The following is a 72089-nucleotide window of genomic DNA, read 5'->3' as shown; positions in this document are numbered from 1 at the left end:
ATAATAAAGTGTTTTAAAAACAACCACAACAATATAGGTCTTTATGAACGGAGCAATTATTGAAAAAAAGTTTGAAATACATAATCCAAAAATCCAGGATTTTATTCTTTAACTATTACGAAATAGTCTCAAAAACTACTCTTCAATGGCCTTAAGCTTCTTTGTAGTAGATTCTTGCATTTCAAGTGGAGACTTGTCATTATCATTCTCTCCATTTTTTTCCAACTTGATAAATCGTTTTTGTGGTGTTATTTGAGAAGCCGATGATTCACCTTCAGAATTTATAGATTCCTATAAGTTCGAAAATAATATGTTAGGAAAAATTGCACATTATAAAATGAAACGTTTATTGAGTAATTATAGAAGGATATGTAAAAAAATTCGTATTTGAATTTAAATATACCTTCTCTTCTCCACCATCTTTGACACTTTCCGCCTCATTTTGCTTCTTCATATATAAGTCATGCTATGAAAAAGAAAATACGTAAAAAACAAAAATTAATATAAGAATATACCTTATTAAATATTCGTTCAATTTAATTATTCTAATAATTGGATTCATGTTGTAATTACCTCAATCTTTATGTAAAGTCCCATCCACTTGTCAATCACACTTTGCTCATTAGTTGTACTTACAACGGTGTAGGTAGAATTTTCATCTATAGCGTTGTTATCTGGAACCTTAACTTTAAACAAAAATCTTTTACCAAGCAAAAACTTGAAATCATCGGGAAATGTTGTTTCTTCAGCATCCTTAAGATAAATAATGTAATAATATAGATAAGTAAATTTAATAATTAATTGAATTAAATACAATTTTAAAAAGCTGAATTTTATTTAAATTTTGAAGACATGTAGTTAGTTTATCATCAACCATAGACCACTGGTCCAAGAATTCCAACATAACATTGGTAACTTCTTTCACATCTTTGAGACATTTTGGATCCATTATAAGATGATAATTTCTATATCTTATACTTATAACTAATGAAATATAAAATGAAATAAGGAGTTTTTTGAAGAATGAAAGAAATCGTTTTTTGGGAGGTGATGGGATGAACATAGAAATACCAAATAGATCTTTATATAGGCCAAGTAGAACCGGTTTTCTAGGTTTCATTTATTGCAAGTAAGGCAATGCAATTAACTATGATAGGTACCTTGATAGGTATTGACTTTAGACCAACAAATAACATAGTCAAAGGTGCAAAAAGTATTAAATAATACACCATTACTTTATTATAATTTCATAATTCGACACAATTAATACATTAAACATAATAAAAATAAAAACAATATAAAACTACACTAAAAATTACTATTGTTCAACTCCACATGAGTCGTTTCATTACAAATATAATCGAGTAAAACTTTATTACTGATACGACTACAATCCGTACTGTTTAAATCAATGTCTTCAAAATAGTCATCATCAACTTTGTAAGCCCTAGGAGGATGGCATTGTAGATCATAAATCATCATATTCCATAAAAAAAAAATATGGACGATAACCATCTATTGTTGTATTGACATCTTCAACATAAGCCCAAACTTCGTTGCTTCTATTGATATGATAAGTGAACATACTTGACACATCGTGGAAATATAAACGCCCTCCACGAAATAGTGTTAAAACCATAGATTTCACATCAAGAAAATTAGAATAGTCAATTTTAGTGGGCCATTTTTCCTTTCGAATATGAGATTTTAAAATATTTTGTGGAGGACATTGTATTGGTTTTGAGGCAGAGGAGGAAGTTGGCATGATACTAATTGTTGAAAGCACAACAAATTATAGTATTCATGAATGAAAATTCGGTCCTATTTATACTTAAAGGGAGCTATATATATATTTTTTTTTGAATAGAAAGGGAGCTATATATAATGTAACTAATCTCGGCATTTTTAAAAAAATTCAATAGTTGATAGGCCGAAATTAAGGTTGATTGACAATTAACTATAAATCATCCTTGATTGATAATTTGATTTCATTACCATATATAAAGTATATAGGAAAAAAAGTATGTACATGACACTTCAATCTGCTATAAGATTTTTCGAAAAAAATTCGAACTTCAAGATAGTTGGAGATTTTAGAATTCGAAAAAATTTCTAAAAATACACCATTGATCCCCCTTCCCTTATAGAATTTTTACCATTAGAGAAAAAAAAACGAAAAAAAAAATTCGGACAATAAATTTCATAATTGGAGATTTTAGAATCCAAACTTGCCTTTTTTTATTCCACAATTTAAGCAAATCAACATTAAGTACCTCAATCACCCAAAATTTTCGGCCAAAAAACCGAAAAATTTAAGAATTCTAAAATCACCACATAGCCAATTATTTTATTATATTTATAACTCATAAATAATATTGAGTGTCTTCCAACTATATCAAAAAAATATTATATAACAATAAAATACTAATAACATTAATCAGACAAAAAAAAATATAGATAATATAAAAGTAGACAGTATTGGATATAAGATTTTATTCATAATTATTAAAAATGACAACATTGATTAATAAAAATTATATAAAGCAATAAATGTTTTTCAACCCTTCAAGATAGTGAAGAAAAATCTAACTTCTCTATCACACTTGCAATCATAACACTTCAATCTACTATAAGCATCTTTACCATTATAGTAATCATGTACAGCCCACATGTTGTCCTTCATATGATCCTTATTGTTGTTTTGACAAACAAATGGTGGCTTCTTTGCAAAATTCTCGTTCTGTCTAATCCTTATCGTCCGTAACATTTTTTTAAGATATCTCTACATTCAATAATATTCGCCATATTTAGTCTCGAAAGTGTTTTTTTAGCTTATCATGACCAAGCTTTATATAATTCGGGTAATTTGATGATAGCCAAATTAGGCCTAGCAAGTAACATGCCATAGTGTCTCCAACTTTGGTGGCCTCGATCAAAGTCCAAAATCCAGTGGCGCATTCGTTTTCTTCAAAAATTTGGATCTGCATAAAAACATATAAGGAAATAAAAAGTTTATTTTAACAATATTAAAAACATATAATTAATAAGCAAACGAATTTTATTTAAATTATGCATCAGTTTATATGCTTTTAACAAACGAATAGATAATAAATATGTAATTTATTTTAATTGTCATTCGTAAAATAGATAATAACAAATTTTAACAAACGAATTGATTTTTAAAATTAATTTATTTTAATTTTAATTCGTAAACAAAAACGATAAAAACGTTCCACAAACGTTTTGATTTTTAAATTTAATTTGTTTTAATTTTAATTCGTAAAATAAGTAATAAAAACTTTTAACAAACAATGTTATTAATATGAAATTACATATTGATCTTTTATTTATTAATATTATAAACGTTATATCATAATGTAACATTAATATGAAATTAACTAAATAAAGATATATATACAATAAAGTGACTTACTAATCCAACACGAACCAGTGCAGCAGGATTTTTCACTTCAAGGCATTTCGAGAAAAATAACTTGGCATTACTATTCACCAACTCTCCACCATTAATTAAAAATTCAACGTAAACTTTCTTCATCACATGTTCATCCTTTGATAGTGTATTCAGAATCTTACAACTGATAAAAACAATAGATAACCATTAAATACTTTTCACATTAACTAACACATTAAAAAAATATGTTATTATTTAGAAATACCTTAATTTGCAACACATCAAACTGAATGGTACTTGTGAAGCAACACGTCCAAGAATATTAATTGTTATCTCAATAGGTAAACTTTCAAAAATATTGCGCCTACATTGAGACTTTTTTCTCATTGCAGATGAGTTCTTCTTGTTTTCGAATTTTCTCTTCATTGCTAAAGAATATATGAGATATTTGAATGTATTATTCGAAATAATACACCTATATATATATACATATATATATAATATATTATATATTATATAATATATATGTATATATATATATATATATATATGTATATATATATATATATATTATATGTAAATATATATATATATACATATATATTAATATATACATATATATATTATATATACATATATATATATATATGTAACACCACACAAAAATTGCCATACTAAACGTATCAAGTTAATAGGAAAACATTCCTTATTTTAAAAACCGACATATATTCGAATAAATACCAAAAGAAACCGTATTTTTTAAACATTCCTTAGTTAATAATATTGATGATTCAAAAAATCGACATATATCTTTTAAGCATATTTTTTATGAAATTCGAATTAGTTATGGTTTTATTCGAATATATGTATCATAACTCCTTTTTTTTAAACATTCCTTAGTTAATAATATTGATGATTCAAAAAATCGACATAATCCTTATTTTTATGAAATTCGAATTAGTTATGGTTAAATAGAACACAATTTGTTTAGTGGCATAATTAAATAGGACATATAAAACTTTGGATAAATATAAGTTGTATGATGGTGGAGAATAATATATAAAGAGATAGATATGTAGTTGAGTACAAAATATATTGCCATTCAATGTGACATTTGCATTAAATTTAGTAGGTCATTGTTTTGATTGAAAAGATGGTGGGGACTTTATATAGGTCAAAGTATTTGAATATTGAATCATCAAAATCAATACATTAGACAAAGTACTTAATAATTTGATAATGACATGACAACAAAATAAATAAGTACATAAAGAAAGCCCATAAAGATATGTAAATCATCTTATTACAACAACGTACTAAAAAAAAAAATGAACCAAAAGAAATTAAATAATGTTATCGATTATTAAAATGGTAATGACAATTACAATCAAACTTTAATTACTACGTTTTAATCAATTGATAGATAATCAACTAATACATTGTTGTTAACGCCACAACATTCCATATTGTTTAAATCACAATCTTCAAAATAGTCATCATCAATCTTGTAAGCTCTTGATGGAATGCATTGTAGATCATATAACATCATATTCGAATAATCAAAATATGGACGATAACCATGTATTGTTGTCCAAACGTCTTCAACATAAGCCCAAACTTCATTGCTTTTATTAAAATCATATGTAAACATACTGGACACCTTGTGGAAATAAAGATGGCCTCCACAAAGAGTGTTAAAACCATAGATTCAACATCTAAGAAATTCGAATATTCAACTTTAGCGGGCCATTTTTTTGATGGATTTTCGGTTTCTATTATATTTGGAGAGAACATAATATTGATGTAGAAGTAGGGGAAGAAGTTGACATCAATATGCAAATTGAAGGTCCGAAATTGAGTTGGGATGTTTGAAGAGAAAACGACACTATTTATACTAAAAAATCTACCGTTTTTTATTTTTTTTAAAATACGTTATCAAGCTAATTATGGTTGATTGACAATCAGAATAACTATTGATTGATTGATTAGTAATATAATTTCGAAAAGTATCAATTTAAATTAACTAATTGATTGACAATTACCATTAATCGAGGCAATAATTAAGATTGATTGATAATTTAAATTACTTCCCGTATTTAGTTGATTAGAAAATATTCGAAATAACCCAATATGGCAAAAAAAAATTCGGCCAACACTAATGGTAATTCGAAATTTGAATTACAAATTGTACCCATATATAACTCTCAATCACAATACTATATGTTTGGAATATCCTTGATTTCCGGAAATCTCTTATGAGATCATGATATTAATTGCCTAATTTAAAAAATGAATCAATCAATTTCCGAATTCCTTTGCATTTTTCTAAAATTTTCGGCCAAAATATTCTCCATTGCCACGTGGACACTCTCATTGAGAGTTTAATTGTGAGGAGCTCTAGAATTGCTCGGTTAATGTGAGCTTGCCACGTCAGCTTTTGTCTTCTGCTTTAGATAATAGTATAGATTTTTCCCATCTACAACTTCACTTTTTTTTGTTTCGACTCCTGCAGAGGAGCTTTTGGTTTCCTTCATTAAGTATTTCGATTTTTTCCATCAGCAACTTTACTTCTTTGTTTTCGTCATTTACTATTTTTGTAAGTTTACTTTTTTTGTTTGTTTTGAATTCAGATGAAGCTACTTTCAATTTTGTTTTAGTTTAAAAATTTGTAAGGCATTTCTCTTCTGAAAAAATTCATGGCGAATAATCCAATTTTTATCCATCTTATAATAATCTTAGTTTTTTTCCTATAATGATATGAACTCTTTAATTACCTATATAAAATAGGAAAATATTATATGTAATTCTTAGGCTAACTATAAAAAGTTTAAAATGGAATATTAAACAATAAATAAGCATTAGTTATATCAATTGATGTGTGATTGTACTATTAATTCTTCAAATAATACTATATATCAGAAAATGTATTTAATGTTTATACTTAGCCCTAAGGCTACATATAACATTTTCCTATAAAATATACAAAAAAAAAATAGTAGTTCTATGATTATAGAAAAAATAAGAGTTTGGATTATTATGAGAACTATGCCAAATTTTGAAAATAAAAATGGATTATTCAAATCCAATTCCCCTATCTTAATTGTTTTATTTTAGATACCAAAAATTGAGGATTTACTTGTTCTTTTGCACATCTATATCTTCGGATATTCAAATAAGTCTCATATAATTGCTAATGCATAAACAATTTTTAGTTCTCCGAAGTTTTTTTCAAATACTCCGAACCCACGTGGATCAAATCCTAGATCCGCCACTGGTGTACAGCAACATCAATATAACAGCTAATTATATACATATACATAGTGTAATCATGAGTCCATGCCTCACTTCATGTTGCTTAATTAAATTGGAATAGTTATTTTAAAAACTCAAATGGACCCAGTGCACACTAATTTAGTTGTGCACTTGGTTGGTAATTGATAGTAACTTCATATAGTTAATTCTACCGAGATATAGTGAACTTATATACAATATAATAGATTTTATTAATGGAAAACATCAAGTTAAATCATATGCAATATGATGGATGAATTAATTAAAATGTTTTAACATACATGAAGATCTAAGAAGCATAGTATATATCATGACACATGTTCTAACATATAGAATGAATTAGTTTCTGCATGATATAGTAAGTGTCTAAATGATAGAGTAAGTTTCTGCTTGATATAATGTGTCTTTGAATGATATAGTAAGTTTCTGCATATGATATAGTGTGTGGCCGAATGATATATTGAGTTTTTGTATGATATAATATATGTGTTTGAATGATATTGTGTGTGTGTGTTTGAATGATATAGTGAGTATGTCTGAATAATATATAGGGTTTCTGCATGATATAGTGTACTGGATCTAAATGCTATAGTAGGTTTCTGCATAATATAGCGGTTTTCGCATGAAATAGTGGATTGTTCATTATTGATACATTTTTTTGGCTTGGTGCAGACTAATGTTAGCGTGAATCGGGTCCACACAAGTCAGATTGTTTAAGAATATCAGTTGGTCTTGTAAGAGACTGTCTAATTTTAACTTAAGATTAGGCACATCCCAAGCCGTATATTAAGAGGAGAACATGCCACCTTTTTAATATAGTGACTAGTTTAATCTATTTAGGGACCAGATTAATCTATTTCGTGACCAGTTTAATCTATTCAGTAACTAGTTTAATCCATTTAGTGACTAGTTTGATACATTTGGTAAAATTACCGATTTTTTTTTTTTTTTAAATTATCTGTTGTAGTTCGATAATCAAGAAAAAAAGGAAGTAGAAGAGAAGGGATGAGTAATATAATGTTAAATTATAGTGAAATAGAATGGACTTGTTAGAAAGATTCAGTCTTGAGTTCGTCTAATTTTATATTAAAATTAGACCATTTATTTTAATAATTTGTGTAAGAATATAATGGAAAAGAAGCAAGAAATTAGTTATCACTTTAAAATCGACACCCTAAAAGGAGACAGATTCGAATTTATAGATTTACCATACTTGTGTCCAAATATAATTTGCAAGAGGTCACATAATTTTCAAAGTATTTTAGTGGGGTCTTTGGATACAACCCTTTACTCATTTCATGTCTCCTTCACAGTTGCTACCATCGCTAGTAAATGCTCGATTCCCTAGTGTGAAAATAACAAATTTACGTGGTCCCTAAATCTTCCTTTGCAAAAGCCCCAAATTTCGAGTTATTATTCTGCCTGTGAACGTGTGAGCCTAGTCCCAAGTACAAGATTTATTGTTTTAAAAAATCTATCTGTAATTTGCTTTGCGCAAATTAATTTTATCTTGCTTGAAAGGTTGTATACTTGTATATATAAATACATCGCTATTAGAAGCACATGTATGATGCTGGTGAATTTGGCAATTGAAATTCAACATTATCTAATTTAAATAATATTAGGTTGAATTTAGATAATCAAGCTTGCCTAGGTATAGAATTATTGGGTTTCATGCATCTTTTTCACATCAAGCTTGTTTGATTACTACATAGATATTCGTATTAAGATATATGTTTATAGATTTTGTATTAAGATATATGTTTATAGATTGAAGGAAAAGAAGTTTACAGTCTTGTATAAGATCAAAAATATGAACTACTTATTAAACAATTCTGTCGAAAATTCTAGAAGTTGAAGTTTTGTATATACATTAACATAAAAAGAAACGAAGGGAGAAGATACTAATTCGAGACTTCTTTAATTTGTTTTTCAAACAAAGAATTGGCAAGACAAAATAATGTCAGTGATGCCCTATTTCAGGGTCCAAATATTGCATTCCAAATTTCTCATCCTCCTAACAATGCAAGATTTGATATCATAATCAATATATATATATATATATATATATATATATATATATTAAAAGAGGAACTTTTTGGGAGCATAGAGCGCGCCACCACGTCATCTTATTAATTTAGAGATAATAAAATTTAGAGTTTGAGAGATAATAAAATTTAGAGTTTAAGAGATAATAAAATTTAGGACCTGTTTGGTTCATAAAACTGGAATGGAATGGTATGGAGATACATACCAGGGTGGTATGGATTCATATACCCATACCCATTCTAAATTGTTTGGTTCAATCTTATAATGGATCATATGTCCATTCAAAGTGTTTGGTCTAATCTTGGAATGGTTTCTAAGTCTAGTTTAAATTTTTATTTTTTTATTTTTAACTGTAAGAATATTATGAAGTATGAATTTAGCACTAAAAATATACAATAATTTGCATACATGTATAAGGAAAAAAAAAATAGTCATGCTTGAACTAATACCCAGAAAAGAAGAAAAATATCCAAAAAAAAAAAAGACTTAGAAAAAAAAAAGACCCAGAAGAAAAGAAAATGAAAAAAATACCCAGAAGAAAAGAAAATGAAAGAAAATACCCAGAAGAAAAGAAAAAGAAAAAAACCCAGAAAATAAGAAAAGAAAATAGAAGACGAAGTAGTATCAGATTAAAGCAATAAACAAAGAAGAGTTTTGACGAAGCAGCATCATTCAACCAACACGGAAGGAAGCATGAGAGAACAATATGCCACTAACTAGAAAATTAGATAAATATTCCAAAAAAGAAAATTCAAAAACAAATAAAAAATCCTATTATTTACAGTTGAAAAAAAATGAAAACACCCATTATAATGGCAGTCGCGGAATAAGAACGACGTCGAAGTAGAAAACGGCACTGAAGGAGATGAAACATGCTAGAGTAGAAGAAATAGGTAGTTGAAATTTCTCTTCCTCTACTTTAGGGTTTGATACTTGTAGGAATGGAGTTAGAAACTTTGGGGGGTTGGTGGGTATGAGATTCAGGGGATTTGGGGTGGAATTAGAATCCAAGGAGTATGAGGTTCCATACCAAATTACCTCAACCAAACACTTGTATGATTTTTAATAGTATGACATCCATTCCAATCCATCCAAATAAGCTCAACCAAACACCCCCTTAGAGTTTGAGAGATAAGAGTTTAATCACTCTACGGCTATGAGAGATAATAAAATTTAGAGTTTGAGAGATAAGAGTTTATTCACTCTACGGCTATGACAAAAACGAAAAAAATATATCTTTTAGGGATCTATTAAAACTAGGAATCTATTATAAATACTACTATATTGTATATTCACTCCACGGCTATGATTCAGATATAAAATCACAAAATAAGATAAGAAAACCCGATTCTTGAGATTTGCCTAAACCATACGATAACATCTAATGAACTGCTGCAATTTGCATTTGTGGCCACTCAATATCTACTTTATTTTATTTTCAAACTTTTATTATAGTGATATACTGATATGTTAGTTGACAATACCGGTCAACATGCCTTCACTTATTAGAGATGGAAACAACCATTTCAATACTAACTTTATATCAACTTTTTATAAACTTATTAATAGATAATTAAAGATATTAAAGATAATCTAAAAATAAGGGTATAATAAGATATTTTATCAATTCTTTTTCTACTACAATAATGAATTTGGGCATGATTTTTAAGAAAATGAAAAAAATGTGTAGTTTAGCATAGAGGTATCCCTTTAATTAACAAGTGTAGGGGATAAGTGAATCCATAATAAACTAAGCGTAACTTTATGAGGCAATTTGATGAATAATTAATGATGATTTTATTAACATAAAGTAAAGGTAATATAAAATCAATAATGTTAACAAAAAATTACAAAAAAAAATATATAAAAAACATCCCGTGCAACGCACGGGCTTCAAAACTAGTATATGATATAAGTGATAATTAACTAAACCACCCCTCATTCTTATCTAAGACTTTTTTTGGACATGATAAACTTTGTAATATGCTTTTCTTATAGGTAATAAGAAAGAAATATTAGGAGATCATCCGCGAGAATTACTCCAAATGTGACTTTGCAAATAATTGCAATATTTTTTTTTTTTAAGATAATATAAGGAGAATTCCCTTACAAGGAAGGGGAGAAATAGTGTATCTTTCTTACAAAGGATGAGAATGAATCCCTGTTACAGGGAGGGAAGGAGGGCCTTACAACCACTAGGCCAACCTTAATTCTCGCAAATAATTGCAATATACCTACTACTGGTTTTCTTTCTTAACTTAGCTTGTACAATTTACGTACTATAGTGCATATTGTGTATTGGCCATCTTTGCAAGAATAAGTGAAAAAAAATTGTTATATAAATGCATGTGACATGTCATATCCAGGTGGACCCGTGCTAAGTTGCTATTGAAGTTAATGTGTCTAAAAGAGAAGTATGGGAAGAAAAATACATATTCGGTAAACATATTTAATTTGTGGACCTTAAAACTTTTTAAAAATAAATGTTTCACGATAAACTTAACACTTCTATATGCTTTGGTACAACTTTCCCCATTGGATAGGAAAAGAAGGACTTAATTTCTTTTTAATTTGCTCGTTTAAGAGTTTGTTTATATCATTCTCTCTTCTATCATAATTCATATAGATCCATTTTTTTCTTTCTATATTTATCTCTTTCAAAAAAAAAAAATTTTGGGTGTACCACACATATTAAAAATGAAAAAAAAGCATGAAAAATTTATATAAACAAGCAAAATTTACATCTAACAATTTAATTTGCAATGACTATATATGACTGAATTACTACTAAACTTATCCAATATACCACCAAATTTATAAGATTGGAGCGTTTTGTATATTCTCGAGATCTATTACTGCAAGCACAATGATCTTATGTTGTCTAATCGATTCAAAATCCTCCAAAAGAAAAAGAAAATAAACTTGCACAATCTCGTAGTTTTAAAAGGCCATCCTATAAGGGTGAAAACAAGTAACATGATTTCATATCGAACTTTACAAGCAAAATTACCATATAAAGACCAACATTTGATGGTGAAATAGGATCCTCCTATTGATTTTCTTTCCAATAGTTTGCAACTTGCATATACTATATCGATTTTCTTTGAAATTTCATAATATATTATATCGATTTTCTTTTATACTACGGGTCTGTTCTCCCCATCTTATTTTCAGTTCAGTTGCAATCAGTTTAGTTCAGTCATTTAATTCTCTAATAATAAAACAATAATAATAATTATTATTATCATTATTATTGTTACTACGATTACTATTACTATTTACTATTATAAATATTTGTCAAAATAAGTATGTGAATAATGCAAAAATCAATTACGATAATTTTTTAAAAACCGAAAATTTATGGTACAACTCATCAATGATATGGATGATATATTTGGGTTGGGGGAGGATTATATCTAAATCTAGATGGGATGAAATGGATGTAGTAGGGCTCAACTAACCCAAGATTTGATTTAGGATATCCTTTGAAGGCACCTCCTCCCTTTGTGGTCCTTCAAAATCTTGGACGCATGATTTGATATCCATATGAAATGGCAAGCAATATCAATTTTCATTTCGTCTTTTTTCTAATTGTATACATCCCTATCAATGGATAATATTTGATTTGCATGTTTTATGTCAAATGTAGGAGGAAATATCAATTCAATTAAACAGAAAAAAAAAAAGATGGATGGAGCATGTGGACTCCGAGCCTAGTGATTTACAAGCCAAGTGCATGTGATCGAGGAGGGGGGAAAAAAAAGATATAAATCAGCTCCCCACAATCCCACATGTATTAGTAGCTAATAATAATGATACTCTCGTAGATCATCTAGTCCAACCTTCGGGTGAGTTTGTCCTTCAAACTCAACTCCAAATTTCAGACTATGTTGTATCAGCTTCCCATTACTTTTTAATTCTACAGACTCACTTCAAACTCATTCCAATTTTATATTCTATTTCCCGGACTCACTTCATACTCCTTCAAGTGGCACATTTTTAGTGGGTAACAAAACTTTCCATTGCATGCTAGAGTCTTTTGTTGAGTCTTGGCTACAGTTTGGTGCTGCAATAACACCAAGTCTTGACAAGACTCATCTTCAGACTTCCTTCAATCAAGACCCAACTTAAGATTGCTGATATACTTACTCTTGGCAAACTAGGCATTTGGGTGTAGGAAGTTAGTTACCATTATCAAATTCGGACATTTTTATGATGTCCATTCCAACCACTATTATATTTTCATGGTCATATTTGTTCGTGATCAGGATAATGTTTTCAAATTCTACCAAGAATACTCAAAAAGTCTAGCAATGCCCAAACTTCTTACTAGGTTCACGACTGTCAATCTCTGGCTATCAATTTTTTAAAAGGAAAAAAAAAAAGTGGTAAGAAAAGGAAAGAAGAATAAGGAGAAGCAAGAGGACAGGAAAGCATATGTGGTGATTAGCGAGGATGCAAAGGCCAAAGGGTGAAAAGAACATGTGAGGAAAATCTAGACAAACAGTATAAACAAAAGGAAAAGAGGTGATCGATAGCACGAGGAACATGATTACACATTGATACTACTTTGTTTGACTTGAACATGTCTTTATTGTTTTTTACTGTTGAATCACACTTTACTACAAGTCATCAACGTAATCTTCCCCTAAATCAACTCTGGGATCCTTAATAATCAACAATAGTAATTAACAAATATCTTTAGAATCTCTATTATCTTCTTATTCCATCTCTAATTATTAGGACTAGTTCTTTACTTACCACAAATTCGTAAATCCAATTAACTTTATATGAAACACTGAAATCTCTTTTTTCCTCTCTTGAAAAGAGTAACGAATCGTCTATTAAAATATATGAAACACCTCAATTGTGTTAACGATACTATTGTAAATCTATTTCCTATAATAATTTGTCGATACCATACCACAAAAACAATAAGTTCATACTAAAAGATTTATCTTATGCTCATATTATATTACTCACTCAAAAAGTAACATTAAGATTGTGAAGAATATAATTATGATTCTCCTTGTACGTAATTTCTCCATATTCTTATTGATTAAAGATTTTCTTACTTAGCTAATTAGCTTGTACAATTTTCATGCTTATCCTTGAAGTATTTTCCTTGTAAGTTTGATACCTTGGCTTTTTATTTGATTTCATGAATATTTGGCTCGATCAATTATTGCGATTATGGATCATATCATATAGACTGTCTAAACCTAAGGATAGAGTTAAGCCAAGTAGTTCAATCCCAAGCTGATTTGTTTTTTCCCTAGATTTTGTTGGACAAGCAACTTAATCATAGAACGTGGCCAAGTTGCGTTGGATTTATGATTTGGTTTTGAAACTTTTTTTTGAATTAGTATGAATAAGTTGTCCAAAAGGTTGAGCCAAACTTATCACAAACTTTGTACGTTTAGTTATTTGGCCCCCTCTTGAAGTGGGTACTCCTAATTATTTACATGTCCAAAATTTAGCCTTTTGCAATTATTTATACAATTATGCATGATATCTACACATAATATTTATACTATATAAAAGCGAATACTTGCTCTAAATGTTTAATAATATAAAATTATACGAAAGGATATTATATCTAAAATGTTCTATTTGAATGGAAAGTAAAATTGTTAGTAATAATCATGCTTGACCGATCCATGTATATTGCCTCTTTACTGGAGATTCCACGTCACATTGCAAGGGGTAAGAATCAAATACTTATCACATAACTGAAAGGAGAACAACCATTATTCTTCTTGTATCTAATGTCATAACGTACCAAATTCATATTATGTTGGATCGTGTCGTACCTCATGTCGACCCACTATAGTGGCATTTCCACTTAACATACATAGCAAAATAGTAGTAACTAGTAAGTAGCTAGAAGCGTTAAAAAGCATGGGCAAAAGATGCATGAGCATGCCAGTGCAGTCCTATAATTAGAATTTGGTAATGGGAGAGACAATGAAGGGGGACCCCCGGACCTATAGACCCATTGATAATATGTACCGACGTGTGAGCGGCAGAATCTATTCACAGATCTTCTTCTACCCTCTTTCTTACTGCTTTTAGTATTACCTACGCCAAACATTTCCCTAATTAAATTCCTCTCCTTTTTATTCTCATCCATGTTTTTTTTTTCTTTTTTACCATTCATATTTTTCCTTCAAATCTACTACTAGTACGTAGTATATATAAACAAGTGGACAAAGGGAATTTCTCTCGACTCCACCATTTCATTTGCCTAATTCCTCTCATTAATTAATATACATCATTTCTCATTTTCTCCAAACTATACATTTATATTTCTATCCAAAGAAAAAAAATATGGAAGCCAAAACCCAAATTATAATTTCAGAAAAACAAGAAAAACATCATGTAATAGGGGAGCATTTTCATGTATTAGCAGTTGATGATAGTGTCATTGAACGCAAAATGTTAGAGAAGCTTCTTACTGTCTCATCCTACCATGGTACATATCTTTTTTCTTATCTTTTACTCGAATTATATCGTCTATAGTAAATTTAGTTGTCGCGTTACTAGTTCAAATTAGAGTATAGGCATCTATCGTTGTGACTATTAAATTTAGATGGAGGGAGTATGTATTACATTTTAAGTTATGAATGAATGAACTTTCATTTATTTTATGTATGTCAAATAATGTTTGTGCAGTAACATGTGTTGAATCTGGAGATAAGGCTTTGGAATATTTGGGCTTAGTGAATTGTCGTCATAGACAACCAGTTATTGGCGATGGTCATGTTGATGAACAAGTTCATCATGTTGATGATGATCATGATGATGTTGTTGATGATGAAGATGATGATTCTATGATTTGTCCTCTTCAATTGACTGATGATGTTCATCATCACCAACAAGAAGTGAGTCTTTCTCATCATCCTCATATTTTGAATGCTCTAATAATATATGTGCTTAATTCATGTGATGCATATATATGATTCATATGATCAATAATGATATCATACCATTTGTTTAAAGCATCAATCAAGTTTGAGTTTTATGATACTAATTGTTATAAATCAACGATTTAGAGAAGAAACACCATTGTTGAGTATAATGGAGAAGCTACGAGGAAAGAGAAAGAGCTTGAGAGAGAAGAGTAAAAGTTTACATTTTGTATTAGTATGTTATTTTTTGTATTACAGAAATGTATCAACTATTTATACTACAATTAATTCTAATATTAACAAACTAATGCCTGAATTAATAACAAACTAACTCAAACCTATGTGGATAATATCACAAACTCCAATACTCCCCCTCAAACTGGAATGGCTGTAAACATTTCAGTTTGAACACTAATGAACAGTGAACTGGTTTTTATGATAGCCAAGAATTTGTGATGCTTGATCATTTGAAGGAGAACAAATACAGGTCAGATTATGTTTTGTAACATCAGCTTGAAGGAGCTAGACCAAATTGAAATCGGTAGAAAAGCCAACGACACAAAACTCATTCTTGTGGCTAAATTTACTTACTCATGTTGTTGCTTGCCTTTTCATTCATACTCCAACAGTACAAGCTATTCACAGAAGCAGTAGAAAGCAATTTGCAAACATTAGACATACGTCCCCCCTCAAATTGGAAGTGGTTGCAAGCATTTCCAGTTTGAACATTATCAACTTATGGAGTGAATGAGACATAATTGTTGATTTGCTGCTGTACATAGATGAAGCAAAAACCTTGCAGCAGTAATACCGTATGAAGTTGCTGACACTTGCTAACACGAACTAGAAGGAACTCAGGACCTTAGAATGTTGTTAAAGGATCACCAAGCATCAATATACCAACATGAATATATGTGCGGTCAGTGTACCAAAACCATTAGACAACTAGAGCATAGAAAATGCAGTTTCAATATGTGCACATTCCATTGTCAACAATAAGCTTTGTTGTCAATACACCAACTGAACCAAACGACAACTAATTACCAATGCACCAATACACACCAAAACAGACCAATACACCGCAACTCATCACAAAGGGTCACAAAAAAATGCCTCCAAATGGCACAACAAAGCCTCCATGGGCACAACAAAGCACAACAAAGCCACCAAATGGGCACAACAAAGCCACCAATGGGCACAACAAAGCCTCCATGGGCACAACAAAGCCACCAATGGGCACAACAAAGCCTCTAATGGGCACAAAGAAGCCACTAATGGGCACAACAAAGAAAATGATCACACAAAGAGATCACAAAAAAAATGCAGAATATCAATTCAAATAAATGAAATTGATCATCAGAACAAGAAAGAATAATATGAGAAGAAAGTAGCAAAAGAAATGGAGAAGAGATTGTGGTTGAGAAAGAGAATGAGGCAGGAATATAAGGAAGCAATGTGAAAGAATTTCAAATGAAGAAGAGGAAGACAAATTCACCAAACACTATTACCAAAGTGTTCCAAATAAACACTTAACTTCAATCTAAGACCACCTAATATCATCCTACAATCATCAATCTTAATCAAACTCCAATAAAACCATCCCCAACAACTACAAACACTTCCAAGAAACTAAAATACCACAAATCATAGACCTCCAATCCAATCAAACCAGAAATATGCCAATAATACCAACACCACCACCAGAACAATATGAACGTCAATATGATCAAATACCAGCAACTCAACAACCCAAATCACCAATACAAGAATCAAATTGCATCCAAAAAAAAATCAAGAAAATTGAGAAGAACAACTTTAACCCAGCTTAATACCTCATTGAATCAAATCAATCAATGAGAACTAACTTTCAGAAGAAAATGATGAAGAAATTTCAGATATTCAAGCCGTGAATTTGGAAACTGCAATCAAACCCAGTTAATTTACAAAAGTCAATCAAACCCAGAAACTCAGTTGAGCGAATTTCAACCTTCAATTGCGGAAGAAGAAACCCAGTTAAGTGTAGCAACATGAAGAAGTTAAAAAGAAACACAGAAGAAAGTTATTGCCAAAATCACAGCGCATCAAGCTTTTGGCAAAAACAGAAGCAGATTAGAGTCACTAGAAAGATGATGAAGTAGGATCCTGTGAAGGATCAATTGTTTGTTCATTACGTGGATTATTCTCATTGGTTTCATCCATTGATCACCGAAAAACTGAACAAAATTGAAGATGAGGAAAATCAAAGAAATAAGAATTAGGTGAAGGTTATGAGAAAAAAAAAATTCCTCAATTGAAACTGATTGAATCAATCTGAGAAACGAAAAATTGAACAAGAAATCGCATCAATTGAAGAACGAACAAGAAATCGCATCAATTGAAGAACGAACAAGAAATCGCATCAATTGAAGAACGAACAATCAACCGCAAGGAAATCGAACAAGAATTCGCACAAGAATTGACCAAGAACTGAAGATTCTGAGAAAAATCGAGCTGAAATAGAACGAGGAGAAGAAAAAGAACGAACCAAAAATTTCTGAGAAAGTCTGAGAAAACGAGACTCAATTGAAGCGAAGAAGATCCAGGATTGGAATCTGGAAGCTCTGATACCATGTTATAAATCAACGATTTAGAGAAGAAACACCATTGTTGAGTATAATGGAGAAGCTACGAGGAAAGAGAAAGAGCTTGAGAGAGAAGAGTAAAAGTTTACATTTTGTATTAGTATGTTATTTTTTGTATTACAGAAATGTATCAACTATTTATACTACAATTAATTCTAATATTAACAAACTAATGCCTGAATTAATAACAAACTAACTCAAACCTATGTGGATAATATCACAAACTCCAATACTAATTGAATTGAAATCTTAGTAGTAAAGAAAAATCAATGAAATTCTTGATCACATGGACTACCTAGAATTTTTATTATTCTAATAGAACATGAAGAGCAAGAGTTTTCTTTTCTTTTTTTTTCTTTTCATTTTTTTTTTTGCTTTTTTATTTTATTTTTTGTAAGATCTGTCAATATATGATATAATCTTTCTGAATTAGGAAAAGATATAAAAAGGAGAGAAAGTTAGCATAAAAGCATATTGTACTAGATCTAAACAACTTCAATGACTTCAAAGTAATGATACATGCACCTTGAATATTTATTTTAAAAGTTTCAAACACAAAAATGGAGATAGTAAATGTCACTCTTAATTAGATTAGCTTTTCCCATAATTTTCCATTATATACTTTAAATGTAACATATACTTCCTTCGTCCCAAAATATAGTTTCGATTTCTTTTTTTTACGGTAATTTATGCAAATAGAATATAAGAGGGATAGTAAAGGTATATAATATACTGCTCGATGTACTATTATAAAATAAAGTATTTATTCCCAAATTAATGAGTTATGACTTATGAAGGTAGCAGTTCGAGAACCGCTAAAAAAATTTAAGACTTTGAAACTGTATGTTGCGTTTAAGTGCATTTATATGCAAATAGTGACATAGCTGTAAAGTATTCATATCTAATATCAACTGCAGTCCAATTTAAGTCCTACTTACTTAGGACCTTAATAGAACTACTTATTTCTAAAAATTTGTAACACAATAACGATTAAGGACATGTTCTTTTCGGCATAAAACAGCTAAATTAAATTGAATTGAAATAAATAGTGATATTATTATGTGAGAGTAAAAATATTGTCCAGAGCTGAATTAAAGTGAGCTAATTAATTCAGAAGATAATCAGTAACCAGTGCAAATAAAAAATGTAATGCATTTTTTATATTAATGGTGGCAATTACTCTTTCTGATAATGTGGCAACAGATTATTAGTTGAACCAACAATATGTGTGTATACTTGTATATCACCCTAATTAAGTAATTGTACATTTATGTTAGTCAATAATGTATAAACTTTCTAAGCTATATTGTCAAAGTAAGACTTTCGTGTTGGGATATATGCTAAAAATTTCACCATCGAAGCTGAACTAATTGTATGCGTGTATAGTTGTATCTCACCCTAAGTAATTATGCATTTATAATGTTAGTAAATAATGTATAAACTTTCTAAGCTATATTGTTAAAGTAAGACTTTCTTTTTGGGCTATATGCTAAAAACTTCACCATCGAAGTTGAACCAATTGTATGCGTGTATAGTTGTATATCACCCTAATCAAGTAATTATACATGTATAATGTTAGTCAATAATGTATAAACTTTCTACGCTAAAAAGTAAGACTTTCGTTTTGGGCTATATGCTAAAAACTTCACCATCAAAGTTAAACAAATTGTACGTGTGTATAATTGTATATCACCCTAATTAAGTAATTATACATTTATGTTCATCAATAAAGTATATGACCCGAGTTTAACGGTATAGCTTAGAAAGTTTGGGAATTGGCTACTAATATTGCATGATAAGGAGAGTTTTCATCAAAATTTGTTGTCTCATAGTTACATTTTTTTAAAAACTCGAGTATTTAAATTTATCATACTTTCCTTTAATTTAGGTAATGTTTTGATTAAATTAATAAATTAAGCAGGGACAAGGAACAAGAGTGAACTTGATCATGACAGACTACTCAATGCCAGGAATGAGTGGTTATGATCTGCTTAAACGAGTCAAGGTCTGACTTCCAGCCTATCTATCTACTCTACACCTGAAATTTTTTTAAATTTCATTTACTTCCTCGTAATTTAGTTGCGACACTTTAAAAATCCCGGATTTCTGGGCAATTTTTTTTTTTGGAAAGGACAGAGATAGAGAAAGAAAATAAAAGGGTCTCATGCGATAGAAGAGAGATAAAAAAAAGTTATTACCAAAATGAAAGTGTCACAACTAAATTGATTATTGATGGGAGAAAGTACCAATTTTCTTTAATTTTTTTAAAATAATAGTAACATTAGTACGTACTAAATAAAAAGCTGATATTTTCTGGGAAATTTCTTTCAAAATGGCAGGAATCCTCTTGGAAAGATGTACCTGTGGTTGTCATGTCTTCCGAGAATGTTCCTTCAAGAATTCACATGTGAGCTCATCTTTCCCTTTTTTTTTTTTTTATCTCTCATTCTTTTTTAATGTTTATGACGTTGTAAATTTAGGAAGTTATTTGTTACTTGCCATGTTTGATATTTTTGGTAAGATATATTCATCTTTTTTCTACAAGCTAAGCATTGAGCATATGGAGATTTTTTTTAAAAAAAATTCCTATCTATCTCCTTTATTCTTGTCGATATTTCGATATTGCGAGTATTAAAAATGGAGGAAGTATGAGATATAAGAAGATTTTGCTTAATTTAGAAAAGGTGATTTGAAGTTTTATACTATAGTTAGCTTTGAAAATAATGTTTAGACGTTAACATTATATAGATCCCAAGTCATCTTTTGCTGATTTGGCAAATCTTAAAGAATCTGGTTGCAGTTTATTGTCTCGCCTTGTAATGTAAGTCAAAACGTGATCGTACATTATTGGATTGATTAGTTGATTTAGGAAGATGCAATTCGTGTTAGGGAAGTATATGTCACATTAATATATGAGCTGTTAGATCTTTGATTATCTAATGGTCTGATTTTGTTCCCATTTCTGTTCATTCTTTGATGTCATTACTTATGATATTAACTTCATTTAATTAATCTTTTTGGCAAATCTATCTAATTGCTACAACAAAATTTTGAATATGAGGATATAAGTTGGAAAAAAATAACAGTCTATCTTAATTTTGGGAATGGTATATTGGTATATATGTAAACCTTATATCCCAATAGCGCATGAATCACACAAACGTGAACATGAGAGGAAATGAGTCATTCACGTACTATCCAAAAAAATATTAATATTAATGTGGACCAACCCACAAAACTACAATATTAGTGTAGATCGGGTTCATGTTACGGTCCAAGACTGGAACCGGCTCGACTGGGGGCTGGAATTTAGAAATTTTCGGACCTCTTGGCAAGGAATCTATATTTTTATTTGATTTAAACATATTTTAAATTTAGAAACATAAATTTAATAATTTTGATAACAATATTCTTAAAGATTCTTTTAACTTTCTACCTTTTAAACGTTTTTAATTTATAAACATTCTTTTTACTAAAATATTAAAAACTCTTGTCCACCGATCCGGGAAATATTCCGAGTTTGGACTGGATTGGACCGTAAACATGAAATCGGGATTTTCTCTGGATTAAGAACCGGACCGGAATTTTCGATCTGGTCCAGATTACGGTCTAATCCTGGTCATTATTACATGCTAGACTACAATATAGAGTTGCCATATATGAAATCTCCAAATAAGCAAGAAAAAGAAAAGGAATTACACAATAACTTTGACTTGCTTTTTTCTAAACTTTTCGAAAATAAGCAAAGATATTCTAATTAACTTAGATATGTTCACTATTATGTTTAGGTCTGAGCTAGTTTTTCAAACTACATTAACTTTTCATCTTAAGATTAACCCCACAAAAAAGAACTTGTCTAACTTTCCACTTTTCAACTACTAGTATTTGCAAAAGATTTTATAGTACAAGCTGATTATTTTTTAATTTGACAAATGTATGAAATAGGTGTCTAGAAGAAGGAGCAGAAGAGTTCTTGCTAAAACCAGTAAGATTATCAGATTTGAAGAAGCTACAGCCTCGTATCTTTAAAACTACACCAAGTAGTAGTGCAACAAATGACAATAACAACAAATTTTTCAAGGACGAAATAACAATTGTTGGTGATGATGAGGACTACGTCAGCAATTCCAAAGAAGAGGATGAGAAGAAGGAAATCAATTTTAAGAATATTGAAATGGACCAATTTGCAAAAATCTCTAAGCTTGATCAACTTGTAATGTGAATAAATATTCTAATTTAGGCAAAAGAGATGATGCTAATTTCGCTGTCAGATACAGCCCACTAGTATCATAATTGCTAGACGAACCTAACAAATTTTAATTTAATTTTTATAGATGGAAATTGGTTAATTAGTGTTAATATTCTCAAGGGTTGCTTGCATGAGCCAAATTAGTTTATGGACTTTCTAGAATTTGTGGAAATAGCAGTTGTAAGTAGATATGCAAATGAAGGCTTATTATCTCTGTTTAGAGTTCTATCCATGACCATTTAAGCTTCATTTTTCCATATTTAAAGTTTAATGGATTCTTAATCCAAAAGTGAAGTCCGTTACTTGAACCAGGAACTGATGAACCTATAAAAAGCTTTATCATCGTCTTCAATACGTTTAGATTGCTCGAAACTCGAAAGCAAACACTTGATAGGCAAAAATGTACTTCATCAGTTTCTAAGCACATGCAACATGTTGACTTTTATACATGTTAATGCACTATCTTTAATGATCGATTAGTAAAACTTAAAAACAATTGATATCTTGAAAATGCATTTTGATACTAATTCAACTATATATTACTTTTATAACATTCATATTTATATCAACTTTGAAATGCCCTCAAAGTTATTTGAATATTGCAAAATCTTCAATGTTGTACGTGTTTAGAAATGGAGCTAGTATGACACCGGGTGAGAATACAAACTTGGGACTAAATACCAAATATGTCAACCTTAACTACTAGGCAAAATTTTGTATTAGTAAGCTTAACTGTTACTATACATTAAAATAAACTAGATTTGGGGTGTTTGACTCCAAATAACTTAAGTTTCTTGTCCTTTTCTTATCTGTTGAATTACTTTTAGTGATTTGTAATCTTAATTTACGATGATATTAATTTTTAAGCCTGAGGCTAGAAGGGGTTAAAAGAACCAATTTAATAAATTGAATTTTAAATTTGTATCTAAACTATAAAATATGGACTCGAACAAAAACCAAAATATATTGGATTAAACTTGGACCATATTCAAAACAAATACCAAACTTTCACCCCTACTTTCCGTTAATGTCGCTTTTACCAAAAAGTTTGCGCTACCAATTCCATCATGTTCATAATCGACCAACTATCTTGATTGCTTACTGAGGGTGCGTTCTATTCAACTTATTGGCCCTGAACTTATTGGACCTTATCTGAACTGAACTTATTGAACCTGAACTGAACTTATTGGAACTTATTAAACCTGATTGGACCTGATTCAACTTATTGGACCTGATTGAACCTGATTGGAACTTATTGGACCTTATTGACCTTATTGAAACTTATTAGACCTTATTGGCCCTGATTGAAACTTATTAGACCTTATTGGACCTGATTGAAACTTATTAGATCTTATTGGATCTGATTGAAACTTATTTGACCTTATTAGACAAAAACATTGACCATGAATAACATAAATATTACCACTAACGTAAATACTACACCTCAAAATTTTTTATGGAGTAATAATCATTATAATTCGTCCTTTAAAAATAATGATTATTAATTATCTCTTATGATAATTAATTTAACAAAAAAATTACTATTTATATATTTGCCTATACATAACTTTCATCACTAATATATCTAACAGTCTTGTTTTAATTTTATAAAACACTAATAGAAAATCAAATATTGATTAACATTTATTGCTAACAAGTTAAAATTGGCACATATAAAACATTCTCACTTCACTTTCATTAATGTGAAGATAAGTAGATAGCATTAACAATTTCTTCACATGAGTAAGGAAAGAGAAACAAACACAGTAGTAGTTACTAATTTAAGCTGAGCAAAAGGCACATAACTTTCATTGTAAAGGGCTTGATTATGGGCCTGATTCTCCTTTTCCTAATCAATGAAAATAAAACCAACTTATCGAAAAAAAAGTAGTAGCATTAACATTTATTGCTAACAACAACTCCTTCCTTTATTTCTTCAGCTTTCTTCTCCTTTCATTTATGTGAATGTTACTAGAAGAAAGAGAAAAAAAATGCTCAAAATATTGTAATTATAATTATTATTATTATTATTGTTAACCTTAATCATTTGACCATGATTATAATATTATTTAATAGTAATATGAATAATCAAATAATAGACAATAATACAAGTATAATATTATACATTGTGGTACTTTAATAAAAAATTCTAATAATAACATAATCAGCTAATAGTAATATGAATAATAAAATAATAGACATAATACAAATAAATAATAAAATAATAATAGACATAATACAAATAAATAATAAAATAATAGACACTAATACAAGTATAATACTATATAATCATTGTGGTACTTTAATTAAAGTTATAATAATAACATAATTCGCTAATAGTGATATGAAATTATTAATAACAAATAATGGACAATAATACAAATGTTTATTAAACATTGACTATTTGGACCTTATTGGACCTTATTAGACCTGATTGGAACTTATTGAACCTTATTAGACCTGATTGGAACTTATTGCACCTGATTGGAACTTATTACACCTGATTGGAATTTATTGGACCTTATTAGACCTTATTGGAACTTATTGCACTTATTAGATCTTATTGCAACTTATCTGAACTTATTGAACCTGAAACTTAATTTTTTAAGTTGAACAGAACGCACCCTGAGAATTTAGTGGATACCTATTTAAAAGCTCAATAGAGAATAGACCATATATGTCATTCCATAATTCTGCTGCTTGCTACGTGCTAACGTGCCTACGTTTTGTGAGTTGTGAGACAAATTCGTTTATGGTTTAAGGGAACGTTTGGTATAATCAATGTAAACAAAATGAAAACAACTTAAATTAGGGGTGATAAAAATAATAATTGTTACCTTAATAATTATTTGGTAACGTTGTGAGATAAAAATAATTAAGAGGTTTATAATTGAAGAAGAAAACGTAATTTATTTCCACTAGTTTGATAACAGAAACAAATTAGGGATTATGTTTTCTTTTAGAAACGATATTCGTTACTTAACCCTCATACCGAACAATTAAAAATAAAAACGCTTGTTTAAATCCGTTTCCTACCGTACCAAACACCCTCTGACTTTATTTAGCATCTCTCTGCTGAAAGAACAAGTAACCAACTGATTTCAAACGAAATTCTCAATGATAAGAAGTGGACCCGGTAACATAAGTTAGTTTATCATAGACATTGTTGAAGTCCAAAGAGAAAAATTGCATGGCCATGGAGATCGTAACGATGATACAACTCTGACTAAATAAACTACCACCAAAATCGCCAGATCTACAGGCCTCGCATTTATTTAGAGAGAGAGAGAGAGGGGCGAGGTAAAGAGAAAGATGAAGGAAATCAAGAAGACAGGCATGCTAACTTCTGCTGTGAATCTAACGAACAGCCGATGAAAACTCTGTGGTATAAACTAGTTCCAGTCCGTAAATTCGTTCCGCCATCTTAAACCCTTGTTCCTGTAGCAGGGAAAATGCAAAACTGCTTAGTGTCTGACCACACAATGTTGTAGTATTAATTTTGCTTGGTACTTATATTCTCAAAAAACTTGTCATTTCATCTAATAATTTCATTAATTTGACATAAATACTAATTAACAAAGTTAGGTCTATCAACATAAATCAAAAGCAACCCATTAATTTGAGATATTAGATTCAGATTATTTAGTCGAAATCGACTACATTTTTCTCACCACTTATTCAAAAATAACATATATTTGAAGAATCGAAATTTACCTAGATCACAACTCATCCTTGGCAGAAGATTCCTCAGTAGCTGGAGTAGCTGGAGTAGCTGAAGTAGCTGAAGTAGCTGAATCCTTGTTCTTCTGAATAAATTCAATAATGTCTTCCTTGGTCCTGTCTCCTTCATACGATTCAATTTTCCCACTAGCTGATCTAAAGTACAGAGTTGGGTAACCTTTAACCTCAAATGTATCATCTGGGAGATCATTTGCAGTTGCATCCTGTATTCACAAAGCAAAAATCAGCATTCACCAACAAGAAGACGTGCTCGTCTAGACTTCTTACTTAACTCATGTATATGACACCAATTGCCAATGCTAGGGAAATTCCTAACTGATAACTTACATGAATGTTATTCCGTTCTAACAGTCAGCAGTAGTATAGTCAACAGTAGATGTTGTATATTTAGCCATAAATGTAGCACATAGAATCTCGAATGTTGTATAAGAAAATCAGCTTTCTACATATCTGTTAGTTATATTAGATGGTGAACTTTTGTGAGCTATACAATACTAAAAATTATATATACAACTTTTGTCTATGTTATGAACAAAAATAGTTCATATAACAATTCTGACTTAGGCAAAGCTCTTCAGTTCTATTGAACGTTTTGCCCACGTTACTACTAAGAAATTTAGGGGGCACAAAAAAGGTTCAAAGGTGATAAAGTAAAATCAGAAAACTCACTATCAGAAAAATTATCATTCTGCCGGAATATTTATTCAACTTATGATAAAACAAAATCTTGCAAAGTTCCGTAACAAGGAGAGATTCTTACAAGCTTGGCGATGATGACATCTGCATCATTTCCGAAGGAAATAGCAACTTCATCCAAGATGGGAGCCAACTTTTGGCAGTGTCCACACCAGGGTGCATAAAATTCCAAAAAGACTGCAGCAATTTAAGACGATAAGTTGATGTAGTGACCTAGGGTAAAGTAAAACAAAGAAGGGCATGAAGATATCCTAACCGTTTTTCCCAGATTTGAAAACTATGTCCTCCAAGGTGTCAGCAACAACCACCTTCACAGGCTCATCATTGCTTTCAGGGATGGCTTCAGATTTCCTGTGTGGAGACAACTTGCCTTCCTGCAATACAACATCACAGTCCAGTTATACTTCTTGCATTACTGCATGAATTCTTGTACTAGCAAATCTTCAACTCAATATGCAAACACAAAACTAAAAAGCCAACAGAAAAAAAGGAAAGGAACTCCTGGCATTCTAACAACAATAAAATATATTACAGTGTACTCCTGGATCCATGATGCAATTTGTTTAGGCTCCACTTTATCTTTAACATATTTCTTCCCGTCGTTTGTCTGGACAATAATGAGTGGCACCTGGTCTTCTTTAAGTCCAAAATACTGCACGTAAACATTTGACAATGTCAATTGACAGATGTTTCTACAATAAAAGCACAGAAATTACTAAAAAAAAATTAAAAAGACACTTCAAATTACCTGGAGTGCACCCTGACTGGCGTCAAGATCTCCCAATAGAAAGCTAATACCCTTGGATTTGTATTCTGCAGCAACTTGCTCATATTTTGACTTATATGAATCAAAGTCAATGCTGAAGTTCATGAACAACAAGGCCTGATCCAAATGACAACTATCTTTTGTGAGCCAAAGAAGAAAGACATGAATTCCACCAGCACATCACTCTTACTTCTAAGGTGAGAACATGATAATTACAGGATAAAAATTAGTCAAGGGAAGACAAAATCTAACAAAGTTGGCACAGCAGAAAAATCAGCAAAAAGAATACAACAGGGAAACCATTTTGTCCAACGCAAGTGAGCACAAATCAAGTGCACTTATACCACTGACTGATGAGACGTTGAGTGGGGCATATGGTAAAGTTCTTGATGAAAGAATTATAAGCAAACCATGAACTTGTAGAAAAACCAGAATGTCATCAAGCATACATTTAAATCATAAATTCAAAACACAATAATGACAAAATTACTAATGCCACTTTTTGATCAACCCCATGCACACCCCCACAGAATTAGAACTGAAAGGCAAGATACACTCACTTATTCTGGTAATAAATAAAAAACATCACAGAACTTTGCATAAATGCATAGTAGAAAGGATGATGGCCAATTGGCCATAGATGTTAGACCCCAAAAAAAAGGTAGTGTGTCGGAGAATCCTTGGGACAAATAACAATCTAATACTTCAGTTAACAACAATTCTGGACAGAGCAAACAGTGCCTAACAACAACCAACATGTCCTGCCTCATACTTAAACAAGACGGAACTGATGCAATCATCGACACTGCAACAGTCTGTCAGCTTCTAAAGTCTTCACTCAATTCTAAGCCTGTATAAGAATTAAGTACAGAAAAACCAAGAAGAAATCCAAATGTGCACACCAAGGAAAAGACAAAAGCATCAGAGCAAATTGACTGTTTCCAAAGCATGAAACTCAGTCAGTCAAATTGGAAATTGGGAGCATGATAATCGTGCTAAATTGAAACTACAAGACCATCACGAACCATTTAGTAAAATCTTTGAGACACCACATATGTGCTTCAAACATAAGGGATCAAATTCATTTCAAGGTCAATGTTTTACGTGCAACTCTAAAATGTTGACAGGCATGAAACTTTAGTTAAAGAATTCCTAATAAAACGTGATGTACATGACCTGGTATCATCGGAGAACTAGTGGAGGACATTCTCAACTCAACTTTACCACAGAAAATCATATACCTTGGCATTTGGAGAGTTAAAAAACTTAATAACATATGGATGGTGTGCTGGGTCCTTGCTGAAAAGAGTTAGAGTAGGGACACTGGATTCTTCAATGAACTTCTCCACAGCATCTACTTGGAAATCCTAAAATATTCATGAAGTTTGATCAGCTGATGGAGACTCAAAGCTTAGTTTGGCAAGAAAACTTCAACAAATAACTTGCTATGCTATACCTGGAAGTCAACCACGAGCTCATCAAATGGCTTGAACAGCCTAATAGTGGGCTTCGTAACTGATGATTCACCCCTTGGAAGGAGCTTTGCATCAGTAGTATGACCAAACTCATAGTCGGAGCGCAACTTCTCAGCCACAGCCAAGAAGTTTTTGTACTCTTCTCCAGAGAATTCTGGGAATATCCCAACCTGAAAAGACAGAGAACAGTGACTTGTTAAACACAAAAATAGAACCAGCAACCATAAACAAGGGGCAGGAGTCAGGACAAAGACTCACAATAACAACTTTGTCATCCCCAACAAAAGTGGTAGCATCATCAGCGGATTTAATCTCAACTGATGCTGGCCCACTTTGTTTCTTCAAATACTCAACAATACCCTCCGCTTCTCTTGGACCCTTGTACTCTTGAATATGTTTCCCACCATTCCTGAAAATTTTCAGTGTTGGGAAACCTTTGACGTCATATTCAGAAGCAAGTTCCTTGTTCGAGTCCTCATTGGCATCCACCTTCGCCAGAGCGATCGGAGGGTCATGACTGCTCAATAGGGATGCAGCCTTCTCATACTAGATGTTCAAAAAAATGAATAACAAGTCAGCTAAGGTCGCATAAGTAATTTCATTATTCCTAAAAAATAGATCAAATTCCAAAGCCATATTGAGCCTCAATCATTCCAAATCAAAGAAAGAAACCACATTTACCTCGGGAGCTAGACTCTTACAATGCCCACACCTGAAAGGAGGAAAAACAATGATCTAATTAGACATAAGAAAGGTTCTCCTACTAGTTGACTATTAAAGTATAAAAACACTCAAACCACTTGATCTGTATAAACCCCCTCTCATGTAGGGGGGAAACGAAAACAACAAGCCTTAGTCCCAAAATGATTCGGGTCAGCTACCATGAATCATCATAAGAAATCATCATGTTACTGGATATAGTATCCCAGTTTCTAAAATTGTGTAACATTGGAAATTTTCACTACTCAAATACTAACTTTGACCGCATCTCAAAGCTAATACATAAATACAAATGCTATCATATAATATGTTGTTGGATTACTCTCAAAATGTATCTTCAAAATATCAATTTATTATAAGTTCTACTAATGAACAATCAAAAACATTAACAATCAAAGTTGCGAATTGGCATGTGTGAAAGTCAACATCTTGCATATATTTAAAAAAGGAGGATGTATTCAATTGTAAACAGGTAAGATAAGCTTGCAGGTACATTTCCCAACATTCATGAAACTATAACGGATTATGTTACCCTAGGCCCTAGCTGCAAAAATGTCCATGCGACAAAAATTATTCCGAGATTCACAATCCGAAAATTTTACAAATATGGAATCTCGATCACATTAGATATCAAGTCAACTCCCTCAACGTTACTTCTTTTTGTCTTTCTTTTTTGGATATTCTTATTCCTCAATTCAAGGGTTTTGTGTTTTGACCAAAGAATTCTAATTTCTAATGCTTACTCCATAATACAACTAATTCGAAATCAGGCATAGAATATACCACCTTTACATCTTAAAAGATCTAGTATTTCTAACAAATTATAGATCTAACACTTCAAATTTCACACAGCAAATTCAAAACGATCCCAAACAATAATCCACAACAGATCTCGATGCAATCACTCAAACAGTTGACCTTCAAATTCACTCACTTTCTCACTCATCATTCTCCAAATTTCCACATAATAATGTAAATAATCATCAAATGTAACAAATCAAACACCAATTCTTAAAAAAAAATCACAAATTTCGCACAAAACAATCCAAATCAACATCAAAACAAAAATAAGATTGAAAAGAAATACAATACAATACCATGGAGCGTAGAATTCGACGAGGATAAAATCATGTTTGGCGATAGTTTCAGAGAAATTCGAATGATCAAGAGTAAGAACAAACTCCTTTGAATCAGATACTTCACTACTTTCAGAAGCAGAAATGGAAGCAAATAAAGCTAAAAGAGAAATCACAAAAATGGAAACCCTAGAAATCGCCATAATTTTTCCCCCAAATTTTGTTTCTCTCTCCTAAAAATTTTCTACTCTAAAAACTCTTGTGAAAGCATGAGTTTATAAGAGAGTGAGTAGGAAGTGAAGAAGAAATGGAAGAGAGAGAGAGAATAGAAAATGTTCGAATCACGTGTTAGTTTTTTGAGGTTGGTGTATCTACGTGGCAAGGTTTTATTGGGTGGTGATTCGTGGATAAATAACTATGACTTACTGTAGCGTACGAATGAGAAGTGTATGAGTATAAAAATAAAGTTATTGTATTATATGTGTGACGATGTTTAACCAATTGTTGTTTGACAAGTAGGATTTTAGATGGGAGATTTTTATCTTAATTTTGTAATAATGGGAATTTAATTGTAATTAAATCTTATGTTTATCATCGATAATTAGAGCTGGCACACGAATTATATATGTACAACTTACAAGTAGTTTTTTTTTTGTGACGAGATCGTGTAGAAAAATCACTCAAAAACCAAATTATTTACGAATCTTTCTATCATCATTTATAGCAAATGGTGTTTTTAAACGATTTTGTATATGTATCAACCTAGCTTTAGAGAACTAGTCGTATATGTACGAATGTTTTTTTTTTCAATTTAAAATTATTTTGGTAGAGATGTTAATTATTGAGTTTTCTTATAGATGTTATTGTCTTTTTAAATTGAATGTTATTTTTTTTTTTACTGTTCAATACCCTTACTGAAAAATTTCATCGATGATTTGATAATTCCTTTTCAGCGGCTTTACTACAGTTTTTTAATGATTGTAAATGTTAATAAACGATATTGTTTGAACTTTGTAAATACGAACTATTATGTTGTTTGAATATATCGCTAACTTTTTTTGATTGAAAATTCTAATTAAATTCGTAAATTGATTGTATCAATCTATTTTTTTCAAGTTATTAGTGGTGATTGCACATTCCATTTTTGACTTATTCTATATGACAAGTTGCATTAATTTTCAATTATTTTTTATATAAAAAGAAAACGTTGTTTTATATTATTAGAGGTTATTTTAGTCATTTCAAAGGAGGACAACGCATCTCCTCTCCTGACTTATATAATAGAGATCTTATGTTTCATTTGTTTATTATTCAGCCGCTACAAGTACATGCACACCAAATTTTCACAAATTTTCTTTAATCATCCCCCTAAATCACGCTTGATATATTATGTAAATTTTGTACGTAATTGAATACATTTTTGGAAACAAACTAGTTCTTGTCCCGGGCGATATGCCCCCGGATTATTTACCAACGTGCATTTGAAATGATTTTTTTCCCTTACAAAAATCAACATGAGTATTGTAGTGTAGTCGTTGGCTAGTGCATTGGCATATCGAATGAGATGTCATGGGTTCGAGTCTTAAAACAAAAAATTGTATTGCTTAATGTCTCATTTGATTGTGTGGGTACATGTGACAGCATAACATTTATTTGTCTTGGGGTTTTAGAGATATATCTCTATTATATAAGGGAAGGGATGAGCTATGGTGTCCTCATCTCTATTATATAAGTGAAAAGGGGAGGAAGAATGAAAGATGGTGTCCTCTCTTAAAAAGTCTAATATTACCTTAATGAATTTAAATTGTCATGTATATTAAATAATCTTTTCTTCCTCCTGCTTGCCATATATATTGAACAAGTTACTAACAGAATTTAATTTGAAATTTCAATTAAATATTAAATAAGGAGAATTATTTCATCTTCTTACCAATGTGTGAGAAACTCTATTAAAAAATTAAATTGACAATATAACTTGATTGATACAATTAGAAGAAAAAATAAATTTTGAATTTCATATTAATAATTATACTCATAATATTTCAAAACCTAAATGTTGATTGTTCTTCAGTAATCTCTATTATGTAAATTAAAATTTTTTCAACGATTGAACCCGATATATAAATTTTTTCATTTTATTTGAGCACAAACTTTTTTCTACTGTATATTTCTTTCTCTCAATAATATATTTGAATAATGATGAACATACAACGTAAAAAAAATTAATGAAGCATTGATTTAAGAAAAATATAGTTAAAAAAATAATAATTATTATAAATATTTTCAAATCAAATTTTTGGAACACTGATTAAAAACTAATTGAGAAAATCAAAAAATTTAACAAAAACGAGACTTCAAAAAAAAAAAAAAACTGCCCTCTTCAATATATATGTGCAAAAAATGCTAGTTTCAATATATTGTATTACCCCTCTTCCCTTTTTAAATTACAAAACCAATTTCAACAAAAACGAGACTTCAAAAAAAAAAAACTGTCGGAAATACAATTATAACAATCAATAACAATCTAACTGAAATCAATAGAATTGCATAATTCACGTTATACAAATAACTCAAATGATAAAACTTTACAAAAACAAGAAAATTCAATTACAAACTATAACCCACTAGTAATTACATAATCCGTTTCCAAGAACTATTTACAATTACATACTCAAAAAAATTACCAATACACTTCAACGTCAATACAAATTACAAACTAAGGAAAAAGTACGATTTCAACGGGGAGATTCATGTTTGTCCACTGGCGATTTGCGAACTTCTAAAACAGGTACATAATACTTTTTTATCTTGCAAGTTATTTCAAATTAGTTGGAAAAAGAAACTAACCACTCTTAGATTCAAATTACATGAATAATTTAAGTTTGTATTGTATGGTATAAATTTTGAAATAATTATTTATAAAACCAGTACATGTTTGTAAAAAAAAAAAGCCATTATAAAATTTAAATGAATTTCGAATACAATAACAATGACAAAAAAAATCAAACTAAAATTGAAATTGCACTAATTTGCCAAATTGCAAATAGTGAAATTGAAAATCGGTGAAAATGATTGATTTTACTGAGATTACTCATTTAAAATCCAAAAAAAGGAGTAGAAGAAGTACGAATGATGAAAAACCCAAAAAAAGGAGGAGAACAAGTCTTGAAAAAAAAAAACAGAAAGAAAAAGGAAAAGTGGGCGATTTCAAGAACTTCATCCACAAATTTGTTAATAAGAAACCATCTTCACACATAAAAGTTCAAAAAAATGTAACCCTAAAATGATCCACAAAAACAAAGACCAAAACTACCCTAAAAAATAATGGAGTGTTGACTGGGTTAATTTTGACTCCAGAATTGGCTTATTAATATAGTGTTTATTTGATGTGGACATGAATATGCTTGAAATCTCAATCTTTTTGAGTGAGATATGAAAGATATCGAAGATGAGGAGATGAGTCGTTCTAATTATTTGAGGGAAAGGAAGCTATAATGTTGTAGGTGGGAAGATAAAAATGTGAAGGATTAGATGAAAAAAAGTGAGATACATCAATCATATGTGTATATGGGGTAAATAGTTATATGGTAGGTGGGATTGATAATCACATGGATAGATGGGTAAAATTATGTGGGTTTATTACTTGCATACAGGTGCCTTTGTGGCTTTTAACTACATTTTCTTTTCCTATTAACAAACAACTAACATTAATCATACTCATTTAACTATGTGAAACACCAATATTACATAAAATCATGAAAACAAATTATATTTATCTTGGTTCATGTGTACATGATTTGACATGAACCTCAATCCATATCAATCTTGATTTGTCGTATTTATCTCCTCTTTAGATGGTTTGTTTCGATACTGAGTAACAATTATGCCCAAAGATATCTCGCATGCATCGTGCATAAAAAACTAGTATATATTTAGATTAATTAATGACATATAATTTTTTATTTTATGAATCAATGAGAAGAAGGAAATAATAAATATCGTTCATAATAGAATACATTTTCGAAAATAAATTACCTACTGCCATAAATTCGCATAAGCAAAATCTACATTTTTTTCTTTGAGGGGAAGCAAAATCTTACATTTAGACTATATTCTGTTCAACTAATTTTAACTTATTTAAGATCTTATCAGATAAGATAAGATGTTCAGTTCAACTTAATTATTTTTACTCATTTCAGAAAAGATAAGATAAGATAAGATAAGTTCAGATAAAATAAGATAAGATTAGATAAAATAAGTTGAATAAAACGAAAAGTCAAATGGAAGGACTAAACAATAATTAAGAGTTTATTTTAGGAATGAATTAATTACATAATTTTAGGTATATTTAATTAATTTTTTTTTTACTTACATTTCTCTTTCAATCGAAATTATGTGGCATTACTCATATAACAACCTTTTATATATAATTACTTTGATTTCTCTTTCAATCCAATTTATGTGCCATTATGCAATAATATATAATGATGCACACTATTCGAGAATCAAACTAGTTATTAGGCTCGGGTTATGCCCATGGTAAGAAAAATATTTATTTATTATTATTTTACTTTAAAATAATAATACTAAATACAACTTGGTTTTAGTGGTTATAACTTTAGTATATGAACTTGAGGTCACAAGACCAAAATCTATACTATGTAATTTCTAATTTGTTTATTATTGTACATGCATGCATTACATGAACTAAAACTTCCTAGGGAGAGTGTTACGTGAATAATTTCCTGTTTAGGAACGCCTTTTATTATATTTACTAGTTTTTTTTGCCCAGGCGATGCCTCGAGTCAGTTACAATAAACAAATATAATATTATTTTTAAATTATATATTTTTTTTGCTACTTTTGTATTTTTTGTCCATTAAGATATTAAAAAAGTCACGTCACGACGAGATAAGTAAAAAAAATTGGAAAGGTTTGAGTTTGAAAACAATACTTAAAAGGAATTGTGGTAAGAGAATATGGCGTCAATATTCTCTTGTAAGTTACGTAATAAAAATGTTATTAGATATGTATAGATTTGTTTAAGTCTTTTTAGTTAATTATAATTATTACAAGACTACATCATATTTTATTCGATTTTTTCACCATCTACCCTTGACAAATTTTTTTTTTGCATCGTATACCCTTTCAACTTTCCAAATTCACCATATACCCCTCACTTTTCGAAAAACACATCAACTTGCCCTTTTGACTAACGGTGTTAGATTTTCGTTAGTCATTAGGTCCTACTCCTAATTAATTAACCTAAATTAAACCCTAACCCTAATCTCATATCCTAACCCTAATCTAATACCCCAACCCTAACCACCCCTGCCCCACCCCAGCCCTTCCCTCCCCCTCACCATCACCACCCTCGAAGCCTCCCCTTTTCCCGCGACCCCCTTCCCCCGCGACCCCTTCCCCTTCCCCCACTGACCCCCATCCCCTTCCACATTAGGAGTTGGAGTACATGGTGGTAGCCCGTGGCTTTTCCTGGGAGATGGATTGATCACCATCCCTATTATTTTCAAAGGTTCCTCGATATTGCAGGTCATTCTGGAATACGGAGTCGCGCCCGTATTTCGTCTTCTTAGTGAAGGCATTAGTAGATAAGACAACTCAAGTCCAATAACTATTCCATTATAATAAAAAGCTGTTTAGCGTTTAGTTCAGTAAAAGTTATCTACAAAAATATATATTGTTATATTATTATTCATCCTGGCATGTTATTTATTAGTATCATGTTAAGAATAATTATGTAGTACTCAGCTTTGCTGATTACGTGCTTTGTGTGTGATTGTTGATCATGGCTTTGCCTTATTGATCTTGTGATGAACTATTTTGGTGAGCAGATTCTTTAAAGCATTGACATTTACAGGTTCGCAGATGTTGCATCATTGGGAATCTGGGAATGGAGAGCTTGTGTAATCTGTACATTAGTAGGAACATAATATAATAAGTTGATTTGAGTAGACTTCTATAGAGTGTTTAATTTTAAATACTTAATTACTTATTTATTTATTATAATAAAAGTTTTAAAGTTTAGTTATATGTTTTCCACTGCAAAATTCTAAATAAGCTGATACATTATTACATGGGCGATAATGCTTTGGTAATTCTCTATCTTTTATATTGAAAAAGATTTCTGAAAAGAGAGAATTATCGGGATGTTACAGTTAGAAAAACAAGGTCAAAAGAAAAACTAAGAACTAAAACTCCAGTTCAGTTTCCACGAAAGAAAAAAAAGAACAGAAGGTCACACTAGAGAGAACAAGAAGGAAGAAGAAAGAGGAAAGAAGAGAGAAGACAGAAGGTGGTCGGCCGACCAATCAACTGGTGGCCGCGGCGGCACGACAACAACCCTTTTTTTTCTCTAATTTCGTTTAACAGAACAGAGTGTTTCATAAATGAGTTTCTCACCTACTGAAATTTTGAAGCGAAAATAATTATGCTTGAAAGAGGTGTAGAAGTCCGATATTTATAGCCCTAGTAAAGGGAGAGAGGAACAATTCAAGAAGGAAGAAGGATATGATTGAAACAAAGGGGGAAAGTTTAAATTTAATTGAGAAGATTTTGGGGATGGTAATTGATTGAGCAATCAATTTGACAGATTTGCTTGATAAAACTGACGAAAATTTTGGAAACAATCTCTCCGCAAGATGTTTGCTTCAAAACAATTTTTTTTTTTAATATATATAACTCTTGTTTTCGAAATTTAGATTTCCAAAAATAAAATAAAAAAAATAATTCAAGTGTATATATATATATATATATATATATATATATATATATATATATATATATATATATATATATATATTATAATTATATATATATATATATATATATATGTTTAAGTTCATATGAGAACCACTCTTATGGTGAGAACCACCCATATTTTTTCTCATTTTACGAAGATTTTGATCATTTCATAACATTTTTGCTAATTTTTTGTTTCACTTATTTTATGGTTTTGCTCATTTAACAGTTTTATGCTCATTTATCAACGTTTTTGCTCATTTTATGTTTTGTTGATTTTACTTTCTTTCACAATTAACTTTTTTATGCTCATATTACGTTTTTCTTCTTTTACATTTTTGTTCATTTTACGTTTTTGATAACTTAATGTTTTCTACTTATTTTATGTTTCTGCTCATTTGTTACTTTTTTTATGCTCATTTTAGGAAGTTTTTGCTTATTTTAAGTGGTTCTCAAGGTTCTCACCATAAGAGGGTTCTCACTAGAACCCTATAGTATACAAGTCTAGAATTATTGCTATCCACATTTCACTTTACATGATAACCATTTAGTACTTGTTATGACTCACAAGGAATACATATAATACAAACATCAAACAATCATAAACTTTCATTTTTTTTATCTTAGGATTAGATAAGTGATCAAACAACTGAACAACCCAAGATTAATTCCAACTTTAATCGAATCTTCCTTATTTGTTGAACCTAGCCAACAACCAACTAACCTTTCAAAGGTATAAAATATCAACTTACCAAATAAGGTCTTCCGTCCTCATAAACTATAAAGTAGTGAAATAATAAAAAGGGAACAACATGATTCAATCATGATCCAAACTAAAGTTCCCAAATCCATATGCTTGCATCAATCTTCCATACAAACATAATATCTATATACCTATATAAAGCTGGGTACATAAACCCTATGTGTCACCCTCACAATTAATTCGCCAAATGTCAAATTCTCATGCCTTCTCACAATCCATATGCCACGTGGAAATTGGAGGAAATCTATTGCTTATGTGTCGTTTGCATATTACTTTAAGGCGTGTGCCATAATATTTAAAGCTAGGAAAGAATATTAAGTAAATCAATTACGATCCTCTTCATTTGGAAAGAGTATTATAATCATCCTTAAATCAAGCAAATAAACATATAAAAGATTTATGTACAAGAATTAAGGAAATTTTATTGGAAGAATTATTTGTTATCATCCTTAAATCATTTGCTCCATCAATACAAAAATCCTAATACTACACGTGCTGAGTTCATGTCCATCAGTCTCAAATGATCATAAAATATTGTTATACCATTTGCTGAGTTCATTGCTCCATCAATACAAAAAAAAATAATACATTAATCCATTGCATCGATTAATATAACGTCACTTAAACAAAAGGGGGAAAAATGGTATATTTTAAGTTATAAATAATTGTTATCTACAAAGTTATATAGTAGATGCGGGTAGAGAAAGACTTTAATTTTAAAGAAAAAATAAGATTAACAACTTAAGGGTGCGTTCTGTTCAACTTAAAAAATTAAGTTTCAGGTCCAATAAGTTCAGATAAGTTCAGATAAGTTGCAATAAGGTCTAATAAGTGCAATAAGTTCCAATAAGGTCTAATAAGGTCCAATAAGTTTCGATCAGGTGCAATAAGTTCCAATCAGGTCTAATAAGGTCCAATAAGTTCCAATCAGGTCTAATAAGGTCCAAATAGTCAATGTTTAATAAACATTTGTATTATTGTCCACTATTTTGTTATTCATAATTTCATATCACTATTAGCGGATTATGTCTATTATTTTATTATTTATTTGTATTATGTTTATTATTTTATTATTCATATTACTATTAGCTGATTATGTTATTATTAGAATTTTTTATTAAAGTACCACAATGTATAGTATTATACTTGTATTATTGTCTATTATTTGATTATTCATATTGCTATTGAATAATATTATAATCATGGTCAAATAATTAAGGTTAACAATAATAATAATAATAATAATTATTATAATTACAATATTTTGCAATTCGTCTTTAAATAACAAGAGATAACATGTTTTCGTTACTAATAACTATGAAAGATATAAATGTTATCAATTGATTGCTTCATTATCATCACTGGAGTATCTTTCTTCATCGGAGTATCTTTCTTCATCTTCTACATCATAGAGCAACCCCTACAAAATTTATGCAAACAAAATCACCAATAACTAGCAATGTAAAAGGAGGCAGACATATCTGAGCTATGTACTTTACAATTCTCATTCAAGCTTATTTAAGAGTTGAGCACAAACTGAGCTCAAATCCAAGCTTTCAACCGAACTCAAGAGTTTGTACAACTCAATTTGTCTACAATCGTAATTTATAATAATATACAATTTTGGATATACTGATAGAATATATGCCCATATATTCTTCATCCTATTTTAGTAAAGTAAATATTCTTCCCTTTGTATTGCCTTTTGCTCAGCTTAGATTAGTAACTACTAGTATTTTATAAAATTAATTTTTTGATTTTCTACTAGTGTTTTATAAAATTAAAACAACACTATTAGATATATTAGTGATGAAAGTTATGTATAGGCAAATATATAAATAGTAATTTTTTTGTTAAATTAATTATCATAAGAGATAATTAATAATCATTATTTTTTAAAGGACGAATTATAATAATTATTATTCCATAAAAAATTTTGAGGGGTAGTATTTACGTTAGTGGTAATATTAATGTTATTCATGATCAATGTTTTTGTCTAATAAGGTCAAATAAGTTTCAATCGGTTCAATAAGGTCTAATAAGTTTCAATCAGGTCCAATAAGGTCTAATAAGTTTCAATCAGGGTCAATAAGTTCCAATAAGGTCCAATAAGGTCAATCAGGTCCAATAAGTTCCAATCAGGTTCAATCAGGTCCAATAAGTTGAATCAGGTCCAATCAGGTCCAATCAGGTCCAATCAGGTTTAATAAGTTCAAATAAGTTCAGTTCAGGTTCAATAAGTTCAGTTCAGATAAGTTCCAATAAGTTCAGGTCCAATAAGTTGAATAGAACGCACCCTTAGTTACATAAAATTAGGGTATAATTTTTTGGACCATGTTTTTAAAATATTTCATTAGGCAAATATATATAGATAATTTGACCAAACCAAATTTGTATGATGATATGATATCTACACTATTTTTAAGGAAAGTTTAGAAAATATTTTCTCCAAGTATTGAAACAATGAAGTGTCACTATTTCAAGCAAACATTATTTTAAAAGTATGAGTAATCTATATATTTATCTAAAAGCAAAAATTATTTTAGCCACGTGAAGAGAATAGAGATTTTAAAAAAATCTTTAACTTGAGCAAAGAAAAATGAAACTATTCTTAAAATTATATTACATCTTTAATTATTAGTTATTACCATATATATATTGTACGATATAACAAGGATATAACACTATTATATTACCTTTGCGAGCACTAAAAAGTTTTTCAATAACATTGTTAGTAAATACTCCAGGATCGTTGACATTGTATAATATAACATGAATGTCATAAGTCATAGTTCAACACATGGGTTGCAAGCTAATTTTCATATATATAAAATCATAAAATTTAAATCGCCAGCTAATATTTTTATGTTTAGCTGTAATTTTTACAATTGTTGAAATTTGAAATTCAAAATTGAAAAAGGACTTTGAATTTATTTTTTTTATTTTTTTTTGGAAATGATCTCAGTTATCTATCTTTCTTTTTTCAAAAAATTGTTAAAAACGAAAATCATATATATGTCACCATTTATTTATTTTTCACGTTTGTCAATAAAATACTATTAAAACGCACAATCAAATCACTACGATTTCTTGCTAAAAATTATCAGTTACATCATATTATGCATAAATCTTTTAATAACTGTAAATTATATTATATGTTTACATCGGAACAGCTTGCAATACTAGATAGTATATTTATATGAGTTATGAAAATCGTGTAGTTAATATTCATTGTATAATATAATCCATACATCTTTAAACCATAACTACTGCATAATGTACCGGTCATAAGGCAATTTTAATTATTCTCAATACAAGAATATTGATTGACCACAAGCTAAGTAATCATTACAACAACAAACACTTCTCCCTAAAATTGTAACTATTCAACGTACCAGGTTTTAATTATTCTTAACACAAGATTATAAAATTTAAAAATCAGAAGTTATTAGTTTTACAATTTAGATAGAATTGTTCTAATGTAGTTCTCAAAGTTTAAAAGCACGGACGGTATAGTCAATAACATTGATGGAAACATGTAAAAGTATTTTATATTGCCAGTTCAAGAGTATGAGCAAAATTTTCAGATATCAAGGCCATTTTACAAAAATCATAACTATATAACATACGGGTCATAGCCACATTTAATACTCTCGATACAAGATCATAAAATTTAAAACACATATTATTAGTTTTAAAATTTAGATTGAATTATCTCATGAGTTCTTAAAATCTAAAAGCATTGACTATAATCATTGAAATTGATAATAATATGTCAAAAGTATTTCATACCAATTCAACAATATTGAACAATTTTTTTTCTTCTATGTAAGTAAATAATCATGAATTCAACCATTGATTTCCTATAGCTGACCACTCATACTTTAGAAAACCTGTATATGGGAATAGCAAATTAAAATTTACTTTTTCAAACTTATATGTATGTTTCACTTTTTACATTCTTGATTTTTATATTATCATTTTCATAGATTAACGGGTTAAATACTTCCACCCTGATTTTAGGAGAGATAATATAAAATCTTAAATTTATTAAAACAAAAACTTCCTGTGCAAGTGGCACAAGTCTAAAACCGATTTTAAAATGTATTCTTAATACACGATATTATTATAAAAACTTTAAATCAAGAGCTAATATTCAAACTATACTTTTACGAGACCATCCTAAAATATTAAATTTATAAAACAAAAAACTTTATGTGCATGTTGATGTGTGTTTGTTTCATAACGTATTTATCAATTTATATATCACAATTATAAGATTTTCAAACTTTAAAATGTTGTAACAAATATCGTGATATATAAATTTACATTTTATAATCTTTCAACTTTAAATTCTTGGATTCTAATAATTATGAATTAGATAAATTGGAATAAAAACACTACTTAATAAACAAAATGCAACACATAGATTATGCACGGGACCAAATCATATCTATAATATAAAACCTCCCGTGCATTTTGCACGGGTTAAAAGCTAGTAAATATTATAAACAACATGTTTCACACAACGTCATAAAACACGCAAATCCAACTTAATAGTAATCACTTATGAACTCAATTAGTTCCCTATACATGATACTTCATAATTCTCATCCTTAAATCATGATACTAATCCAATCAACACATATGTATGTAGCTTGCGTAGACAAAATGAGTGGCCACTTTCACAACCTTAAAAGTCGCCTAAAGAAAATTTTCCGCCTAAAATAACCAATATAAATCCACAATTAATCTTTATGAATTTACAACAATAATAAATACTTTAAATCCTTCTTAAAAGTACCTTTCCCAGCATTAGAACTTAAGTATTAAAGCCTCCTAGTATAGTATACTATACTAGTTGCCAACAACTCTCAAAATCCATGTTTTAAAATCACAAATCTCCATTAACAATACACTTTTCAAATTTCTAGCAACATATTATATATTAAAACTCTTTCTGAACAAGCTTAAACATATTTAAAATTATAAAAACAATCAATTTCATAAACTATATTATACTATTATGATTTCCAACCTTTAGAACCCTTAAAAATTCATGCTTTGATAAAAAAATCCAATTCCAATATAATAAATAAATCTGAATTTTTATTTCTTCAATACATAAATTATATTATCTTAGATTCATAACTAAATCACCAAACTAAAGCTTTTAAACATAGTCATACCAAAAACAAATCTTAAAAACATAAACTTTGAAACTAATATAAAACGCACTCTCGTTGCTAAGTCCATAGAATATCACACTGATAAAAGTAATCAAGCCAATCAAAAGATGAACGCTATTGCTAAGCCTCTTGATTATCACTTTGATGCAAATGAACTTGCTGCACATCAGGTTGTTCATGGCCTACTCGTTGATTTTGCTGATGAGCCAAATAATTAAGTCAGTGCATCACCCACCCAAAGGTCCCTTTTGCGTGTTGTTTTACTCTGCAGCCAAATTTTTCGTGTTAACAATTTGTCTCCTAAAGTTAATGATTGCCTAATATAAATTACTCTTTTGCTGCTAAGCATCATATAATGCTTGTAATAGATATAGTTATGGGACAACATTTTAGAGAAGCCACAAGATCTTGTGCATGTTTTGTACCCCAGGAACTCTTTACACTAACAAAGCATATGCAATTTATCTAATAGCCTATTTATCTGACCTACATGTTCATATACTTTGACATGGCTTACATTTATTTCACTGATATTTACATAAAGCTATTCATAATAATTTTTACTTTCTTGGGATAGGGATGCGATAGCGCGCAGTCCAACAACTAGTTTAAACAAATAAGAAAAAGAAGGTGAATTTGTTAGAGATGAATTAGGATACTAAAAATATGATAGATATTTGTAGGATATATTAGTAGTTAGGATATAATATTATCTTAGGCAAATATTATCTTATGATTTATTTCCAATAAATGTTAAATAAGTATTACGAATAATATATCTTCTAGAGATTATTTCCGAGTAAGAGTTCCTATGTACTCCTATATATATTGTAGTCATTGTTCGTTCAAACACCTTAACAAAATCTTATGGTTTGTCTCTTACTCTCTTCTCATAAACTTATCAGAATTACATATGTTATTGTACAATCTTTACTGTATTCACTTTGGAGATCCTAAAAAATTAAAAATGATACTTCTAATTTTGTAAATAGAGATTTAAAAAACAAATGTGTCTTAAAAAGTTAAGATTGAATAGAAAAAAGATTCCTTGAAAATAATTTCGGACAATTGAAGACTTCAGTAATGACTTACCTACTCCTACCATCATCTTCAGTCTTCATCAACTTACTCTAGCAAGAACACAAAAACAAAAACAAAAACAAAACCAAAATTTTGAAATTCCCAATTTTAGCAATCAAATTGAAGAGCTTCATCAATGACTTAGCTTCCTAGTACCTACCATCATCTTCTCACACTTCCTGATCTCTTGTTGCTATCTCTAATCTCTATCTCGATTATCTCCTCTTCCCTCTTAGTCTCTTCACTCTCAATTACTCCACCACCGTGTAATTTCAGTTCAGTTCAGTTCAGTTTCTCTCAGTCTAAAAGAACGGGACTAAGTATGAGACCGCCAAGTAGCAAGAAGTTCTCTAAGAAGTCCCGTTTTTTCCAGCCTCTCGTCCCCAACTTCAAAACCAATTTTGTAAGTATTTTTCAACCTTCTAAAAATGTTTACGTTATTTTATATCAATCACATGTAATATTTATAAATTATATCTTAGGATGAGTCTACATATTCTAATTATATTATTGTTGTAATATATGCTTGAATCTTGCTAGGTAATTCCAAAATCCTTCCATACACATCTACAAGTTGATGAAACGAATCGAGACAAACGGAAGTGTGTGATTTTATATGATAGCAAATCAACTCAGCCATGGTTTATTGAGGTTGAATTTCCCAGGTTTAACTTCAAAAGTGGGTGGGAAATATTTTGCGAAGATCATAACCTACAAATAGGTGATTTTGTGGTGTTTAAACACCAAGGAAACTGGGTTTTCGACGTTTTAATCTATGATCCTAGTGGTTGTGAACGTGAATTTCCAGCTTTTGATGTTGATTTATCTAAAGCTAAGGTGAAACCCTCCAAAATTCCAAGAGATTGTGATATCGGTACTTCACGTGATAATATCAAAGGTATGAGTTTTAGTAGTAATATATTTTTTTAGTTGCAACGATTAGACATTTTCCTTCTCTACTTTATGTCAAATCGTTGCAATTAAAAAAAACAGAGGTAGTATGAAGTACACAATTATGGGCTTATTCTTGTTTCTTCAACATTATGATTTTTGTCTCTTTAAAAAAAAAATTATAATCTTATCTATATATGTATAGAGGCCATATATGTAACTATGTAAGAATACAGTGAGCTCGATTCCTACTCTAAGAATTTGTTTGGAATTTAGGGACAGTCGGGGGTGTCAGACTTGTAATGGGCTTTGGGTTAAATTTAACATTACGTAACCTTTTCAATAACATTGTTGTTGCCAAATATTTAAGAGGTATGATTTTTTTAAATATTTATATTGGACATTTTGTGTAGGGTTGGAGAATATGGGAAATGAGGAAGATCAGAAATCAACGGTAACCTTCGAACCAACTCGTCGTCCATATTTCCGTGATGTTGTCAATAAAACTTCCCTTGCTAGTGGTGACATAGTAAGTACTAATGTTCGATATTATTGTCAATTTCTAGTTTTTTATTTGAAATTCTAAACGTTATGACATAGAAGTATACTTTTAACTAAAAACATGTATTGCATGTAATAACTAAACATTCACACATATTACAATATTACATATATTGATTAGACAACAAACTTGAAATCAATTGTTGTCATTGCTAATTAGCAAACAGTATTAAATGAAGTTTTTTCCACTCCGAGATTTGTATATTCTCCAATAATAAATGAAGTATGGCTCCGCATCATTTATTAAAGATCCTATTCATCTTAATATATACCCATGAAAAAACAGTATAATATACGACGCTAGGAGTACTCTATAAGAATTATCGAGTTATTTCTCCCATTGATTAAAGTCATCAAAAAATTAAAACTTTCACATCCCTATTAATTTAATTTAATTTAATTTATGTTCAGGAGATTCCAAGGGAAATTGCCTACGAAATTGGGATAGGAAGGAGAAGGTTCAACTTCATGTTGGTAGACGAGGAAGGGAAACAATGGAAAATGGGACTAAGGTACAGTTTGAAGTGCCAAAAGCACTATATTTACAGATGGCCTTCTCTTTATAAAGCTTATGGCTTAAAGATTGGCCAGTCTGTGGGTTTTGAGCTTATTAAGTCCAATGGAAACACAAACACTACCATGAAATTCTATAGTAAGTAGTGACTAGTGAATTCTTCTTGCAAGGTTTACACTTATTACTCGCATGAAGAAATTGTGTTGCAGGCGAAATTGTTAGATGGTTTTGTAATCTGATTTTTAAGACCCCTCTCTGGATTGTTGATTGTTGTAATGGAAGTTTGCAAGTAGTAATGAAAGCCGAATGGCAGGCAGTTAGTATGATTCTTGTTTACCATTCTTGACCCATTTATTATACAAGTTGTGTTTGTATCGAGGGTATCTCAATATTTTGTTTTTGGTAGAGAGGTACATGGAGGGACTAGTGAATCCCTATCTCAGGGAGAAATCACTAGACACATAACTTCGTGGAATCCCTATCTCAAGAAGAGACCACTAGAAATTAAAGTACATAGAAAAGAAAAAAACCTAGATTTAGCTCCTCAAGGAGGCAGTACAAAGATCTGTGGCGAGAGCCAAAGATGTGGCTTTAATTCTTCGAGCTTCACATGAGCGGGTAAGGTGGACAATTCCGGTGACGAAGAGAGCAGATTTGGTGAAGAAAACACACGTCAGTGGTGGAGGAGCTTAACCGACAGCGGCTGGGGGCTGGAGTCGATGAAGAACCATCGACTAGAGCAGCACTCATCCTCGTGGCGGCGAGATCGCCCCACCGACAAAGAGAGGGAGTCAAAAATTTTCAAATATGAAAATTTTCAAGATCTTGACAAAAAAACTTGAGATGAGGTGCCAAGAATTAAGGGTTTGTGGTGCGACGACCATCAACTACCACCTCGGCACTGCCAAGAGAAGCTACGAGGTAGTGAGTTGATGGGTTTTGGACGAAGGAGGCAAAGCTCCACAGATCGAGATGGAGATGGCTGAGAAGGAGACTGAGAAGCAAGAGCAGTGGAGAAGAGGACGGTGGATTTAAGAGGGAGTGGAAGACTTTTGGGAGAGGAGGTGGAAGGGACGGTGAAAGGGTTACAGATCAGTTATAATTATCAAATATATTATTATTCAAACAATTTATAATTTTTTTTTTTGAGGGGACAAAAAATTTATAATTAATTGTTAGCTTTTCATAGTATTCTTCTAGTGCAAGATTCGAAAATGGAAGTTATGGCATGATAAGTTGTTTTAAAAAACTTCTAATGAGTTGGATATAAAATTACAATTTCAATGGCATTGAGGTAAGAGAATGTTATTACTTAATAAAAGTGTTAAAGATCAAAAAGGTTGTCCATGTCTTTATAATTACATATAATTATAAGACTTTATTATGTTTTACTTTGAAACATTAAGCATTTGAAATTGTAATGGATTAGTAGTTAAACTCTTACATTTATTTCAAAGGTCATGTGTTCACATCATACTAATTACATATTGTTAATATTTTTAAATTTCCTTTAATTGAAACGCCTTTTAATATAATTGTATAGATAGATATTGTTATAGTCTTATAAGGTCTACCTTTATTATCCATCGTCATCTTCTTTTCTAATCGGAATTCTATTTCATCCTACAAACAATAGGATAATTCTTTTTCTTTTTTATCAAGAAAAAGCCCATTTGTCAATTTAATGGCATAATAAGAAGAATGTGATCCCTTTTTTTTTTTTTTAGAAGAATACGAAATTTACTCTATATCTAAATAAGTGTACTTCGATATTATAAAAATATTTATTCAAACAAATCCAACAATATTTTATATGATCCTTTTTATATTTATATTAATACAAAAATATAGTCAAAAAAAGTGTATAAATAATACAAAGTCAAAATGATGTACTTTAAAAAGAACAGATGAAGTATAATTTTAATAGCTTTGATGGAAGATCAACTCAGGTCCAGATCATTACCAATAAAATGTTACATATATTACATTTGAAACTAGTTGTACTCCGACACCATCGTGTAACTTCTCTATGCCACCATCACAGTTGACACTAGTACTTTGACCTAAAATGAATGAAATTGATGAACAAAATTTTTGTACAAGAGATGCTAATTAACTCTACCCTATTGCAGAAGCAGAAACCAACCTCTTGTTCATATAAACCTAGCACTTATCAGTTGCTTTCCTACAATGCCTAAGGTCTATGCTCATCTCTCTATTTCTAACCTAAACCCCCCACTATATTGTCTATTGGTACATTATTCCTCATGAACTTCTACTGCCATGTTCTAACCTGACATCGTCAAAAGCTTTCGAAGCTTCTGATGTAAAACTCTCTAATGACTCAAATATCGGAATCAAACCAGCTTGTATGGTGCGAGATACTGCATCATGGACTAGCTTAACGGCTTCCTTGTGGCCTGCTCGCTCTTCCTTAACCCTTTGTCTCATTGAGTCTAAATCCACCTTTAGATCATCAAGCGGAGAAATCCCACTTTCAGAAGCAATCATCGAGAGACTATTCTTGTCTGACAAGGCATCGTCGTGATCATGTCCCCTCCTTTGCCTGTCCATCCTGATCCCACGGATTTGTTTCTCGAAATCTTTGTACATGTTCTCGGCTTTCACCCTTCGCCGTTGCTCTTCATCTTGTCTTTCCCACAATTGATGCAAGCTTGTAGCAAAATCGTTCATTGATGTTTGCACCTCTGATCCTGATACTCTTTCCATTGCTTGTTTCCAGTCATGGCATATTACAAACACCGGTGGAGCACCAATACGGGAGGGAGAAAAAGGTATGAAACCGTCTGGTGTCTCTTCGGGTTCATAGTGAATGCACTTCGCAAGCCAGCCATTCAAAGTGTCGGCATAGGACCTTTGCATCTCTACCCAGTTATTAAAACGATGACACCACTTTAATAGCTCTGCTTCAAGCTGAATAGTAGCCCTCACACTTGAATCTCTTCTCAATCCGGTGTTTGCTTTCAGAGCACGAGTTTTACTTTCCAGGATAGCTCGGAATTGCTTTTGGTGACATTTAAGCATCAACTTCCACATCTTTCTCAATCTGCGGGAAGGTAATTGGTTAATAGTATTCCCCATATAAGCTATATCATGTTTGAAGAACAATCTGCGTTATAAAAATCAAAATAATAATCCTAATTTCTGCGTCTCTTTTCTATCAGAACATGCATTCAATGGAGAACATATACAATAAATGAGAATAGATTCAAAGGCGTCAAAAACACTAGAAAGAGCCGAGGAAGCATAAGTAGTAAACATTTACCAATATCATGACAAAAGTAGTAGACATTTACTAATTCAATCACAATAGGCATTTGCAGTTGCACAACGGGTATGAAAGAAGACCGCCTAATAAAAAGATCATATAAGGAGACCAGTAGCGGCAATATCAAGAAACACGACCAATTGACTAATGTCTGTTTATTGCTAGACCCTTTGGCAAGGTGAGAGAGCCACAAACAGATACAGGACATTAATATTCAAATTTCAAAACGTTTTTCTTTTCCCACATACATAGATAAAGCTAACATAGAATGGTAATTGCTGAACGTCCCATAGATGATGCATAATCAATCATTCACTAACAGCATCAATTGATACAGAATAAGTAGTAAAGATTTGTTCTCGTACCCGTAAATCAATTCTTTCATTCGAGGCTGCAATTCTTCATCCCTTAATTTGTGTATCCTTTGGGACACAGAATCAACAGCTCTGACACTCACATTGATTCTGGTCAGGAGCTTTCTCATTGAAGCCTGAGTAGCTTCAATCTTACTAGTCTCAGCACCTTTATCGTCCAGAGTTTTCAGCTTCTTGCACTGCTTCTCATACATAACCCTGAGCCTTTCTTCATCCTAAAACCAGCACAACGCCCTAAACAAATTGAGAAAGAATGTAACAGAAGTGTACTAGATTTTCCAAATCACAATGTCCAAAATGCTCATAAGAAAAAAAAAAAAACTTAATAGGACATCAGAATGCAACCATCAAGAATTCCCAGCTAAGTTGTCCGAAATAATCCTAGTATCTCATTACTAGTAAAAAAAATCTATTGTAAATATAGGTAAAGCATGCAGATGTGCGAAACAGAGGAACTTACAGGCATAACCACAAAACATTAATCAATCAACATTATGTTGTCCCACTTGACTCAATTTAAATTTTCAATGTCAAAGAGTTTAAATAGTGGTCAGTTTCTGTTGATTTTAAAGTTTTTCTGCTGGGAATGACAAATGATGCACAAGAAGGCGCGGCACCTCCGAAATACTTTAAGCATATTCAACAAACTCAACTAGTCCCCTGACAGTTTTACTAGCTAATAAATGTTTGGTGTTTGGTTCTTTTCTGGTAGTCCATCTAATATATTAATAGAAAATTGGTTGGCCAAGTGATTAAGGTAACAATTACATGTAAAGTTACATCAAAGACAAGAATAATTTCCTTAAAATGAAGAGTGAAAACATGGATAAAGGGTATCTACTTTCAGATTTTACAGATTCTACGTCTAACCATCTGAAATCCAGTTTCATTAGTTTTTCAAAATCACTACTTAAAATACTAAGTTCCAAGTCCTCCACCCGGAACTTTACTTGGCACGAAGAATTGGAGTAGCCACTGGTTTGATTCATTCCACAGCTAGTATCGAACTGGTAGTACTATTGAAAATTATAAGCAAATACAGCGTTTGGCTTTTATGAATCCTCAAAGACTCTCCAGTCAACAAAAGAGAACAAAATGATTTGCTTTCTTTTATACCCTCCATAATAATGATAGGGTGTCAATTAATATGCTCATGTGTAAGAGTTATAGAGGTAACAAACCAAAAGCAACCCATTTTTACATATTCAAGCAAGGATATGAATGTTTATCTTCTTTGTTTATACTATTCTTCTTAATAAACATGATTTCCAGCCTAAACAAACATTTTGGGCAAATTATAAATTAGAAAAGAGCTCTTAACTTCTTTTATGGAGATGTTAAAACTTCAAATTATTTCCGTCTTTTCTACTTGACCTAATTCACTGACTCCAAGAACCTTATCAGGCAAGGATACATAGTTGTCAAAGACAGTTGCAAAACAATGTGACACAACCATAATTATAAGAGAACTATGAGAGAGATATCACAAGCACACCTTGACTTCCTTATACAGTTTCTTCTCCCACACATATAGCTTCTCCAAAGTTGATGCAAGGCTTCGAGAGTCAAATATCTCCTCAGCGGTCCCAGGATGATCTCCAGATGGGGAAGAAGGAGAATACGAAGATGACAGTGATGTAGCGCAGACCCTTGCCAGAATCACTGTAAAGACAAGTATGCTCCCCTATTAGCAGACATATCACTTATGCTACCTTATATGAAATAATGTAAACAAGAAAAATGATGAATAGGACATTTTAGAAAGATAATGGGCCAAAGCAAAACTAATATCAATATTATATAACCATAAGTTTTTGCATGAAAGGTTATCTTATTCAGATAATAAACTCAGACCTCAGCTCTTTCCTGAGCTCATAATAACAGGGAATTTTATTATTAAGAGATGAAATGAATTCCAAAATTTTGATGTGAGCTAAAACTGTAAACATATTATCAAATTTCTTTTCAGTAAGCCCCCTGCCACCAGCAGCTTAGCACCAAGAAATTAGTGCAGAACACTATAACATTTGCCAAAATCACAAAAATTCTTTCAGACACACAGTTGTTTATGAAGAGAATTAACGAGACAGAAATCAATAATTATGTATAGATAGAGTAATTAAGCTCTTTTACCTTTCAAAAAGGTGGACCGAGACCTGTATGGTTCTTTCCCCACTTCAAGCAACACAGAGACCTCTTTCCCATAATCAGTAGCAGCCTCAAACTCATCTTTGATTTCCCTTACAACCTCCCTAAGATCACGGGTGCCATGGGCTGATAATATTGTAGAGCTACTTTGCTTCGATGATTCGATATCATGAGATGAAGCGCCCGCTCCACCTCCTCCTCTACTTCCACTTCCATCTCCACTCCCACCCACCTCAAAGCTCACCCCTTTCTTTCTAACAGACAAATCCTCTATACTTGTAGAAATACTACTATCAGTCTCAGGACTACTAATGCTGCTACTTTCCTTCACATCTCTCACCTCAACACTCTCCACCTCCCTCTCTACCTCAACTGTTGGCTCCGGCTTCAGCTCCTCACTCCGTGGATGCTGCAAAGGCACCCTCGTCTTTGCTCCTTTCGAAGTACCCTCATCAAAACTAACATTATTCTTCTTATTCTTCCCCTTTCCATCATCAAAATGAACTGACCTGTTCTTACTTTTGCTAAAACTAAACTCATCCTGCACTTTCTTCTTATCATAGTAATAACGCTCTTTACTGATTTCACTCTCAGTCTCCTCCTCCAACTCCGGAATCCCTTCCCTCTCCCTAACCTCCCTCGAATCTGGACTACTCGCATTCGACTCGATCCCATAACTATTCTGACCTACAAAACCAGGATAACCCCCACCCTCCAAAGTCTCAAATGGATTAAAATAATCCCATGCTGACACCTTCGGCGACGGTGGCGTTGGCGGCCTCTGCTGCTGCTGCTGCTGTTGCTGAGGCCGCCTCTGCTGCTGCTGCTGCTGCTCCCCCAAATTCGTCGTAAACCCGAAATTCGAGTAATTCGATTGAGCAGGGTAATCAGAATATGTATAAACATTATTCTGTTTAGGTTCCTCATAAATAACTGAAGGAATTCTAGTGGAAGACTTCTTCATATAATAAGTTGTATAAGAAGTAGCATATGAATTACTACCACCATTATAATCATAATTACTGTAACCATTATCCGGGTAATACGAATTAAAATTAGGATTTGCATAAAAATTAGGCGGAACACCATTATTATAGAAATCAACAGGATAATTAGTAGCATAAGAATCATAAGGGTAATTCATAACATTATTACTACCAGAAAACTCAGAATCAGGAATGTAAGAAATCCCAGGTTGTGGAGATGATTTCTTCTTCACTTTCTCTCTCCTCTCTTCATCTTCTTCCTCAATATCAAGATGCCCAGAATCATCACCATGATGATGATGATCATCATGATCATGATCATGACCATCATCATCATCTGAACTCAAATTCAAATGCTGATCTTCATCTTCATCTACAACATCTCTAAAATTATGAGAAATCGAGGTAGAAGAAGAAGATCCTTTTTTCTTTTTCCTTTTATTTTTACTACCCACATTTTTGTTTTTGTTTTTCTTTTTAGGTGCAGAATCAGAAGGAAGAGTAAGAACAGGGGAAGACAACGAAGAAGGAGAAGACAACGAAGAAGAAGACGTTGTATTAGTAGTAGCAGAAAGAATGAGTTCTTCTTCAACAAATCTACAAAGAGAATCACCAACTTGTGTTAATTGCGTAAAATAAGCAAGATGAGCAGCAGCAAGAGCAAATCTATGATCAGAAGCAGATTTAATCAAGCTTTTTCTCTCTCTAACAAAACTCACTAATGGAAGATTATCTTCCGGTTTCGAGGCGCCACACCCCATTAATTGATCAAAATGATAAACCCTAATTTGCGACTTACAATTAGAGTGAGAGAGTAGAAGTAGAAGTAGTAGAGTCATTCTGTAGCTTCTTCTTGTTCATTCTCTGGGATTTTTAATTGAGTAAATTAAATGATGGGATTTGATTAAATGGGTTTTACAGAGGACGTGGGAAAAAAGTGGGGAAAATTAATGAGGAGAGAGAAAGGAGGAGGACTCGTTGCCGTCCATGGCGGAGGAGAGAGAAAGATGGGGGGAATTTATTGTGAGGGGAAAAAAATTCAGAGATCAAGGCAGAAAAATATTGAGGTTTTTTTAATGTATAGTACGTGAATTGATATTAATTAATTTGGAGAAATTGAAGTGAGAAAGAGAGAAATATTTTATGGTGAAGAAAGAGGAGAGAGAATGAGGAGACAATGGTAGGAAAGGTAGCTTGGGATCTCTGCAGAAAGAGGTGGAGGGAGACTTGAGGAGAGAGAGAGATGGGGTAGTTTCTGGGAAGTTTGAATATTAACTCCTTAAAGTTGTTAAAAACTTGCCAAATTTATGCATAGTGGTAACTTTTTGGTTTTCCAGAAGTAAATAGTTTCTATTTTTCTAGAAAAAAATGTTGAGCAGAATCTGTTAATTGTGTTTACTCGTTTTTTAACACGTTCAGTTCAGCTGGAGGTGAATAGGTGATCAATATGGGTCTAGTTTATGGGCTCGGCTCGAAAATAGGAGGGTTTTCTTGCACGGTTAATTTTTCGGCACATGGTTAAGCCCAATTCGATTTTTAGGTAAAAGAATTGGATAACGGGCGTCTTAAATATGAGAAGTAGACTAATTTTTCGTCCAACCGATTTAGCGGGTTTTGGCGGGAATTTTGGTCCGAGGCTTTGGCCCGAAACGACCTACTTCTTTTGGCCAAAGTCTAGTCCGGCCCGTGATCACCTCTATATTCAGTGTACATGTTCATAAGAATGGAAAATTAGATGTTTACATACCTAATTATAGATGGTCCAATCTCATTGATCCTTCCCTCTTTCCTCTTTTCTCTTTTTTCTCTTCCACAAAACCCTAATTTTCAATCATCCTTTTGGATTGTAGCAAGTCCGTTTTTCCTTTCCGTTACTAGATTTTATGCTATTTTAATAAACTTTAGTTTCTCTAATTGAGAGCTTCCTACCCCCATACGCTACATTGTTTTTGGTTCTTTTTCTGTAATTCTAAATGTTGATTTGTTGACATAATTTGTCCAAGGTTGCAATAGATGGTAGTACTTCATTTACAATAACTTGAATTAAATTTACTTCTACTTCAAAACTACATCAGATCAATAGTCTCCTTTATAGAAGGCTGCATAAAACAACAAATTCAAAAGAGAAGGGTTTTTAGAAGTGCCCCATCCCTGCCCCAGTTAGGTGGGAATAGATCACTAGGGGAAAAAACATAAAGGGCTGTGCAGGAAGGGCTGTGTTTTTCGTAAAAGCCCAGCCCTACTAGTGAAGGGCTGCGCTTATTTAAAAAAGTGCAGCCCTACTAAGCAGAAGGGCTCGCTTTTAAAAAAACGCAGCCCTTCACTAGTAGGGCTGCGCTTTTTTAAATAAGCGCAGCCCTTCTGTAGGTAAGAAGGGCTGCGCTTTTAAAAAAGCGCAGCCCTACTAAGTGAAGGGCTGCGCTTTTTTAAAAAGCGCAGCCCTTCTGCTTAGTAGGGTTCGCTTTTTTAAAAAAGCGCACTGCCTTCCTGAAAAAATTTGAAATTTCGGAATCGCGGGCTTTGAAATATTGAGCGGGGATTCGTCAAATATATTATCCTCATTCTCTCTCCTCTCTCACGTCCTCATTATTCCTTTCCTCCTTCTCTCTCATTCTCTCTTCTCTCTCATCCTCTCTTCTCTCTCAAAAACTCCCATAAACATTTGCGACAAAAACCTTGAAATGATTTGCACTAAACATGGCGACGGAGTCCGATTGCCTATTGTGATACCTTTTCGGAAGCGGAACGAGCCAACGAGTCAAACTCACCGTAGCGTGAGTTTAGGCTTTTTAAGCCATCCGAGTTCGTTTAAGCCTCCAAATAGCCATTTTAAGTTTTTCCGAAATTTTTTTTTCCTTAAATTATGTATTTGGGTTTTGTTTTATGTATTTAAACATTATTAGGTTGTAGTTCTTGTATTTTCAGATCTATAAGTTCTTGTATACTTCTCTTTTTTATATGTTTTGATTAATGTTCTTGTATACTTCTCTTTGTTTATATGTTTTGATTAATGTTCTTGTATACTTCTCTTTGTTTATTTTGATTAATGTTATTCTTGTATCTTCTCTTTGTTTATTTTGATTAATGTTTCTTGTATACTTCTCTTTGTATATAATTTCTTGTATTTTCATCTTTGTTTGATTAATGTTCTTGTATACTTATTGTATATTCAGTTTTTGTTCCTTTTTTTTCATTTTCGTTTCATTTTTTTTTTGTTTTGGGTTTAGTATTTTCGTTTCGTTTCTCTTCTCTTCTGTTTAATTTCAGAAAATGTGAGATTATGAGTAAAAAAATGACAAAAAAATTTTTTTTTTTTATTTTTTTTGGTAGGAAGGGCTGCGCTAGTTAGGAAAAAGCGCAGCCCTTCTAGCCAGAAGGGCTGCGCTTTTTCTAACTAGCGCAGCCCTTCTGGGCTAGAAGGGCTGCGCTTTTTCCTAACTAGGCAGCCCTTCTAGCTTAAGGGCTGCGCTTTTCTAACGCAGCCCTACTTAAAAAGTGAAGGGCTGCTACTGAAAGGGCTGCTGTCAAAAAGCGCAGCCCTACTTGTCTTTTTTAGCGCAGCCCTTCTTCATTTTTCCACTAGTGGATATAGGGTTGGCGGGTAATGGGGTGAAGATGGGGATGATAATCATACATGCTATTGGCAATGAGGCGGGTGTCGGTCTTATGTTATACCCGCCCCACCCCCGCCTACCCGCCCCACCCTATGCATGTATCCCCAACTTTTCTTCCATTCAATACCCTCATATCTAAATAAAACATATAACTTATTAGTAATCTTTATTATAAAAAAAATCCATGTTATATTATTAATAACCTTATTTTGTACTCTTGAAGTTTATTGTGAGGATAGTTGGGGATATGAAACTAGTGTTGTATGGGATATCTTTATATACGTTTCCGTTGGAGAGGGGATGAATTTGGAAATCATTTTGTCATGGGTGGTGGTGCTGGGACGGAGATGATATTTTTAGGCGGGTGCGAGTGTCTCTGGAGGGACCATATATCCTCCGCATCCACCTTGCCTAGTTGTTATCTCTACTAATAAGGTTTAACAAATTCTATTAAATTCATTTAAGTTCAAGTAAGTTCATATAAGCATAATTAAGTCTAAAATAAGAGACTCTAAATGGTCCTAAACACGTAATTAACTATCAAATTATCATATTCAAAACTAACTTAACTTAAGCCAAAAAGATTTAGAGAAAAATCTTAATTTAACCCACCAACATTCCATACTACCGTGTGTCCGTGTCCTTTGGCTTCTATCTCGTCCACCATCCTGTTCCACTACTAGTGAGAAGGACCCAAACTCTCACCAATATTGTTAAAATTTAGAGAAGTACTCTCTCCTTTTTTTAATCATTCTCACTTTCTTGTGCGCGTTTTACAATGCACCTCTTTAAACTTAAATATCTTTTATTAAATAATTAGTAAAAATTATAACGATTGAATATTAATAAAGTACTAATTGAGACGTATCAGATAAGATCCCATGATTATATTTATTCTTACAAATTGAAAAAGTTAAGAAGATTCTCTTTAAGTATGAATATTGTTAAAATTCCAAATGAAAAAGATAAAAAAAACAGAGAGAATAAAGGTTAAAATTAATTGGGCTAGACTAGAGGATCACCAATGTTCTTATTCCACCAAACTTCTTTAATGAAATCATGTTGATAAACAAGTAGTTTTTGTGCCTCTATCACTTATGAGGTTGAGCTAGATCACTAAAGTGAACACTAATGAAGTAATTTAAAAAACCATAATCAGTTCTCACCCAAAAACAATCTCTTCAAAAGGAGTAAACATTTGATTACATCTAATACAAGTAGGGTCAGGGAATCACGCAATAGTAGCGGGGGGTGGTCATCATTACTAGTACCCACTCTCTTTTTGGGTACTTTATCTTCTTACTCCACATTTGAAATAATTAATCCAACTTAATTGGTAAGATATAGAATGATTAGGCAACCGGCGTGGCGTGTCATAAGACCAAACCACCACTAAACGTGGTTTGCAGGAATGGACCAATTGACGGTGGTGGGAGAGTAACTACGCCAGCATGGATGATCCCGCGAGAGAGTTGTTGGTGGTTTGCGCCTTTGCAATTGGATGTAGCAAACTGCCGATCATATGCTATTGATTAACGTGGATGCATGTGCATGATCTACCTAAGATTAAATTTTGCTCATGTGCAACTCGCCCATATGCTCATTTTGCTTATTTGGATATAGCTTATTATAGTCTCCTAATGACCAATGAGACTATAAGCGTGGATGATCCCGCACGAAAGAGTTGTTGGTGGTTTGTGCCTTTGCAATTGGATGTAGCAAATTGTCGATCATATGCTATTGATTGATGTGGATGCATGTGCATGATCTACCTAAGGTTAATTTTTGCTCATGTGCAACTCGTCCTATCATGCTTATTTTGCTTATTTGGAGATAGCTCATTATATTCTCCTAATGACCAATGAGCAAGAATATAATAATATTTGGTGTATTATACTCACGAGCGATAAACTTAAGTATGTAATTGAATTATTTGCAATCATATTTCCCGCTTGACGTCATCGTGTGTTTTCCTATGACACTTATTGTTTTAGAAACTTGAGTATGTAATTGAATTATTTGTAACTGAATTATTTGTAATTGTATTAAACAGACGTATATGTATTAGAATTGATGTATATACCTTATAAAATGATATAAACAATCTAAAAGTGTATAAGAACTGGTAGGGGTTGGAACTTGTTGGATTCTTGGGTAAGTAACTCTCTGCAAGAATAGTTTAAAAGAAATTCTTCTTACTACTCGATTCCGAAGAGGGGAAAAAATGTAATTGTCAAAGGACCAACTCAACCAAAAAGACCCTGAAGCTAAATCTTCCACTTAAAAAGGAGGGGGTGGATGAGATTTGAACCCATGACCTTTATGTCACGTTGGCTCCTACCATATTAAAGGACCAACTCAATCATCAGCTTAACCTTTTGATTGTAATCCCAGAAATAGTTTAATACTCTATCAGACCAAGAATCATTAATATCATGAATAGTAGTACGTACTTTTTGGCAGGCATTACTATATCGAAAGAAATTGGGCTAGATCATTCGAATTAAACGTCAGCATTAAATTGCTACATTCCTACATAAAGTGATTGTAATAGAAAGTAATGGATTTAAAAAAAGAGTTAGGTGGAGAAAAGTGTTGGAAGTTTTAATGAAAGGGACAAAGAAATGAAATAAAGAAACAAGGATTGGAGCTTTTTCTTGCTCTTTTCAATCAACACATATAGGAAACTGGAAACTAGGAAAGGAGAAAGGTGGGAGACTTTGGCAACAACCATTTTAAGAGAGATCTTTATTAACAAAGTTTATAGAAGTTGTATTTTTTAATAAGAGGATATTGATAGGGTATTTTTTTTACTATAATATTTTAGATGGGAACCTCATCCAATAAGTTGTTGGAGCTGTTTTTGGAGTTTTTATCTCCCTTAAAAATGAATTAACTTTGCTCCTCTTCTCTTACTAATTGATGACTTGGGCTGGTTTAGATTCAGACCAACTACTTCGGGTTCAATGGGCCCACTTTGGTTGATATGACTTTTGACCTTACCTTTCCTTCTTATCTTGTGGGGAAGGGGGGACATCTAGATCTCCCTTAAGCTAATTTGATAATACCAAGTAATTTTAAAATTAGTAAAAAGTGAATTTTTTAAAAAAAGGGTACTAAAATGAAGCTCTTACAATCATTAAGTTTTATATTGTGGTTATATAGCCAAAAATCATACTCCCTCGATTTCCTAGTAGTTGTAGGCTTGCAACATTTGGTTATATGAATCATAAAATCTTAAATGTAACTGTTACATTATAATTTATTAGTGTCGAAGTTCAAGGTTCAAGATCTCCAACATAATAATATGTTTTCATATAAAGTGTGTGAAAAAGAAACTAATACTAATATCCAATAAGTAGTTTTTTCAACAAAAATGAGAAAGTTACTTCTAGGAGCATTGCTTGATGATACATGTTGCTTATTGATTGTTTCGCTTGACTTGTTTGATCGGCAACTGTTTTTTTAATGGTTAAGACCAAGGAGAAGGATTCTGATCAGACCTCAACTCTCATAGTGTTTCGGTCCTAGTAATTGCATATTAGTGCCTCTAAAATTTAAGATAAGAACTTTGCCAAGTGAACCAAATCTTAGGTGTTGGGATCCTCTAGAGTTTCAAAATAACTCTACACGGTAGAGTTCGTTAAATATCAGTCGTTGATTAAGAAATCAAAGGCTTGTATTTTCTTTCCCAAAAATCCCCCCTATTTTCCCCCGAATATCCTACCCATATCTTTTCCTTTTCCACTAATCATGAGCCCTTGATTTTATAATATATGGTCAGGATTCAACTCTATTTTGTAGAGTTTCCATAAAACTCTAGAGGATCCGGACCCAAATCTTAGTTTAGTCGGTGTTTGATGGAGATTTTTAATTATTTGTTTATACTGTTTGTTTAAGTTAAGTGGTAGTTTGAGCCATGGCTATCTAATAGATTCATATCTATTAAGATAGCTTAATGATTTTTTCTATATTGAGAAAATAGGCGATTTAATGAGTAAATACTATATTCGTTTCACAAAACATACTTTATTTGCTTTTCCGCGTATCCTAACATGCTTTTTTGGACATTATATCTATAATTACGTAAATAAAAATTATAATAAATTGGTATATAGAATCCTCGCATTGGGACAAATTTTAACGAGATGCTACTTGACTATATTTTTCTTAATTACATAATGGTGAGAGAAAGATTGTCAAAGGTAATTGATGAATAGTAATTAAAATAAGAAATGGTGGTATAGTAAAGATGTCACTCATAAGGTATTTAAATGATGCTCTCTCCGTTTCATTTTAATTTACTCACTTCACTTTGGGGGAAAACCAAGGAGGAAATGTAAAAGTATGAGAGAGAAACAAAAGAGTGGGTTAAAATATTAAAAAGTGAATGACATGGGTGGAAAAAGAGGAGAATGTAGATGTGATATGTGGACATTGCTACATCTACCCACCGAGTAGACTACTCGCTACTAATAGATAATTAAAAAATTAGTATTTAAGTTTAGTTGGATTCCACTATCATAATTACCACAACCTTATATTATGGGGTGGGTAGTCTACCCGTATGTTACCAAAAATAGAAAAAGCAACAGTGTATAGATTAAAAAAACGGACTAAAAAAAAGTGGGTAAATTAAAAAGAAACGGAAGGAGTGCATTTTATTACATCTACATTTTAGGTGAATAATACAATTCTAAAGTAATAAATGCTTAAATTAAGTCCTCCTAACGATGTGAGGTTTGCTTAAGTATGAGTTGAGTTTCCTTTCTTAATTGAATAAGGCTGCTCCAATTTTTTGAGCAAATTTATTTCCCTTAAATAGGAGGAAATTTCCCCTTAAAAACAAGGAGAAAATTTCGCTTATTCTTGTATTCTTATGGATACAATTTTTTTTTATAGACGTATCCTATCTCATCAAAGCATCAACATGATCAAATTTGTCGCTAAAAGCAAGAGTTTGTCCCTCAAAAAGTGTTACTTTTGATAGTTTTAGGTCCTTTTCACATTCCAAGTTGTTATGAATACTGTTTGTTATTATCAATAATTCAACAAAAACTAAAAAGCCACAAAATGATAAATGTATCTTTGATTTGCTCATAAATTGGACTAAATTGAAATTGACAAGGCTTAATTACAGTCAAGATTCTAACTTCTTCATGTCAATTTTCAATTCTCATACAATGCAGCTTATATAAAATTCAGATGACTACTTAATCTAATAACTTGAGAATTTTCAATTCTTATTTTACTTTTTTTTTTCCGATGAAACAATGTTAAGTTTCTGCAACAAAAAATAGAAACATGACTAGTGAGATTGTACTTAAATATCATCTTCAATTTGTAATTTTTTTTTTGACATACACACAAAATCAAATTCATAAACTTGAAATTTCTTACATTATTCTTAATAATACCCTTCATAAAAAAAATTCTAGATAATAAAAAAGTGTTATCTTCCTCTTTTTAAAAATAGAACTAGTTGATTTGCCCGAGCAATGTCTTAGGTTAATTAAAATAAACAAATATGTTATTATTTTTTATTTTATAATTTATTTTGCTACTTTTCTTATTTTTTGTCCATTAAGAATTGAAAAAATCACGTCACAACGTGATAAGTAAAAAATATTTGAAAGCTTTGAGTTTGAAAACAATACCTTAAAGGGAATTGTGGTAAGAGAATATATATGACATCAATATTCTCTTGTAAGTTACTCCCTCCGCTTTTATTTATTTGCTATATTCTTGTTTACACAAAAATTTAGGAGATGTCCCTTTCATTCTTTTTTGATATACTTTTTGACCCTTTTAGCATTAAATAAAGTGGGAAAAGGGGAAAAAGTAGTACTTTTTGACCCTTTTAGCATTAAATATGTTATTACTTTTTTGTGGGCCAAGTCTCATAATAAGAAAATGTAGCAAATAAAAAAAGCAACCCTTTTTGAAAAATGTAGCAAATAAAAAAAAGCAACCCTTTTTGAAAAATGTAGCAAATAAGGCCTTGTTTGGTTGTATATAGGAAGTCATACTTCTTAGGAAGTTATTTTTTCCATGTATTTGAAATTCCTAGGAAGTGTAAAATTGTGTTTGGTTGATAATGAGAAATAGAATTTCTTATGGGAAGCTTTAGGAAGTACAAATTCCCATTTTGGAAGTGTAAAATTGTGTTTGGTTGATAATGAGAAATAGAACCTACGTAAGTAACTTCCTCCATTTTGGAGGAAGTAGAACTTCCTAGGAAGTACAAATTCCCATGATTTTGCCTACCAAACAACTTCATATACTTCTACTTCCTAGGAATTTGCACTTCCCATGATTTGTTTTGTCAACCAAACAAGGCCTAAATAAAAGTAGAAGAAGTACGTAATAAGAGAGTTAAAGATGTACTCGCTCCGTTTTTTAATTGCTACATTTTCATTAAATTATTGTTTCTTTTTAATTGTGTATATTTTCCTTACTTGGGACCCACCATAAGTAATACTTTTATATTTGTTCTTCTGTTTTTCCACAAAAAATACTACTTTTTCACCTTTTTCTCATTATTTTACATTAAATGCATCAAAAAGTATACTCCAAAAAGCTTGAAAGTAACATTGCATAAATTATTGTGCATACAACAATGTAGCAATAAAAAAACGGAGGGATCGGAGGATATACTTGTTAAGTCTTTTTAGTTAACTACAATTATTACAAGACTTTATCATATTTTATTTGAAACATTGAACAACAAAGTCATAGTGTATTGATGGTTAAACTCTTACTTTTCATTTCAAAGTTTATGTGTTCGATACCTGCACTTACACATTTTTTTAAAAGTGAGGAGTACATTTACTAGTTATTAGGCCCGGACTATGCCCCGGGTAAGAAACAATTTCATTTATCAACATAATACTTTATGATAATAATACTAAATACTACTTAGCTTAGTGGTTAAAATTTTAGTATATGTACTTGAGGTCTCGGGATCAAACCCTATATTATGCAATTTCTTAATTTTTTTTATTGTACATGGATTACATGAACTAAAACTCCCTAGGAAGAGCGCCATGTGGCGTAGTTTCTTGTTTTCGCACGCCTTTTAATATATTTGTATAGATTATATAGATTTAGGTCTACTAAAGATTAATCAAATTTAGGCTATGTTCTTTTCAACTTATTTAAGCATTTTAGTGCTTATTTCAAATTTGATCACATCATATCAGATCAGATCAGAAAAGCTCAGACCAGAATAGAAAAATTCAGATCAGATCAAAAAATTCAAGCCTTATCCTTAATTCTTTTTTCTAATTATTAATATTATTATTATTATTATTATTATTATTATTATCATCATCATCATCATTATTATTATCATCATTATTTTTATTATTATCATTACTATTATTATCATTATTATTATTATTATTATTATTATTATTATTATTATTATTATTATTATTATTATTATTATTATGTTTATGTTTATGTTTATGTTTATTATTATGTGTAACTATATTTTTGTTGGCTATAATTTTTTTTGAATTATTTACTTTTATTAGTAGTAAAAATTAGGTAATGCTACAATAGAAGGTAGTATTTGTTGAAGTGTTGGAGTTGTAAATTTTAATGATATTGACAAAAAGTCTGTAGTTGCTTAATAATAATAATAATAATAGTAATAATAATAATAATAATAATTTCTTGGACGTTAATAATAATATGAATAATAATAAGAATAATCGAACGGAAAAGTTCAGATCAGACCAAATCAGAAAAGTTCAGATCAGAGAAGTTCAGATCAGATCGGATCAGAGAAGTTCATATTAGATCAGGCCAGATCAAAAAAGTTAAGATCAGACCAAATCAGATTAGATCAAATTGGAAAATTTCATATCAGAACAGACGAAAAGAACATAGCCTTAACGAGGTGTAAAAATAAGGTAAAATTAGAGCTAATCATACCAATTATGTGTAATTAAATTAATACTTCTATAAATTTAGATATATTAATGGAAATATAACATATTCTAAGAAGAGTAAAATGGACTATACGTTTATGGTAAAATCTCATTAGTTAAAGAAAGGAAGTAGGTTTATTGGATATGAGAGCATATAAAAATATGAATTTGACTTTAAGAGGCGAAATGGAATCTTTAGAAGAGAGGGAAATAGAAACTCCACGACAAAAAGAGCATTCCGAAAAACTGATGAAAGTTGGTACTTGCCTACTTGGTAGTATAATTATAAAACTCTCGCCAGTCTCTCACGTGTTCCCACAATGGGAAGCATGGTATCATTCTGTGCTACTACAATTAAATTTCCAGGGGTGCACTCAGCACTTATACACCATTCACATTTTAGTCCCTCCTTCCCAAGCAAGCCTACAAGCCTACAAATACAATCATATTCATATCCAAAATTTGCCAAAGAGTTGTCGCTTTGCTGGCATGTGTATCCTGTTATAGGCACATTTTGTATTTGAATTTGAGCTACTTTGTTGAAAGGTTAACATGTACATTTTTTTTTTTTTTTTTAGGGGAAAGAGAAGTGCATTAATCAAAGGGACAAAGTGTCCATAAGTACATAAGGTGTTACAGTATTAGGACAGTGATGCTCCCAACATTGTTCAACACCAAAAGGCACAACTCTAGCAAGGTTATGGGCAACAGTATTCCCATCCCTTTTAACATGAGAAAAAGTAATAGAAGAAAATGCATTACACATAGAAAGAATGTCCCCAAGTATTGCATCCAAATCTGAGAAGAAAATTACTGCTTTCTTTAACCTCTTCGTTACGACCAGAGAGTCGGATTCAAAAATCATATCACCATACCCATGAGCTTTGGCCAAACGAGTTGCCATGTAAATGGCCTTGCATTCAGCTACCTCGGGAGGCCAGTAGGCGCGCACACGTCTAGTTGCAGCAAAGCACACCTTACCTTCCGAGTTTCGAGCTATCACTCCAAGTCCCACCCATCCGTCCTCGGCTAAACTTGCATCCGTGTTCAATTTAATAGCGCCTGCAGGGGGAGCATGCCATCGGCCTGGGCTCGGAGCCACGGGTGAACGCACTCCTCCATAAATCTTCACAGCATAGGTATTAAAATCATCAACTTGTCTCATAATTCTCTGGCCCACAACAGTGGCAGGGTGGCTTGTATGCTCAAAAACTTTTCTGTTCCTTTCAACCCAAACATTCCAAATGATATAACAACCCTTTTGAACCATATTTGCATCCATCTCACTCCATCTGATGAGGGTATCACACATGGCTTCATCTTCCACCCCTGACACTAACATATAACTGCCTACCTCTTCCCACAACTTTAGCGACATCGGGCAGCGATAGAATAAATGTAATTGCGTCTCATCCTCTCTGGCACAACAGGGGCAACATGCTTCATCAATGAGGTGACGTTTCTTAAGCACTTCCCTTACCGGGAGTGAATTTGTGCAAGCGCGCCACAGGAAATGACGAACCTTAGGCGAAACATTTAAGCTCCATAAAATATTCCACACTCTATGAAAGTCATCCAGGTTCCCCCCTTTTCCAAGCATATAAGCAGTTTTCACCGAATAAGTGCCGTCCTTAGAGTACGCCCAAGTTAAATCGTCCTGTAAACATCTAGTGCTTAGAGGGATGGCCATAATACAATGTTGGTCACGTTCATTGAAATGACTCTCAATAAGATCCACATTCCACTCCTTCCGATCAGCATCCATTAAATCTCCCACCACATCCAGTCCCTCCACTCGAGCACTCTTGATGAATCGACCTTCTTCATCCCCCACCCATGGTGCACTCCAGATATCAATTTTCGTACCATCTCCAACCCTCCAAATCAAACCTTCCAATACCAAACTCTTCGCACCCCAAATACTTCGCCACGAGTAGCTATGCGAATAACCTAACCGCGCTTGACAAACATCACCATGAGGATAGTACTTTGCACTCATTACCCTACTCAGAAGAGAATTTTTATAATGCAGTAATCGCCAAACTTGTTTACCCAACAAAGCATCATTAAAGACCGCAAGATCCTTAAAACCCATACCCCCCATACACTTGGGTTTACACATTTTCTCCCAATTTAGCCAATGCATTTTCCGTTCATCCCCTTTCCCTCCCCACCAAAATCGAGCCATAGCAGAGTGGATTTCTTGTATAACAGCCACGGGAATCTTGTAAACGCCCATTAGATATGTAGGCAATGCTTGGATTACAGCTTTGATAAGAACTTCTTTCCCAGCTCGTGACAACAACTTTTCTTTCCAACCCCTCAACTTCTTCCACATTCTATCTAAGAGTTCCCGAAAAATCACTTTCTTAGATCTCCCGCTCATAGATGGTATACCAAGATACTTCTGGTGTCTATCAACCTGCCTCATATGGAGAATAGTAATCAATTCTTCTTTTTTCTCACAATCTACCCCACTACTAAAGGATACTTCCGACTTTTCATAATTAATTTTCTGACCGGATGCTGCTTCATATTTGTTGAGAATATCAACTATTGTCAAGCATTCTTGTCGGGTAGCCCTGGTAAAGAGAAGACTATCATCTGCAAAAAGAAGGTGAGAGATTTCTGGACCATTTCGGCTTGCTTTCGCACCATGAATTTCTTTCGTAGCCACCTTTTGTTGAATCATCTGAGAAAAGGCATCAGCAACCAAGATAAACAGGAACGAAGATAAAGGATCACCCTGACGCAATCCTCTAGAGGGAGATACAGAACCACATACTCTTCCATTAATAATGAAGGAATATGAAACAGTAGCAACACAGCTCATCACCAGGTTAACCCACCTTCCATCAAAACCCATTGTCAACAAGAGCTTCCTGAGAAAGCCCCACTCCACTCTGTCGTAGGCTTTACTCATATCAAGTTTCATCGCAATCAAGCCTTTCTTGCTATTATTCCTCTTCTTCATAGTGTGAAAGATTTCCAGGGCAATGAGAGAGTTATCCGAAATCAGTCGTCCAGGGACAAAAGCACTTTGATTTTCAGTTACAATTGCAGGGAGAAATTGTTTAAGCCTTAGAACAATAGCTTTAGAAGCTATTTTGTACAAAACATTACATAAACTGATAGGCCGAAATTCAGAAACAGACGTAGGCGATTTCACTTTAGGAATAAGAGCAATATTAGTACGATTAACATCTCCTGGGCAAGCACAGTTATGTAAAATAGTGCTAATATAAGAAAAAACCTCATCGCCAATGATATGCCAGAACCTCTGATAAAAGATGGCATGCATCCGATCAGGTCCGGGGGCCTTACAAGGGTGCATCTCACTTAATGCTGCATAAATCTCCTCTTTTGTGTATGGACGCATCAAAATATCATTATATTCCTGGGTCACAGAGGACGTCACATGCTTTAGAACTTCTTGCAAATTTTCGCCAGATGGCTCAGACGAGGTGAAAATCATATCAAAATATCGATCCACCTCCCTCTCTATGTTCTCTTCCTTTGTTTGCCACACACCATTGCAATCCTTAACTCCATGAATAAAGTTCCTCTTTCTCCTCTGAGATGCCTTATGATGAAAATATGCAGTGTTTCTGTCCCCATCCTTTACTTCCGCAACTCTCGAACGAAGGTACCAGTAAGCCTCATTCTTAGCATGTAAACTATCAAGCTCACTCTCCAAAGCTGCGCATAGATCACAATTCTCCCTCGAAATCGAGCCCCTCTGCGCCTCATGAAGCTTTTTCTCAACTCGATCAATCTGCTTTTTTAAATTCCCGAAACTCTTCTTACTCCATCCCTGCAAGTTTCTCGCCACCGTCCCCAATCTTTTAGTAATGTGCTCACCCTCCGCTGCACCCCAAGCATTCTTCACCACCTCCTCACATGAATCATCTAACAACCACCCAGTCTCAAATCTGAAACCACGACTGCCCCTCACTCGCTCCCCTCCACTAACACCCTCTTTTAACACCACCGCAGCATGGTCCGAGCTGTATCTTACTGAATGCTCAATGAAAGCCTCCGGAAACAAATCCAACCATTCACGAGATATTATAAATCGGTCAAGTCTCTCTCTAATTCTCGTCTCCGGACTTCGACCCCTCTCCCAAGTATACCACTGCCCTTCGAACCGCAGCTCACCCAACCTACAACTTGCCATCACCTCACGGACTTCGACCCCTCTCCCAAGTACATTGTATCAAGTAATACCTAGTTTAGAGCAGCAGGTGATAGTCTAGTGGTATTGACATCATCTTCGATCTCAAAGGTTAAGGGATTGAGTCTCACCTCTGCAGGGAGGGATCTCCAATTTCCCCACTTCCTTGCAAGGGACTTCATCTTATCTTTGAAAAAGAAGAAGTAATACTTAGTTTAGTGGTTTGATTTGTATTTCACAATTTTGAAATTGTGAGATCAAACTCCACTAGAAGCGCTTTAAAAATGGGGATCTTTTCTTACAATTCCCCGTACTTTCAAGGAGCCTTGCCTGTAAATTCGGGTCGTGTTAACCTGTGTGAGGTTCTGGTTCAATTAGGATATCTTCTTGTTACCTTAAAAAAAATATTTTCATTGTCCCTTTGTTTTTTTTACCAAGCTTGGTGTAGTTAGTTGAAAATTTATCTTATAATCTTAAGGTAATAAGGTCGTTTGTCCAACTACGATATTTGAAGGTTGGAATTTTCTTTACCTTTCTCCTCTACTCTCAACTAACTGACTTGTAAATACTAGACCAAGAACATTGTATAAATTGAGGTCTAGACATGATTCTTCTCCTTATCATTATGAAAAAAAATCCATCTGTCTTTATAAGTGTGTCTATTTTTTTGGTTTTATCACTGAGTTTTTTATACTAGAAGTGATTATGAGGGATCACAATTTTGTTCACATTTACTCCATTTGATGCTACCATTTTCATCTTTCATGAACACTACCCAACCGAAACTTAAAAAAATTAAACAAAGCTCAATGGAACAAATAGAAAAAGACAGAGAAAGTAATTGTCAAATATTTAAATACGAAATAAATATAGTATAATGGTGGTCTTCAGAATCTAGTGTTTCTACATAATTTAATTACCAATTTTATTTTAAATTTAGATGTATAGTGATTACTTATTAATTAATCCATTTTCCTTTTACAAATCTACAAACTTTGTAATTCTACACTATCTACATACTCTATTTTGATTATTATTGATATTTATATGCAAAGAAAAATATATACACGTGAAATCTTGTCAGATTTGTCTGATCAGTATGGCCCTATTCTTTTAGATTTATCTTCAATTCAGTTTCTTGTAGTTCAGCTCTGACACTCTCTCATGTTCACAATTCTCCCAGTTCAGTTTAGTTTTTCCCAACTCAGTTCAATTTCTCGCAACTCAGTTCAGTTCAGTCCAATTCAGTTTCTCCCAGTCCAAAAGAACAGGGCCTATATGTTTTCAGTATATCAACTTTTTATTATTTTTGCTTATTGATGATTAAATATCTATATCAATAGGCAAAGTTTTACGTTGGCAAGCGTGACAGTTAAACTGCTTAATCTTTTAAAAAGGAAGTTGATATATTATTTCTCTTTGAATATATAGATGCAGAACAAATTCTTTTGATTCTTTTGTTTTATATGGTTAAAAGAAGAAACATATCGTACTAGAACTTCTGTGGGGTAATAATTCGACTCAACATGTTGTAACTTGGTCACTTGCCAAGACCCTTAGATCCTTGAGATCTTGGGTTCGAATCTTGGCAAGTGTGGTGTTTGGGATGTTGGTGTTTGCATTATCCTCCCCCATAATCTCAAGTACTTGACCTGCAAATATCAGACTAATTACAAAACTGTGATTATGAGAGAGTTACGGCTTGAACAAGATTCTTTTTTTTTACCATTAAAAAAGAGAGTTGTAAGACCATGTTTGTTTTCATATACAAAGTCCATAATATTCTATTTTAACGTACGTGCATGTACATGCAGCCACTATGCCAGCCAGTTGAGGTTCATTGTTATGGAGTATCTAAGTATAAAGTATTTAAATAGATTCCTGAATCCTGCCTACTGAAATGAGAATCTGAGATGGTGTTGACTTGAGCTTAAACAGATTGTTTTGATATTAAGTCATTGAAATCTCACTCTGGAAATACTAGTAATTTAGTAAAACAATGGGCCAATGACACTGAAACTGGATGATTTGATAAAGTACAACGTTGTAACTTGTAAGACCATGTTTGTTTGTTTTCATATACAAAATCCTCACTTAAAATAGTTGCAAAGCTATCAAACCATAATGATAAAATGCATTTCAGCAGACTTATCATGCTGATTTTGTCAACCATTACTATCGACTAATAGTCTACTGTCTACATTACCAAATTGTCCCATACTTTTTTAGTCACTCTAACCGCAGTATCATCATATGATGCTATGAGTAACACTTGTGAGGAAACACCTGGTATAAAAAGTGGTTTTGAGAATCTCACAATATTTCTACTCAATAAATTATTTGTACTTTCAATAAATTAAACTTGTGATCTAAATTATAACAAATTAACCATAGAAAGTCGAGTAGAGTAAAAATCTTGTTGACTTTTTTTAATCAGATTATATGTACTAAACTAAATTTATTTTTATTGATTAAGGCTAGGATTGTTTGCTACAAGTGCTTTGGGAAGTTGAGCTTAAGGAAATCAGAATAAGTTCTAAAGAAATGAGAGCAGTACCATTTCATGATCTGCATTGTACATAATAGTTTCCCTCCTCCAGCTCATTTATACTTTCTTTTCACAACTAATGTTTTTTTAAATAAAGGTAAGAAGAAATCTTTTAGGCTAACACAGTTCCTCATAGATCATAAGTTGTTCATCATCAACCTGTAACTTCAAGGATATTCTTCCAGACAACATAAGTCATAGGTAAATGGAACATTTTTTTGACCGCGGCCCGGCCAGAACCCGGCCCGGCCCATG

At 31.9% G+C, this 72089-nt stretch overlaps 4 protein-coding genes across 5 annotated transcripts; 2 read left to right on the top strand and 2 right to left on the bottom strand.

The window, feature by feature from the left end:
* The first annotated feature begins 14710 nt into the window (after window positions 1-14710).
* On the top strand, window positions 14711-22755 carry LOC104890973 (two-component response regulator ORR9). The gene is made up of 5 exons (XM_010676602.4): window positions 14711-15227; window positions 15428-15636; window positions 20206-20289; window positions 20624-20691; window positions 22230-22755. The coding sequence occupies exons 1-5, from the start codon at window positions 15083-15085 to the stop codon at window positions 22504-22506; spliced, it is 783 nt and encodes a 260-aa protein (XP_010674904.1). The 5' UTR covers window positions 14711-15082; the 3' UTR covers window positions 22507-22755.
* A 2915-nt stretch (window positions 22756-25670) lies between these two features.
* LOC104890984 (protein disulfide-isomerase) lies at window positions 25671-31292 on the bottom strand. 2 transcript variants are annotated; one of them, XM_010676613.4, is made up of 11 exons: window positions 31029-31290; window positions 29893-29923; window positions 29470-29757; window positions 29193-29381; window positions 28978-29103; window positions 27719-27853; window positions 27503-27622; window positions 27227-27344; window positions 27035-27147; window positions 26248-26477; window positions 25671-25971 (listed from the first exon to the last, which is right to left on the bottom strand). In XM_010676613.4, the coding sequence occupies exons 1-10, from the start codon at window positions 31208-31210 to the stop codon at window positions 26253-26255; spliced, it is 1527 nt and encodes a 508-aa protein (XP_010674915.1). In that variant the 5' UTR covers window positions 31211-31290; the 3' UTR covers window positions 25671-25971; window positions 26248-26252. The 2 variants fall into 2 exon arrangements, with proteins under 2 accessions (XP_010674915.1, XP_057250128.1); XM_057394145.1 differs by lacking the exon at window positions 25671-25971 and having other exon boundaries at window positions 26247-26477; window positions 31029-31292.
* A 13336-nt stretch (window positions 31293-44628) lies between these two features.
* On the top strand, window positions 44629-47090 carry LOC104890992 (B3 domain-containing protein REM5). The gene is made up of 4 exons (XM_010676624.4): window positions 44629-45201; window positions 45339-45696; window positions 46103-46218; window positions 46662-47090. The coding sequence occupies exons 1-4, from the start codon at window positions 45121-45123 to the stop codon at window positions 46908-46910; spliced, it is 804 nt and encodes a 267-aa protein (XP_010674926.2). The 5' UTR covers window positions 44629-45120; the 3' UTR covers window positions 46911-47090.
* A 1564-nt stretch (window positions 47091-48654) lies between these two features.
* Window positions 48655-54840, bottom strand: LOC104891002 (nitrate regulatory gene2 protein). The gene is made up of 4 exons (XM_010676635.3): window positions 52561-54840; window positions 51923-52089; window positions 50419-50642; window positions 48655-49831 (listed from the first exon to the last, which is right to left on the bottom strand). Exons 1-4 carry the CDS (start codon window positions 54398-54400, stop codon window positions 49030-49032), a joined length of 3033 nt encoding a protein of 1010 aa, XP_010674937.2. The 5' UTR covers window positions 54401-54840; the 3' UTR covers window positions 48655-49029.
* Window positions 54841-72089: the final 17249 nt, after the last annotated feature.

The sequence above is a fragment of the Beta vulgaris genome, chromosome 1, assembly GCF_026745355.1.
Source record: "Beta vulgaris subsp. vulgaris cultivar EL10 chromosome 1, EL10.2, whole genome shotgun sequence".
NCBI classification, from domain to species: domain Eukaryota; kingdom Viridiplantae; phylum Streptophyta; class Magnoliopsida; order Caryophyllales; family Amaranthaceae; genus Beta; species Beta vulgaris.
Note: the sequence above shows the minus strand (reverse complement) of the source record. Positions and strands in the feature narration are given on the sequence as shown.

Bases quoted from the DNA above. Each gene is read 5' to 3' on its own strand.
- LOC104890973 (XM_010676602.4), top strand. From the start codon at position 15,083: ATGGAAGCCAAAACCCAAATTATAATTTCAGAAAAACAAGAAAAACAT. The intron at 15,637-20,205 runs GTGAGTCTTTCT...TAAATTAAGCAG, and splicing joins TTCATCATCACCAACAAGAA to GGACAAGGAACAAGAGTGAA. The intron at 20,290-20,623 runs GTCTGACTTCCA...TCAAAATGGCAG, and splicing joins ATCTGCTTAAACGAGTCAAG to GAATCCTCTTGGAAAGATGT.
- LOC104890984 (XM_057394145.1), bottom strand. From the start codon at position 31,210: ATGGCGATTTCTAGGGTTTCCATTTTTGTGATTTCTCTTTTAGCTTTA. The intron at 29,924-31,028 runs GTATTGTATTGT...TCCTCCTTTCAG, and splicing joins GTCGAATTCTACGCTCCATG to GTGTGGGCATTGTAAGAGTC. The intron at 26,478-27,034 runs GTAAGAATCTCT...TTGTGAATACAG, and splicing joins ATGTCATCATCGCCAAGCTT to GATGCAACTGCAAATGATCT.
- LOC104890992 (XM_010676624.4), top strand. From the start codon at position 45,121: ATGAGACCGCCAAGTAGCAAGAAGTTCTCTAAGAAGTCCCGTTTTTTC. The intron at 45,202-45,338 runs GTAAGTATTTTT...GAATCTTGCTAG, and splicing joins CCAACTTCAAAACCAATTTT to GTAATTCCAAAATCCTTCCA. The intron at 45,697-46,102 runs GTATGAGTTTTA...CATTTTGTGTAG, and splicing joins TTCACGTGATAATATCAAAG to GGTTGGAGAATATGGGAAAT.
- LOC104891002 (XM_010676635.3), bottom strand. From the start codon at position 54,400: ATGACTCTACTACTTCTACTTCTACTCTCTCACTCTAATTGTAAGTCG. The intron at 50,643-51,922 runs GTGTGCTTGTGA...TGCTGGTTTTAG, and splicing joins AACTGTATAAGGAAGTCAAG to GATGAAGAAAGGCTCAGGGT. The intron at 49,832-50,418 runs GTACGAGAACAA...ACCTTCCCGCAG, and splicing joins ATGAAAGAATTGATTTACGG to ATTGAGAAAGATGTGGAAGT.